At 42.0% G+C, this 72,089-nt stretch overlaps 2 long non-coding RNA genes across 3 annotated transcripts; both read left to right on the top strand.

Moving 5' to 3' along the window:
* The first annotated feature begins 46,123 nt into the window (after positions 1-46,123).
* Positions 46,124-70,681, top strand: LOC146442458 (uncharacterized). Of its 2 annotated transcripts, XR_014850275.1 has the most exons (4): positions 46,124-46,508; positions 50,705-50,770; positions 58,508-58,550; positions 70,349-70,681. It is a non-coding gene; the product is annotated as an uncharacterized LOC146442458 (long non-coding RNA). The 2 variants fall into 2 exon arrangements; XR_014850276.1 differs by lacking the exon at positions 50,705-50,770.
* Positions 60,230-61,629, top strand: LOC146442459 (uncharacterized). Its single transcript, XR_014850274.1, has 2 exons — positions 60,230-60,372; positions 60,913-61,629. It is a non-coding gene; the product is annotated as an uncharacterized LOC146442459 (long non-coding RNA).
* Positions 70,682-72,089: the final 1,408 nt, after the last annotated feature.

The raw sequence follows: 72,089 nt of genomic DNA, 5'->3' as shown, positions 1-72,089 counted from the left end.
AGGAAGTGAATCACCTAGATCTACTTATCTGCCATGTGTATTCAAGCTGAATCATTTGAATCCTTTCTATAACATCTTTGATGCCTCCTTAAGACAAAAACCTCTCACACCCCTGGAAAGTATTACAACACACCTCAGTGTAGTGCATCAGGAAAATGCACTAGAAATGTCATTAAGCATCAGTAGGTACACCATGATTTTTGCAGGACTCTCAAATATGATTACTCAAACATGGACCTTGCTAATTCAGGTGTTCAAATGCAGGTGTCCAAGTTATTTCAGAAGTGCTGAGAGCCCTTAAGATGTGTGAAGTGGAATTTGTTTAGCTAAATGCGAATATTTATAGAGTTAGACTTATTTCTAAGCAAGTGACTCTGGGATGCCTTTGCAGCCAGCAAAGAGTTAGTCAGTAGAGTTACTGTAGTTTGTGGCATGATTCATCTCACCCTCATTGACAGAGCTGCATTTGTTAGGATGAATCATACTCTAATCTCCATGGACTACACTGATCAGGCCACCACTGACTATAAAAAAAGCCCAGGCAAGTGGCAGACACCTAATGTTAGGTCAGATGAATCAGCTAACTTGCAGACTTCCAGCCTAACCTTCCTGGGGCGTTATTTGAGTTCCCCTTAATGCTCCACTAGGAACATCAAGGGCCCTTAGTCCATCAGTAGAGATGAAAGTGTGTCCACATTGATCCACCTGAAATGGGAGGTAAAAGAGATAATGGAGTTGTGTCTTTCACCAGGTGCAGGAAATGTGGAGGACTGTGAAGGCACTCAGCTGGCCTTGCTGGGGCTTTTATGGCTGGATAAGCCACCTGCTGCCAGATCTCTACAGAGATGAAAGGAAAGACCCTGCACACTGGACTTTGGTAATTATCACAGTGGTCTGTGACTTAGCCTTCACCTCTGGGAAGCACTTCACTCACTGGAGAAGCACCAGGTTGGTTTTGCAGACTGTCCTTCAAAGAGACTCTTTGGTCAGAAGGTGCAATGGCAGGACATCAATGCTAAGATGAAGGTTAGCACCATAGCACCCACTCTGCTGAGAACAGACATCAAAATGACGCACTGGTAGTAAAATTTAAATATTTGATTCTGAAAAAAGTCAAAAGGTCAGAAATTTCCTCCTGGGTTTTCTTCTAAAAGAGAATTCCTGAAAAAAGAAGCTGAAAAAACTGTTCTGGAAAGCATTTCAAGTCACAGTGTGTTCTGACAGAAAAAGTTTTCATCAAACTTTTTCTGATCTCTTTTGTTTCCATACTGGTATGTCTCTCTTCTTAATATGTAAGCTTGTTAAATTATTGTAAGATAAAATTCATGTTATTGTTAAGGACAACCAGATCTCCCTCAGGTAGGCTGGCAGCATGCAAAGCCAGCTTTATTTTGGCCTATTTATATAACATTTTCATTTTGATTTATTATTGGCTGTGGCATTTAAGCAGGACATGTTCCAAGCAAGTTTGTGAGTGTGGACTTACTGCACTTAGAGCAGGTGGAGAAAGGAAACAGTAAAATTTGTCACCAGCTAAGTTAATTCAGAAGGGAGATCTGCAGTTTCTGAATGCTTCACTCATACAAGTAACCCAATCTCTGAGATTAATGATTTCAAATACTTCTATGGATATCAGACATCTAAGAAAATACCTCACTAGGAAATAGAACAGCTGGGACAACACATAAGCTCTGCAAAGGAGGAAATACATAATTCTGGAGAAGACTTGGAGGATCAGGGAGGCTTTATGTCTTTCAGCTTAGAAAGAGTGCTTCAGGGTTTCTGAAAAACTGAAGGAAATAATTCTGCACTGGAAACATAATTTAAGGTACCACCTAGAAAAAATTCCCTTGAAGTGCAAGGGTTTCCAAAGGATCCCATTGATGCCTGGACCAGGATGAGGTTAACAGTTACTTTTCCTAGTTCTTCCACACCTGCTGCATATCTACATGGCAAATTTGTATCACGAGCTCACACCAAGAGTGTGAGATGATTAGTGAGCTCTGGGCCAGTGCGCCAGGGCAGAATGAGCAACAATCAAGTAAGAATGACACATCTGAGTTACCATTATACTGCTGGTTTTCCCACATTACAATCCCTGGCACAGCTGCCCCAAAACAAACCACCAGCACAGGCTGGTGGCACAACTCCTGCTGGTACACAGTTTTCAGCTGCTGCCATTGCAGAATCACATCATCCCAGCTGCAGTGGCTGCAGTCATTGCAGTTTTACTGGCATTTTGAAGTGGTGCAGTTTAATGAACCGATGGTGGCCAGCTGCTAATACCAGGGCAGAGCACTAGCCTGAGCAGCACCTTCCTTTTGAAACAATGCAAAAATTAAAAAAATTAAAAATAGATAAAATAAAGCTGCATTGATGAAAGAACAGTCAGTAAGTCAGCAGTATGTTCTTCCCAGTCACAAGTTTGCACTTTGTTTTTGCAGGCAAAGCTCGTGCTTTCAAAATCAGGGTTCGTCTCAGCACTTAACTCTTTCCGGTCTTAAATCTATTCTTCCTGAGATGCTTTTGGATATCAGCAGCCAAGCTTGGAACAGAACATTCAGATGATATTTTGCTTAGGGTAAACATCTAGGAATCAGGACTAAATTATAAAATTGAGCATAAACTCAATTTATATTAACAAATTATGCTTGTTTAGGACTATTTTCTGTCACTGGGACACCTTGGCATGGAAAGAGCCACTCTAAAATGTCCAAACCACCTCACTCTCTCACCGTCCAGTAAAGTGTAGCTGTATGGAAACTGCTTATTGGGAATGGTTGCTTGCCTGTGCTAATTACTGAGCTGTGATAAGGAACAGTTTGGGACAGTGCTGGTTGGCTAAAACATTATCAGGAAGAATGCCAACAGTCTAACAAGGTAGGCAATTGAGTCTCAGTGCCAAAGGACAGTTCCTGACTCCCTTTAATTTACTGGCATAGACATAGTCCCACGTACTCAATTCTGGAGCACATAGGTTTGTGTGTCACAGAGTGTCTTGGCTGGAAGGAGGCTCTGGGGAACTCCAGGCCTGTCAGCTGGACCTCATTGTCAGGGAAGGTGATGGAGCAGAACATCCAGAGTGTGATCTTGCAGCACATACAGGACAACTAGGGATCAGCCAGCATGGGTTTGTGAAAGGCAGGTCCTGCCTGACCAACCTGATCTCCTGTTACAAGGTGATCTGCTTAAGCGGATGAGGCAAAGGCTGTGGATGTGTCTTCCTGGAGTTTAGCAAAGCCTTTGACCCCATTTCCCACAGCATTCTCCTGGAGAAACTGGCTTCTGATGGCTCCAATATGTGCACTCTTCATTGGGTTAAAAAATGCCTGTATGGCTGGGCCAGAGAGTGGTGGTGATGGAGTTCAATCCAGCTGACAATCACTACTGGGGCCCAGGGCTCAGAATTGGGTCCAGTTCTGATTAATGTCTTTGTTTATACAGATGAGGTGATTGAGGGTATCCTCAGCAAGTTCACAAGTGACACCACCAAGTTGGGCAGGAGTGCTGGAGGGTAGGAAAGCTCTGCAGGGAGGTGTGGACAGCCTGGATTGACGGTGCCAGGCCAGTGGAATGAGGTTTAAGAAGAGCAAGGCTTGGATCCTGCCCTCAAGTCTCAACAAGCCCCTGCAGTGCTCCAGGCTGGGGCAGAGTGGCTGGAAAGCTGCCCAGAAGGAAAAATCGACAGGGGCTGAACATGAGCCAGCGTGTACCCAGGGGGGCAAGAATTCCAGTGTCTTCCTGGCCTGTGTTAGGAATGGGTCTATGATTTCCCTCTGGTAGCCTTCAGGATCACAAGGTTCAGAATAAAATTTTGAAAATTATATGTTGAATGTGAAGTTCATTTGACCTTGTTCCATGCTGACAAATGATCAGACACTTCAGTGATTCTGTCATTTAGGAGTTATCTTCCTATACAGCTTGCAGTCACCTCTGCAAGACCAAATTTTCACCCAAGCATGATCTTCCAGAAGCTACTTGGCACATCATTTCTGCTTGTAAATAATAAATACAATACTACTGGGTGGAACTACTCAGAGAAGTAAGCTCTGAAATTGGTAATAAGTGTCTGCAGTTTCACACTTAAATCTTTGTAAGACTGAATATGTCATTCACACTACAACAGCCATCTATGTCTCCGGGGGCTGAGTGATATAAATGCAAAGCAGTTTATGGTTGGTTTTGTTCTTTTCCAGAAGGCTTCAATTTACTACTTCTCTTGGGAAGAAAAGAGCATTTTCAAAGGCACAAAAAATGAGGGGACGCCCATCTCTAATTGACATCTTTGAAAGTCACCATTTAAGTAGGATGATTTACTTTACAGCCATATTTTACTATATTCTTTACCAATCAGCTTCATTAATTTCTTAAAAAAATTTCTCCTCTTAGAATTAATTCTGACCAAAAGAAAAAGGGCCAGGGCCTTTCAGTCACTACCTCTCAAAACACCACAATTGCATTAATGTAAGCTCCACTGTTTTCTGCCATTACTACCCAACACCGAAATTTATTTCTATAAGGTTGCTAGGCAGTTAAACCACCTTGAAAGAAATGAACTATCTGTGTGAAAGCATGTACAGCAAAGTTATTGATGGAATACTAAATAAAAAAAAGAATACGTGAGAGCTAAATCCGGAGATATTTACTGGTGCTATACTATTATATTCCAGCAACACTGACATTTCAGTCTGCAGTTTCCAACAGCCACTGCAATATAATTTAAGCCCCAAAATCAAAACTGTCAGTGCTTTTGCGCCCATGAGATGGGGAAAAAGTTGATTTTAAAACAGCATTTTTCTTTCCTCCAACTTTCTACATCTCACAAGTACATTGTAAGTTGCACACACATTTCCTCCTGAAAAAAAGGCTTCCTCACTGCCTCTGATACAAAACTGTAGAACAACAAGAATAATTTAGGTGTAAAAGGACATTTAGAATTCATAGAATGGCTCTGGTTGGAAGAGATGCTCAAGATCATCTAATTCCAGCCCCTAAATTCATCAGTTCCATCTGTTCCAGACTCTCGTGCAAAGCATGGCCAGCTTTAAAGCAGGACCTGACCTGGAAACCAGAAGCACCAGAAGTTCAGAGGGGCTATAAATCACATGAGCATTGTCCATTACAAATCTCCTAAATCCTGTGGTTTTTTTCTCCTTTTGATATACTGACTTTTTCCTCTGGTCTGTGCAGAGCCTGTGTAGAGCCTGTGTGAACGTTCATTTTGGGCAAAGCAAGCAGGAGAAGGTTTTGCCATCTCCTCTGTACCCCAGCCCGGAATTCATAGACATTTACTATAAAACACGTTAATAAAGAAAAGTCCCTTTTCCCCAAGCCAATGAGTTCTCAATGTTCTTTTTTAGAACTTGAGCTAAGGGAACATGGTGGATACCATGGTGGATAGTATAATATTTGGAAATAAATCTACTAAAACTTGGCTGAAAGGCCAATAGAGGACTATTTTGAATACAACAGAAATGTTTTATGAAAAAAAAATTCAAAAACGGAAAATATAGGAAGTTTACTTTATAATACTGTTGTGACTTTTCTGATGAAAATTCTTTACTGAAAGCCAAACATTGAAAAGAGTTAAATGCCAACGTATTAATTTAAATAAAACTTTAATTTCTAATTGATAATTTCTATTAACAAGATTCATAATAAAAGCAAGACCCAAGGTGTGGGGCTGGTCTAGAATGCAGTCTTTGGGAATTTTGTTTGTTAATATATCCTCAGGTAATGTTTTATATTTTGATCCTCAGCTGGTTAATGTTCCACAAAAGTCAGTGGAAAAGAAGCACGATGATGATTCTGTGAAGGTAGCTCTACCTTTGGTCCTTGATATTTAAAAAAAAATTAAAAAATAAAATGTGAGGGAAGCAATGAATGATTTATTCTGTTTTTTTTTAATAATCTCTGGAGTCAGAGATGTAAATCTTTTACAGGAAAAACATCTCCTAATGAAAGATGCAGGTTAAAATGAACAAAAACTTGGCAGCAGTTTGAGCTCAAAGTGCTGCATATACATTTTCTGGATACAGCAGAGCAGATAAACCCAGCTCCTGCGGAAATGAATAGGAGCTGGCACATAAGTACCTGTAAGAATCCACACCGCTGCCCCTGATAAAACATCTGGTTTATCATCGGCAGCAGAACCAGTAGAATTAAGTAGTTAATACTTCAAAGTGATACAAAATGTAGCTGTAAATTCAACAGAGCTTTCTGCTGGAGACCATGTAAGGACATCATAATAACAGCAAATTGAGTCACCTAAACCTTTGCTTTGCATTTGCTGTAAGACAGGATTCTCAGTAAACTACTCCAACTCTCTTCAGTTTCAATGAGCCACACTTACAGACACAAAAAAAAAAAAAAGAATAAGAAAAGAAAAAAAAAAGATAGAAATGCTGCAGACATGTACTCCTTGTTGGAGCTCACATTTGTTGCAGCTTTATAAATATATAGAATTTGGGTCAATTTAATACAGCAGATCCATGTAGTGCCTTAATACTATTGTTTTTCTCTTTTACAACCTGATGAGATATAAATTATTGAAAAACTACTCCATTAAAACCAAGTAAATGCATTTCCCCCTGACTTTACTCTCTCCTCTCCCTAAAAAGACCCTGACTGGTTTCAGTCTCATGGGAGAATTAACCACACAGATTATATAAAGTTAATTGCACCAGACACTGCCACACCTGTGGCTGATGACAAGAGGTTCTTTTTTTCACAGTCCCCTCCATAAGGATGATATGTCACTTGTCCAAGGGTTCCAGACTCACAGGAGGCCTGTGACAAGGTCTCTTCCCAAAGGCTATGAGAACAAGGACCCTCCACACCAGCTGCCTGACAGAGTTCAAGAAGTTTGGACTATGCTTTCAGACACATGGTGTGATTTTTGGGGTTGTCCTGTGCAGAGCCAGGAGACTGGTTGTACTCGATGGTCCCTGTAGGCCCCTTCTAATTTAGGATATTCTGTGGTTCCATCTACAGTTCCATCTGACCCCCTACACTTGCCCCATACACACTCTATAAACATGAGTACAGAGTTCTCTAACTGCCAGCTGCCAGTGCACACAGGCTGCTGGTCATCTTCTCCAGGGATTTGCAAAGATAAACTTTTATTTCCATGGCACTCCTTAGCCATCCTCCCTGTTCAGAGAGGCCACTGCCTTCGTAATGGTACAATTAGGATTTTATGCCAGCAGATAATTTCCCTGCTCCAGCTCTTGCTGGTCACTTCTGAGCCATTCCTGCAGTACTCAGTTCCTTGATGAGATGTGAGTGGAGCAGCTGAAATCCAGCAACTGTGATCAAAGTTGCAGCATTTCTGAGGTTTTACAGATTTCACACAAATATTGATAAATGTATAAATAAAATCAAAAAAGCTGAACTATAAGCTTCACATTTCATTAGATTTTTCTTCTAGTAATACAACCACTTACCTGCATATGAAAGAAGGTAAATTCCTTTCCTCAGAAATGGCTTTCTTTGGGTCCCAAAACCCCTAAATGCATTACATGGAAGATTGAAAAAAGAAAAAAAAGAAATCACAATCTTGTTGCAAAATATTGCCCTAAGGTAAAACTGCTCCACTCTGCTGTCACAGAAGCCAGGACAGGTCAGACACTAATTCTGCAAGTATGAGGAAGATGGAGATTGCTGTGACAACATTCACAGCATGCTCAGTTTTCTCTTTATATAGATTATTATTTCTCTTTATGTCATGCACTGCAACGTTTTTTTTAAATAGGATGCCCACATCATGCAGAATCTGCTCCCTTGGGGTAACACCACCAGACCTCATAATTTGGATTCTCTGGTCCATCACTGCAGTCAAAAGGCAAAGCAAGGCAGGATGAGAGGGAGGAGATCTTTTCCATACCTCTGCCAGCTATAACAAAATGAGATCTGTCTCTCCTCACTCCTGGGTGATAACAAGGTATTTGTGGATGTTCACCTTTCCCCCTTCTGCTGCAGAGGGCAGTGGCTTCACAGCTGTAAATCAGGAGACATGCAGGGCTTGACTCCTTCTACCCCTTACACCTTACTGCCATGCCTCTTCTGTAATTCAGATCAATCAGTTCAAGTATCCATAGGACCAGTTTGCTGCTCCAGATGCTGCCAAAGCAAATGAGTCATAGGCAAAATTAAGGATATTTGGTCACAGGTTTGTATGCTGAGCATGACACCACATGGTGTGGGATGTCCCTTGGGTCAGTCAGGGTCAGCTGTCCCAGCTGTGTCCCCTCCCAACTCCTTGTGCACTCCCAGACTCCTCTCTGGTGGAGTGGGGTGAGGAGCAGAAAAGTCTTTGGCTTCACTCAGCAATAAAAAAACATTCCTGTGTAATCAGCAATGTTTTGGTCACAAATATAAAACATACCCCATCCCAGATACTATGAAGAAAATTAAATATACCCCATTCAAAACTAGTGCACCTGGCCACATGTGTTTTCAAGTCATTAGTTTAAATAGGCATACATTTATTTAGAATAAAAGCACCATGCCTGAGATGGAGTAGCAATGCAGGAGCCATGCATTGGCTTCTGTCACAAGTTTTCTGCAGGCATATCAATTCAGTTTGTGAAACAGCCATCAAGTAGCCATAAATGTAAGTAAAGCAGGAAATTCCATTTTTCAAATATAAAGGTAGGAGCTTTGCAAAAATACCACTGTGTACCTGATATCCCCTGTCTTTCCAAGCTCTGAACTTCAAACAGATTATTTCAATTTCTGCAGATTGGTCTGTACTAGGAATTTCAGGTGGGGCAAATAAAACACTCCTAATTAAAATATTTTCTTTGTAAAGGATGTACCAACTTTCTTTAGATGGCAAACAATGGCTCAGCTCCTGGAAGGACCCCTGTGACCCTTTCATTCATGACCCAGGTCTGCTGGCAAAATCAGCATTGACAGAGAAATAGGTATTTTGTATGTCCACAGAGGTCAGAATCAAGCCTCAATTGAAATTAGATTTAATTTTTTCTCTTCTCATCACAACTGGCAGACTGAGCATGCTGACTGAAGCCAGCTTTTAGAAAGGTGAGGAAAATGGCTGGCTTTGTCACAACTCACCAGTCAGCCAGTGTTCCATGCCATTTATTAATGTTAATCTGGCAAGTCCATCTCCAGATGTAAATTTCTGAAAATTCATATATCCTGGCAGTGCTTCCTCCAGATTCCTCAGCTAAACTGCTGAAAATAGAGGGGAAAATACATGCTATAAATTAAATTGCAGTGAATACTAGGCCAGAACTTTGGGAGTTTGCTCATGTCTATCAGGATATTTATGAAGCACAAAGATGTTCAATAGTTCTCAAGAGTTTATATACATAACCACTGAGTCCAGCATTCTGGATTTGAGCATAACCATGTGTGTTGGTTTTGCACAACTTGGTTTTTGGTAGCAGGGTGCCACAGAGATAGCTCCTGTGAGAAGCTGCTGGAAGCTTCCCCCATGTCCAGCAGAGCCAATCCCTGATGGCTCTGGAGATGATGGGCATGCTGCTGGCCAAGGCTGGGACAATTAGAGATGTTGGGTACGCCTCTGTGATGATGTGTTTAAGAAGAAATCAAAACAATATGCACACAGAGTATTTTGTAGCCAGGGGAGAGGAGGTTGGAACATGTGAGGAAAACAACATGCAGACACCAAGGCCAGTGGAGAAGGAGGGGGAGGAGGTGCTCCAGGCACCAGAGCTGTGTTTCCTCTGCAGCCCATAGTGAGACCATGGTGGAGCAGCTCTGCCCCTGCAGCCCATGGGGTCCTTGGGGGATGCAGAGATTCACCCACAGCTCGTGGGGAGGTGCCCATGCCAGAGCAGGTGGGTGCCTGGAGGAGACTGTGGTTCAGTGGGAGAACCATTGGAGAGAGAGGCTTTGCTTCCAGGCTGGAGCAGCCTGTCCTTGGAGGTTTGCACCCCTTGGACAAGTGACCCACACCACAGCAGTTTTGGGACAACTGTCTGCCCGTGGGAGGAGCTCACAATGCAGCAGTTTTGGGAGGGCTGCTGCTGGTGAGATTGGGTCCACATTGGAGAAGCTCACAGAGAGCTGTCTCCTGTCGGAGGGACCCCATGGGGAAGGACTCCTGTCCCTGTGCAGTCGCAGAAGATCTCAGGTGATGAACTGACCCAAACCCCATGCCCTGCTTCCCTGCACTGTAGGTGTGAAAGAGGGAAGGTTTGAGGGGGGAAAAAGGGTGTTCTTTAAGTGCTAATTTTACTTCTCATTATCCTCTGATTCTGTTAGTAATAAATTCACTTCATAAATCCAAGTTGAGCCTGTTTTGCCCTTGGAGTGTGTTCTCCCGGTCCTTATCTCGACTCATGCTCCCTTTGTTAATTTTTTTTCTCTCCTCTGCCCAGCTGTGGCAGGGGACAGAGTGAGGGAGTGGCTGTCATGGGTGCTTGGCGTTTGGCCATGACAGCATGGGATGTGTGTTCCCACAGCCAAAGAGATAATGACTCCAGCTGGAAACACAAAATCAGCTCACAGGGAGAGATGCTCAGCTGCAGCAAAGTAAGGTCTCTCCAAATTACAGAGTTATGCTATTCTGGATTTCAGGACTTTAATGTTTGTAGTGTAACATGATAACAGCAAGTGTTTCTGGGCAGCGGGCATAAATTACAGTAGTTTCAACCTTCATAAGATCTGTCTTATGATGTAGTTTTTCTCTAGCTCTCTGTACAAATGCACTGCAACTGAACAGAGGTAAAGAGGAGTTTATCCTGCTTCCCATCTTGCCAATAATATAACCTTCTTCTAACAACCTGAGCAACTGATATAGCTAGAAGTAGCATTGGAAGCAGAAAATACTGTTTATTGTCTAGTTCCAGGAAGAGTTTGCAAAGCCAGCATAGTTAAAAAAAAATAAAAAGCAACAAAAAAAAGCACCCCAGGTTTTAACTTGTAAACTTAGCACATCTCATATGTAATTAGGGAATGCAAATAAATTAACTTTATAACCTAAGGGTGACATTCTTAAAGATTATAAATCTTCTGCCTGAGATCTGTTGAAAAGATGAAGACTATCCCAGTAGAAGAGATGAACGTTTTTCCCCCTTTTATATGGAAATATTTGAAAACAGGAACACACTGTCTTGTCTTGGAAAAAGGTTGATCAGCAAGCTAACATTCTTCCATCCTCTTAATTTCCTGTTCAAAATCCTAATTTTAGAAGAGTATGAATCCAAGAAGGTGTGTATTTTATGTGGTTATAAAATTAATGTAACACTCTGACTTCCTGAATACCATCCACTTGCTTACCTTTTTTTACAATATAATAGGAAATTTCAAGCCCTGAGCAAGTCATTACTCTCTGATTATTATGAATTAGCTGACCTCAGGCCACAGAGAAAGGCAGCACTTTCTGGCAGACCACAAGGTCTTTTAGTCAACAGAAGTAGCATGATGTTCTGATCTGTAGCTGGACATTTCTGCTAGCTTAGGAGTCAGGTGTTTCATCTTTCCAAAAAAGAAATGTTCACCTAAGGAAAAAAAGAGGACACCTTTTCCCACACTTAGCAAAGCAATGTTATTTGTTAGAGGCTATCTGTGCAATCAGAGCTTTTTCTTCTCTTCTCCTGACTGACATATTAATACTTTCTAATGCAGGAAATGTTAAGACAGCCCATTTCAAGTATAATGGAGCATGGATTAAATCAAATACTGAGTGTTCCACCATATAAATTCCTGTCTGCTTCCAGAAAACAAGTAAGGAACTGCCAACATTTCCCTGAACCCCTTTAGGGAATGCAAGGCAGCAGTGAAAACATCTCCAAAGGAGAAGGAAACATCTCCTCCTTTCTTATGCTTCTTCTCACTGCTTCTTCTTAATGCTTCTACCACTTACACCTTTAACACATCCAAAACAGCCCTTTCCCTATGAAATCCTCCCTCCAGAGTTTGGGAGAGACCACAGAAATAAAACCTGAATCTGAAGCAGCCCTGCAGGTTTAACCCACTTAGAGGACTAAAATCTACCCCCCTCTCCATCTACTCATATTTTATTAATCTCAGTTAATTAACGTGTTTCTGTGTCTTGCAGGCCAGGCTGCAGCAGCTGACACAGCCTGTGCCATGTGTGGGAAGGATTGCTGAGGATCTGAGCAGGGCTGGGCCAGGCTGGGCTGTCAGAGCCAGCACATCAAAGGCACATCTGCCAAACCTTCCCAAAAAACATTGGTGAACAAGCACAGGGCAAAGGGGGGGGAAGGTTAACCTTTGTTGTTGCCTTTTGTAGATTTCTTGGCCTTTTAAAGGTGATTTAAGGCGAAATGAGTCTCCTTCCTGGAGGGAAGTGTGGAAAGGCTTGAAATGCAGCATTCATTGCAAAGAAGGTGGGGAGTAAGAATGTGAGCACTGTTCTGTCAGAAGAAAACCTCGAGAACCCCTCACAGCCTAGGAGATGTGAAGTGGGCTGGATACGCCTCCTCCCTCCTAATTCTTCCAGTCAGAGTGGAGGAGAGATTAAATTTACTGAGTGGTTGCTCTGAAAGTGTGGGACACTGAGATGCCCTTAAGATGTCAGAAGTTGACTGTGTGGTATATTGTGGGCAGATGCATGGAAAAGATGAATCAGTTCCTTGGCAGAAGCTGTGTAATGGCAAAATAAGTTTATTCTGCTTTGCTGAGAGGCCAGAAACTCTGTGAAGGCTGGATGCACTGATTCAGGGTCAGTGTCCTGCTGTCAGGGGCACGGAGTTGGCTGATGTCCCAGCACAGACAGAGTGTCCTGGCATTTGTCTGTAATGTGGTGTGGAGAAACACCTCCTAATGGATTAATCTCCAGGGATGTCAATACAGACAGCAAAGAACCTGCTGGAGACAGCATTGGAGGCTGGTAAAGAGTGGGATTTTTTAAAAAAAGCCACTAATTTGAACTGGTTTAGACTTCCAGTTTCCAAAAATCAGTAGTTTCCATGAATTTTAGCACTTGTCATCTTGTGCAGCTTCTATGATTGTAGTTTTTCTCCTGCTTTTGAAACTCTGGTTTCTTACTCTTTAAGTCACCACTGGGTCTGTCTCAGGTCAAAGATACAATTGCTTCATTTTGGGAAGCATGGGAAGTACAAGGAAGTTGGAAACAAGCAATAGTCAGTATTCCTGCATCACTAAACTAAGCCAAAAATGCAGTGTGGTTTCTGCAGCATAATCCCAGGCTGATTTTGCCACCATTTCAGTAATCATCCATCAGTAGTGAGTGGGTCTGAGTGAAATTAGTTGGTTTTATCTATCAAATTCTAGACTGGTGCCAAGGCATGAAAGCAACCATCTAATCCAGGAGAAATTTTCCCTGAATAAAAGGCATAGCAGATATCAGGTGGGTCTTTTTTCCCCTCTTTTCTGTAGCAGGTTTGAAAAACAAGCTTACATGGAAAATAGTCTCAGTGAACTTCAAGCCAACGAGATCAGGGCACACAACTTCAGAACTGCAAATCTGATACATTTCATTCATGCTAAAGTCACATTAAATGTTTATCAACATGCATGTGATGCCAATGGAAACAGAAAGAGCACCCTGCAGACAGTGAGTTTTACCAAAATTATTGTGCTGCCTATTGTGAATTTCTTGTGGTAATTCCTCTTCACAGAGGAGTTAAAGACTACCAGAAACAAAGATAGGGTTGCAAGTACATATTTTGTAGACTTCCTGCCATCAGGTAGGACCTGCCCCTCAGGTAGGACCTTATCAGGTCGCTGCCATAATGCTGGAGGGCAGAATACCAGGGATTGAAGTACCTTCTATTTGCAGAGATGGGGTGCCCTAAAACAAGATTCTCCATCCCTTCTCTCTAGCCTATCCCTTGACTTTTCTAGCTGAACCAAACCCTTTCCCTTGACAGGTTAGGTTGCTCTTCTTAAGCAAGGAATAGTATTAAAAAATATCTCCTGGCAAAGATGTTCCCCTTGGCTCTCAATTACTTCCAGCCCTTCCCTTCTTCAGTGTGGTATTCCAGCTCCTCTGGTTAGCTTTTGCAAGCATTCATGGGACCATGCTCAAAGTGGAAGCACTGAAATGACTAAAATCAAGTAAATAAATGAGACATGGTGTGGCTAGCACAGGTCTTTCCCATGAGAACTTTCTTCTGTGTTTTATAAACAAAGATAAAGTTTGGATGTTGTTAAAACAGTGTCTCGAGATTTGGACAGTTCAGGCCTGGCCAATCAGGCCTAAGGGGAGGTTTCTGACTGACCAATCTGGGTGACCTCTGAAAAGTCTATATAGGTTGGATTCAAAATAATAAAGCTTTCTTTTCTATGCCACACTGAGAATCTGGGTTTTTCTTCCCTGCTAGCGGCTCAACAGCGACAACATGGAGTTGAGGCAACATTCAAACAGGAAGCAAAGTGAACTCAAGAACAATGAGGATCCACTGCTCATTATGGTTCTCCACTAGGTCTGCAGTTTTAGCTGTGGCACCTCAAGAAGGAAGTTCTTTGATCATCTCTCCCCAAAGTCATAATGGCAACATCACCAACCCATGCTTCACACAGTTTTCTCATCCTAAACCTACAGCAACAAGACCCCATGCTCAGTTGAAGCTTCTTGATGGTACCATAATTCAGCTAATTAATGCTAATTTTAGTCAGTTGTTCATGTGTATCCTAGAGAATGGAGTGACTATTCATTAGCCTTGGTGTGTACTTTGAAAACAGATACAAATTAAAACTCTTTTAAAATGCAAAATGTTATTTGCCTACGTGCTGCTTTCATTGAGCAAACAGAAGTTAAGGGCAAGGATGAAAGCGACTGCTGTACATAGGCTGCATAAGAATGAGATGTGAGATCCAGCTGCTTCAGTGCCAGTCCTGCCAGCCTGTCTGGCTGGAGCCCTGCTCCTGGCAAGGTGGCCTTGATCAACAATGTACAAGGTACAGACTGAGCAATGCAGTCCACAGTGTTTCGCTATAAAGTTCAGGTCTTCACAGAAAACTTTGTTTTTGATATGGTGGTGAGGATCCCAGGGAACATGGATTCCTGTGTAACATGCAAATTCAATTCAATAGTGCCTGTGATTTCATGACTCCATATTCTGGCTCTAGGAAAGATGAGAAGTGGTTTCTGCTGCATGGGAGGGATGTTACTTCAATTCCAGGAAAAGAGAGTGGTGATCTTAGTGTTGCTGGATTGCACCTCAATTCCTAGAAATAAAAAGGGGTTGACAGCTCTGTCCTCTGGTGTGTGGCACAGTGAGTGTACACTTCCAGTTACTTCTTAAATCAAAGCCCAAAAGTCACACAAACTGGTATTAAACCAGGTCCAAGTCAAGGCACAGGCAAAACAGGTGACTGCCCAAAGGTGCTCTGCTCTTGCCATCAATGCTCAGGTTAGAAAAAAGATGCTGCCAAATACATGAAACAGCAAGAGCAAACAAGATTTTCCACAAAGCCCCAGTCCATTCCTCCTCTCATCTTTTTTTTTCCCAGGGAGCACACCTGATTGCAGGCAATAGCAAAGCCAAGCAAGGAAGATAAATGAGCTGTAGAATGCCTGGCACGCAGCTCAGAGGTGGGTGGAAGTTTGGAAATGTGCTTGATGAGCCTCTGAGTATGGCAAGACCTATAGAAAAGGAGGCAGAAGCAGCTAGCAGGGAGGGGGAATGGGGGTTTGGAGTGACAGGCTTATGTAAGAGCTACAGTGGGGATCATTTTGATGAGGAACAGAACAAAGCCTGGAAATGCTGGTGGCCTCTACCTCTAAAAAAGTGCCAAGAAATCACAAAGGGCAATAAAATAATAGAATAAGTTTGATTCCCAACCTGAAAATACTCTCTTATTAAGGCTGTTGGCCCAGGAACTGAGAGGGAGCGTTTTCCCTATTCCTCTTCCTTAAAGGAGAAAGGCAGCATTGCTCAGATATTCAGGAAGCAATGGTTTCAGAAACAAAAGGCTCTACCACCCAAGGAAGACACAAAGCATCTCTGCAGGTTATAAATTAAATCAAATCAATTCATACACCTGCAAAAATTCTCCAGCAAGTGTCTATGCCACAGGGAGGAAGTTCCAATGGTGCCTGGTGACACCAGCATGTGACAAAATGGTCTTCCAGAGTGACACACTTGAGGCAAGCTCACTGCCACTTGTCCCTCTTACCACAGTTAGAAGAGTTGGTGTTTTCTGGTGCACCCCAGTTTTGATATACAGCCCTTCCAATGTCAGACAAGCTTTGGAAAAGACCAACAGAGGAGGTGCCTCAGAGCCTTTGAGTCTCCCTTGCAGCACACATTTCTCTTCTGGAAAGACAATAAGGTGTAGTGACTCATATTAGCAGGGAACACATTAGAGGACCTCTTTCTTTATGTTTAGGTAGGGACAATTTCCCTGTGTGAGAGAAGAAAGAATATCCTATCATCATCTCTGATAGGAATCCAGCCCACAAAATGTTTTAGTTCAGCCTTGTACCCAAGGTAACCATCTTTGCTAAGTTTTTGCCACCAACACAACTCACAGCCTCCATCCCAGAGCGAGCTTCAGCCCAAGCTGTTTGAAAGTCTGCCAGAACTTGTTCCCACCTGCCTGTGTATGAATATGGCACAGCGAAACCTTCCCACGCAGAGTCCACCTGAAGTTTGGGGATATGAAGGCTGCAGTTGGGAGTATTCTTTCCCATATTTGGTCTCATTTACAAGAAGGTGACATCTGGGAAGGTGCCATGGGTAAAATGACAACATTTCATGTTTAAAAATTTTCTGAATTATAAAAAAGCTGTAAACAGAATTGCTTACATTTTTTCTAATCCTACCAGGGATTAGCTGATTTCTTCACACAGACTTAATTTTTGTTTGGGAGTTTTTTGGAGGAAGACAGTGGAGGAAGAGATAAAGAAAATATCTTCTATTTATCTGGTAATTATTGGTCAGAACAGGTAACAACTACTTTAGAGTTTTCAGAAAGAGCAAGGGATATTAATCCCATTCACATTATCTACTCTCATATACAGCAAGTATGGAATTTCAAAGAACAAAAGTATCACACCGCCATTAGAAACAGTATTTACCAATCCAAAATAAAACCCTTTAGTCCTGCTTAAAAGTCAAAGATAGGACCGGACTCTTAATACCACTGTAAAGCAGAAGATTTACAACATCATTCTTTTTAACATCCTGTTTTTGTTTCTTCCCTGCTTCGTATACATGTAGTGTCTGCTTGTTTATAATGTCAGCAAGATAGAGCTCCTCAGGGAAAAGAATGTGGAAAATGCACCAAATTTGGCACATCAAATCTTCCACACACATATGCATCTAGTTAGCCCTGTGGGCCAAGAATTTTTTCATGCATTGATGACCATGAGCTGCCTCAATACTTCGAGAGGAGACTTGGAAGCCATCCCTGACCATTCCTAAGGCAATAATTCACATTATTATTTTCTCTTCATCTCTGTTCCTTCATCACAGTTTCTGCCTTTGTCTGGTGATCATAAACCTTCTCCAAGTTCACCATGTCAGTTTCAAAAGAAAACCATTCCAATCACTAATCAGAAAAGCAAAGAAGCCAGTAGGACATTTTTCGAGGGGAAAACTGCTTCTTGAGCAGCTGCCCAAAGGAACAGAATCACACCAATCTTATTTATGAAGGCGATGGTTATGTATGTGTCTTAGGTTACATGAAAGGTGTAACTAAAAGTATGTATTGTATCACCATCTCCATAAGGTGTTAAGGTGGGACAGTGTTCTGTATCCTCTCTGAGCCCCAGCTCTGATAGCACCCTCCAGGGGGCCATCTCCACTAATGGGCCATCAAGGTCTCCTGGAACAACTCATAGAAATACATCATCCCATTGTAAGATGCCCGGCCCAGAGGGGAGGAACCAAACATTCCCACCTGGATATGGGCTGATGCTTGGAACACTACGGGGCACTACTTCCCCTGGATTCCCAGAGAGGAGCTTGAGAACCACCACTGGACCTCCAGAGATGGACCAGAGTCTTCAGGATCACTACTTCAACAAGACCACATCCATCACTCCAATGGGACTGCAGCCACCATTTAACTGGACTGCTACCACCCCCCCAAACCAGAGTGGCAGGTTTGTCAGTTTAAGCTGGTGTTTCTGTATCTTTGCCTTTATTTTAATTTTTTCCTATTAAACTGTAATTCTGACTTGGAATCTCTTGCAACCTATTTGTGTGGGGTTAATTCATCTGCTAGTTTGCTTTCAAACTGGCACAGTGTGTGAAAATGCAGTAGTTGGGCAGCAAAACTAATTTTTCAGTGAGCACCAGTCTTGTTTATTACTGTGAGTTCTACAAAGGAAAATGTACTCTCATTGAAGAAATTGCTTCTCAATGTGCAACTAAGTGCCTGGGTGCCTCTCAGGAGAAGGGAGAACATGTATAAGGCCTGTGAAACATGTAAAAACGGCATTTATAGAAGCACTTGTTACTTATACCAACTTTTTGAGCCATTTCATTTCTCCATAAACCCTTTTCCACTGCCTTGATGGCAATTTTCTAAGTAGCAGAAATGCTTCAAGTTTCTAGTACAGGGAGTAACAATCTACATGCTGAAAACTAAGCTCAGATATTGACGTCAGTGCCAGTTAATTCCCACTGGACATAGGGAGAGGCAAAGCTCTGCATGAGGCTTTGCCTGCACTGTAAGTCACAGAGATTTTACCTACTAAAAAGGGTTCCTTCAGAAGCTGATGAAGACCAGGGGATCAAGCCAAACATATGCATATTTTCTTGTCCTTCTCTCACTTATTATTAACCTTCTACTGGGAGCCTGGTACTTTCCCCAGACTGATGCCTCCTCAGCCATCAACTTGTCCTGGCACTCTGTTTCACCACCCTGTCAGAAATGACTTTCTATTCTGAGGCAGGATGGTAGAATGAGGGCCATGAAATTACTTATTTAAAATAAGGAAATTTTCAAAGGTCTCTTATGTCTCCCTCTGTCTTTTTTCCCCTGTCCTAGCTCAATTAGTCCTGCATCTTCCATCAACTTCCTCTGATTGAATTTGAAAAAGGTGGAAGTTTCTCCTGGGAAGATCTTCCAGACATTCACTGAATACATTCCACCTCCCTAAGAGGAGCAGAGCAGTTCCTGAAACATCAGAGAAGAGAATTTAAACTGTATCTATGGCTGACCAAGATCTGTTAGATAAATCAGACGTGATAGCAAAGGCCCTTTGTATTCCCTCAACATTTTCTGACCTGGACATGAAAACCTTGAAGCCTTGGAACAATCGCCTTTATTAATATGTCCTAATGGATTTTTGCAAGTAAAGTTTCCTCTGCTTGCAACCATGGTCCATCAATTCCCTTCAGCTCACGTCCACTCACTAAGCATGTCAAAGAGGGTGGGAAAACATCAGATACCACCATCTTGATTAAGGCTCCTGATCAACAGGAGCTTCACAAATATATCTGGCATTTGTAATGTTTCTTTATTCACTGCTAACCTTCAAGAAACTTTAATTTCTGCCGCAGTGCTTGTGTGTCCCTTCTCTTACCATCCCTGTTCTGTGCAGTAAGCACAGACCCAGCAATTACCCACTAGTGCCTGGAATTGCTCTCCACAAAAGGAGAGCGTTTCACCTTTGCGTGGTTTGCTTTAATCAGAGACTTCAGCATGAAAGCCGACGTATGCCTCCCTTGCAACTCACGGATGTGCTGGCAAACTCATTCCATTCAATTCTTTGAACATCCATTGTGGCTCAGGGCTGCGGTCAAGCATCCTTAATGAAAAGCTGTTTGTCCAATATACTTCCTGCTGATCACGAAGAACACCTCCTTGGAAAATAAACACACTAAAATAAAAATCCCAGGAAGCTTTCAAGTTTATAGACTCTTCCATGGTAACTGAACTTAGAAAACTATAACCTGCACCTCAAAGCAGCCAGAAGACACAAGTAAATGATGACTGAGAAGTGTCTCTGATAAGACATAACTGTCTGTGTTGGACAGTTTGTTCATTTTTCCACTGCAGAATAGTTTCCAAGGACGGTAAAAAAAAAAAAAAAGCCTTTCCATTTTACTTTCTCTCTTCTCTTGTGCCTTTCAACAACACATATTGAAACTCTCTGACTCCAAACAGGACTAGCACTGAGTTTCTCAGAGCTGTGTCACTTTCCACAGCAGTTTCATGCATATGGGCTATTGAATTTTTCTGCTTAGACAAGGGGAAAGGATGTGATACACACTCATCCGAGTGTACTCACTTTGAGTTTCATCTATAGGGAAGCATTATCATATGTGCAGTGACAAGCAGAAATCTTCCTCAGTCCTTTACAAGCCTTGCAACTTGCCTGGGGTGCCAGTGCTAGAACAGCTTTCTGTCACGACATCCTCAGGAAAATACAGCATTGTGATGCATAGGGAACATGGATTTTAACAATCAGGTCATGTTAAAAAGTGGAGTCTCCAGCACTCTCTCACTGGTCAAATCTCATTCTTTCTTAACTTTTAGGTTTAATGAGAATAAACCCTTTTGTATTCAAGTCTCTCTAAGTTACCAGAGGCTTTCTGAAAGCTTAAGAGGAAGCTCTTCTGATGAAACAACTTCAAAACTTGAGTCACGAGTTCCAAAGTATGCAAAAAAAGTGGTGTCCTAAAGCTGAAAGCAAGGGCTGTGAGACAGAAAGTTCATAAACTTTTGTTCCAAGGTCTCAACTGTGAAATATTGCCTGGAGACTGGAAAGACTTTTCCACTCCTATAAATATCTCCTCTTACTGCCAGTACTAAGGGTATACATAAAAGGATAAATGCTCCTGGGTACTTTAGACAATAGTCCTGCATCAGAAAAAGCTGGTCAAAATGAGCAGTAATAGCTTTCACAACTGGTTTTCCCAGCCTAGACTTCATAGCTGGTTTATCAGATGTATAATCTTCACTTCAATGATGCAAAATTTTTCTGAAGAGAAAAGCAGGGAGAAAGCACAGACTTTGAAAGTAACATTGTGACTAAAAAGCACGAGTGGGTCAGCCTGCTACACTTTGTTATCTGTCTGTGAGGAGCCTGGCCATGGAGAGCTGGACTGCACGGAGTAGAAATTGCTGCTGCACAGGGCCAAGTGGAGACTCCACCATCCTTGCATCCAGCTGTGTGCCCATAGCTCTGACTGGACAGAGCACGTTTCACTCCTCACCATCTTACCAAGGGCTCTGTCTTCAGTATCTGCTTTTCTTGATGTTTTAAAAAAAACTTTCCACAGACTTCCTTCAAACTTTTCTGGATTGGACTTGGTCTTAGTTTACACTGTCTCAGAAGAGCATATCTTTCGACTTGAACAGCTGGGAGAAGTGTTTGGAACTTTTTTTGTTTAGATTTGCTGTTGGTTTTATTCATAATTTTACACTCCTTAGGCTTTGGCTATTTAAAATTCTGCTGTAAACTCCCTTTGGTCTTCCTTGTTGCCAACAAAAAAAGAACTTGAATGTCAACCAGAAACACCGCAGAAAGTGTATGGTTTGCTTGACTCCTTGCATGGTTTCATTTGAAGGGAGAAAGAGAACAGTTGGACTGCAATTATCAAACTCTGGCAAGTTTTGTGTTTTGCTTTCCTCAACTCCTGAAATGTAACTTCTGAGAGAAGTAATTTAGCTGAGAGCTTTGGATCTGTAGAGCTTTTTCACTCCAAACACAAATCTCAGTATTTAATAGATTGGGTGGGGGTCGATCTGTAGAGAATTAATTGAAGGAGCTGCAAATACAGACATTCAACCCTGATTAATTAGAAGAGCAAAAAAGAACACACTAATTCCATTTCCAAATCAAACCAGTTGTACCACAATTATCTCAAGTACCTCAGAGACAGTTGAGTTCACATTTAGTCCCTCCCTCCCTTTCCTCAGGGAGGAATGGATAGCCTTGTGCACAAGAATCAAAATGCCTTGAGCTCTTTATTTGCTGAGTTATTTGTCTCCCCTAGTAATATAGCATTTTAAAAAGACATAATTATTTTTGAATTTTCATAGGTGCTTAGCATGTTCAGTAGTGTTCAGCTTGTGGAGAGTTCCAATTTCCCTTGGAAATCTTCCCACTTTTTTAAATAGCTAAAAAGGACATGTTCTGCAAATCTGATTTTGATAGGCTTTGTTTTGAAGATGGGATGATTCAGAGGTCCATATAACCATTTCTGCCTTCTTCAGCTTTCCAAATGATCTGGGTTATAGCATGTGTGACATCTCCAAAGCTAGAAAACCTAGTTTTCCTCAGTAATTAGAACACGTGTCCTCTCCTGGAGATTTATCCTGTTCCTTGAACAGCTCCCATGTCTGCCTATTTCTCCAGCTGGAAGATTTTGGTACCATATTGGTGGTTAAAGGTTTAACATTTCTGATATATGGCAAAATAATGACACTGGATCCCTTCCTGACCTCACTGTCTTTCTACATCATCTCTTTCTGAGTTCATCTCCATCCTCCATCAAAATGCAGTTGTCTTTGCAGCAGACAGCAGCTGTTTTTAAAATGCTACAAGCTGTACACAAAAGCTCTGGAAAAGACGAAAAGAGCTTTCCCAATTTTTAACTGCAACAGGAATTTCAGGCCAAAGGGAAGAAAGGGACCATTGTTTTCTAGGTAGCTCTGCAAGCCAATCTTCAAACAACCACAACTGGTCAGGGCCTCTCATTTTGTATCCCAATTGAACGACAGCTGTTCCATTTTCTAAATGGGAAGATAGTTCACCTTGATCCTGGCTTCAGCTGCTGCAGCTTTTTACCATTAAATATAATTCAAAATAGATTATCATCACGGGGAGAAGACAGACAGTGTTTGAACAAAACGAGCCATTAATTTTCTACACAGAAGAGAACGACTCTCATCCCAGAGACACTGCTGTGCTGTTGTCTGAAACACAATTTTCACCTGAAATTGGACAAACCATTTGGGAAGTAATTCAAGTTCTTCTAAAGGGAGGTTGTATTGCACACAGACAGTGGTGGAGGGATTCAGCACCCATAACTATGTTAACTATGTGTTATGAATTGGAAGCATCTCCTTTTAATATGTCCTAATTGCAACACTTTCTCCCAACAGCTCATTTGCAAACACCCCAGGTGTTCCACTTCTTTAACTAACCATCAAGAAGCTTCACTTTGCTCATTCAGCTGCAGTAACATCCCTACCAACTTGCCCCTTTTGTCTTGTAGGTTACACTCAGTCATGATTTAAAGTCAGGAAAATGTCTGCCAGGAAGACCTCCAAGAAAGAATCTGTCTCTGATTAAAAAAAATCAGTTTTTTAACAAAAAAAAAAAAAAATCCAAACAAACCACCATTAAAATGAGGACTCCATTTAGTGTGTTATGATTGAGGTGTCAGTGACTCTCTACCCATCTCATGGCATGGCCAGTGTTTTAGTGCAGATGCTTATCAAACTAAAGGCCAAGTTGGGGAATTCATTGCTCCTCGCCCAGCCTGGGTATTTTTTTTCAAGACATAGATACACACAGAGCTTTCCACACTCTATATCTAGCAGTAAAGAAAATAAGGGGGACTGGAAGCCCAGAGGTGATCCTTGTGAACGTTTGCCCAGTATTTGACCTCTCCAATGCCTCTTACTCTGGATCAGAACATCCTCCTTCCCCACACAAGGATGGCTGAACACTCCACCTCCGCCCAGTGTGGTCACAGGCTGATGGGGCTCCGCGCCAGCCTCTTGTAAATAACATGCAGAGATGATGCAGAAACTCCTCCCTGCCAGCTGTAGACTGTGAAGTGCCATTCCTTGGCATCCCTTTTCTCAGTTTGGTTTGGGAAACCGTCCAGAACTGTCCATCAAGTGCCGCAGGAGTGAAGGATATAACCCAAGACTGTTGTGTAAACACAGACTATGTAAAGTGAAAACTGATTTTTATTTTGATTTACCTCAGTATCTCCAAACAATGGAAGATAAATCTGGCTTCATTTTTGTGGATGCATGTGATCAAAACTTTTGTGTTCCTTGCAATGCTGACATAAACCAGTAATTTTTAAAAATCAGAATACAGTATATACAGAGTGATAGATGAACTTCTACTAGAACATTGCTTGCAATTTCCTCCTAAAAAATTTTCCAGGGTTATTTTTCCCTCTGAATATCAATCAAGCCCAGGAGGAGAAAAAGGAAAGAGGATAGATGAGGGAGCAATTGGAGTAACGAGCCTTTCTACTGAAATCTCAATAACAGATGAGATTGCATCTGCTCCTTTGCTGGATCCTAAACAGGCACAGGGAAACGACAGCTCCTATAGAGTCAGGCATAAACTGGGTTTGTGCACATGAAGACAGCAATAGGGTAGAAGGCAGCATGTGAAAGACAAATTCTAACAGCTAGCTTGGATCTGTCTTAGATTTCTAAAACACGTTAAATATAAACTTACTGAAATGCTTTCAGCCCAGCCCTGGCTAGAGTTCAATATGCTTTCCATTAACTGCTTAGTTGTAAAGATTTTTTTTCCAAATCACCTTAATCATTTTTAATTTGAGACAAGGTATCTTTAGTGAAGTTAATTATAAAATAATGAGCAGTCTTTTTGTGGCTTAGGAAAGGGTTTATTTTGGTTTAGGTTAAATCAGCATGGAACAGGTTCAAACTATATTGAAATGAGACATTATTAAATCAGAACAGACACCTACACTGGGGTTCATGCAGACATAATTAAAAAGAACTGTACATGGGTACAGTCTCATGTGGTCCAAGCATCCATGTTCTATTGATCTGGCAACAGCAGCATAAAATGATACAGCCTGAAACATGGGGAGGCACAATGTTTGTTAAAGGGCTACTTAAAGCAGTGGATCTGATTCTCTGGGAGGAAATTTGTCCATGTTTTTTTTTAATCAACCCTTATCTCCAAAATTATTATGAACACCAAACCTAGGTGAAGCAAAACTGCACTTGAGCACCCCTCCTGGACTAGAGCCAGGTGACAGAACAGACACAGAGGGACAGCAGAATGTGTCTGAAAATGGTGGTGTCCCCATTATCTGTCAGCTAAACACAGAGTGGGGTGAAAATGCTCTCCTTTCTCCCCCCACCACTCCTCCCACAGCTTTGTTCTGTTGAATTATATTGTATTTTGTCTCCCAGACACCTGGACAAGAATTAGTGCTGCCTCATTGCACCTACATGCTTAGCAAAGCCATCTCGCTATTTCCAAGGTCAGCACCTCCAGCCTTCTAAGGTTGTTGATCCTTTGGTTTGTCTTTAGAGAAGCTGGGGAGATAAATTTCTGAAGTGTAGATAAATGACAAAAACTGGAAAAATCAAAATACGTGTAATTTTTACATAACACAAAAAATGAAGGTCAGTTAACCTTGGCTGAAATGTACTGCCATTGTTCACATATCAAAAAAAAAAAAAAAAAAAAAAAAAACCACACCAAACAAAAAACCTGCACCTTATATTTGTTGGTGGTGGATTTGTTTGGCTTTTTTTCTTTTATCCACAATGCAGACAAGGACACCTGCTAGAGAGACACTCTCTTCCCAAAGGCAGTGACTTCATAATTTTAGCCTGAGTAAGCTACTGCTGTCTCACCCCATTCATTTGTGCAACCACCTCTACCCTTACAGCAATAATGAGCTGCAACTTACCTGCTGGTAGGTGATGAAACAACTTGGATTTGTGCATTGAGCAGAAACTGATTTTCTTTTTTTGTGTTTCTTTCCCCTACCCCATCCTATGCAGACAAAACTGCATTCTGGTTCACCAACTGATTGCCCTTCATGGCTGGTGTACAAAATGACAAGGTTAGCCCTGCTATTGTTTCTGTCTTCTGCTTTTAGCCTTGCAAAAATCCACAGGAGCTGCATCATCTTGGGCTGGTCATTGAGTGGTGGTGGAAATCTTTTGCCACAAGGTCTTTAAAACATTTGAGGGTTGTTAACTGGTTGGACGTCTGGTGTTTACTGCTGTGGTGAGTTGACCCTAGCCAGCAATCCAGTCACTCACTCACTTCCTTCCCCTCTAGGACACAAGGGAGAGAATCTGAAGTACAAAAGCTGAAAACTTAAGGAATCAGACAGTTTGATAAGTGAAACAGAGCTGTGCTCAAGAAAAGCAAATCAAGTAAAACATTCATCACTTCCCATGGAGTGACAGATGTCCGACCACTTACTAGAAAGCAGGGCTTCATCACATGTGATGGATGCTTAGGAGGACAAATGTCATAACCATGAATATTCCCATCTTCCTTCTTATTTCCCCCAGTTTTTATTGCTGATCATGGTGCCATATGATCTGGAATATCCCTTGGATCACTCAGGGTCAGCCGTCCTGGCTGTGTCCCTTCCCAGCTCCATGTTCCCCTCCAGCCTCCTTGTTGGTGGGGTGGGGTGGGGTGAGGAGCAGAAATGGCCTTGGCTTTGTGTGAGCTCTGCTCAGCAGGAATGAAAACATCCCTATGTTATCAACACTGCTTTGGTCACAAATCAAAACATGGGCTGTCATCCCTGTCAGACTCAGAACAACAACCATGTTTGTATCTGTTTCCATTCTGCATTTTTACTTTCTTCCTGTTCCATCTTAAGTCTGTATTTCAGCTGTTTTGGACAAGGTCTGTCCAAAACAGCTGATATTTACCTGCAGAAAAGGTACACAGTAGAGAGAGCTGACAATGGCAGAAAAATTATTTAAAAAAGCAGGTAGGAGAGCTGTGACTTACTCTCCTTTATTTATTTGTTTTATTGTATTTTATGTTTAGTGCATGCAGAAGTGTCTGTTAAGATAGGGAACAATGTTGTATTAGGTGATATAGAAATGCTTACTAAGGAAAAGTCTCTGCCTCAATGCAATTTTAATCTAAGTACACAACAGGAGAAAGGTGAACATAGCAAGTCACCCTGCAGAAGCTCTGCAGTCTCAGTTCATTGTCTCACTCAGTGATCCATGCTACCTCTGCTTTGAGCCATGAGGTAACCTCTGCCTTTCCCAAAACATGCCAGTTTTCACACTTCTTTTCCAAAGGCCTTTGTCGTGTGGAGATAGGATTTGGAAGCTATTTCTATAGAAGTCACCAGAATGAAGAACTCTGCTTGAGAGGCATTTATATGTCAGGTCCTTCTCTTATGTGAAAATAAGACACTATGTTTGAAAGAATCTTTGAGGAGTTCTGTTTATAGTCAGCCTTGCCAGCTGAGTGAAGACCTATTTACAAATATATTCAAGAAATCCCAAGCACTCTACTAGCAGATAACAATTCTTGTCTCTTTCTTCCCACAGAGATGTAATTCTTGTATTTCTTCCTGAAACAGAAAAAAAAAAAAAATTAAACTTAAGAAAAATTTGGTTCACAATAGTGAAATGGGGAGAGTGTATAGCTTTTTCAGTGACAGAAGTGTAACACATTGGCTGGGTTTCTCTGTGGGTGCCAATTTTGACTGTAGATTTACCTGGAAAAAAAGAAGAAGAAAGAAGAAGAAAGAAGAAGAAAGAAGAAGAAAGAAGAAGAAAGAAGAAGAAGAAGAAGAAGAAGAAGAAGAAGAAGAAGAAGAAGAAGAAGAAGAAAGACCTGAAGCTAGCAAAATGCTTAAAACCTTATGTGGAGGTAAATCATGTGAACAGTCTTCTCTAAGCATTGGAGTCATTGTCATGCACTTCTGAAGATAATTAGAGTTATAGTATGCTGAAGGAAATTGAGACTACTTAAACAACATGATTTAGGGCACTTGTGAATCACGTATTTCTTCCTCCTGATGACCTTAGGCAACTCACTGCATCTCTTGGCTTTGCACCTCTGAAAACAGGACCAGTGTGTCCTTCCTTCCTTCTCTGGAAAGAGACTTTATAGAGGAGAAACTGTGTGTCAATCTCCATGGCCACTCAGACTTGAACTTCTCTTATAAAACCACCTGTAACAACTTCCAGTACCTGTAATGTAGAATTTAGACCATTAGCACCTGAGCCGAGACCATCAGTTCCTTTTGTGTAAAGCTGTCAAAAAGCTGTCAGAGAGACCTACTGCAGAGCAAAACTCTCTGCCAGTGCCACTTTATTGGGTCACCCCACCTGTCTGTCCCCTGCCACACCCCAGGTTCCACTCTCACTGCTATGTTTCTGGGGTTTTTTAGCAGCTAAACAAGAAATGGGACTGTGCTTGTGGGCAATTTCAAAGTAGAGGAAATAATACCAAGGGGAGACACAATAACTATCTGCAGATAGAGAAAAGAATGTTGCACCAGAGGACAGGAAGCAATTATTATCATTAGTCAGCAACGATAGAGAAAGAAGTAATTAAACTTCAGCTGCATCAGGGAAAATTTTAGACAGAATATTAGAGAAAACAGCTGAAAAAAAGGCATGGCTGTGCTGCCAAGGAAAGTGGTGGTGTCACTGTGGTATTCAAAGTCACATTTCACAAATGCCTTTTTCAAAAGAGGCTAACACACTATTCCTAACTCAGCATTCTTGGGGGCTGAGATGGGAAAACATTCCTATTCACAGGAGTAGCGAAACATGCTTAAATCCCATTGACATAATCTGAAAAGCCAAAGAATTTAAGTAGAGCTGGAGCTACTGAAGGGCACTGGATGACAAGGGAGTAGATGTGAACCCTCCTCAGGCACTAACATTTTCCCAGGACAGGCAGACTGGTGAATATCTGCTACAATGTGCCTTCACCTCAAATGGATGCTTGTAGAGCCAGATGACCTGTTCCTACCCAGACTGTCACCATGCAGTGAGACTTTCTTGTGACAAGCAGGAGGTTACAGTGCAAAGGGAGCACAGCATTGTGTGAGGACAGGAGGGAGGGAGCAGATGTTCCCTGTGGCTGTGACAGCAGAGAGGAGCCTGATCACAGGAGCAATGAGGGACAGTCTTTCTACCACCCTGCTTCAGCCTTGCAGGAGGAATTACCCTTGAGGATTACTCCAAGCAGAAAACATGTTTATATATTCTGAATTCTCTCTAGAAAGGCTTCTATCCCCAGGAAAAATTAATGAAAGAGAAGGGCAAGTCCCCATCCCCTCCTCCCTGTCCTTATCCTACCTAAGGCCTAGCAAAGGGGAGGTCACAGCTTTTCTTTCTGTTTTGAGCTCCCTTCCCATTTCATGGATGAGGCAGAACACAGAGAGAAATTATAAGGAACTAGAATAAGCGTTCAGAATAAAATCAGAAAGAAGGAGAGAGAGAGCATGTAGGCCTAATAGCAGTGTTTCTACAGCCTTACTGTCCCCACATTTCATTCATTCTGCTAATCCACTGGAGATATGGCTCACTGGCAGGCAGAATCTTGAAGTAGCCATTTAAATTTGCTTGATGGCCCCCAAGACAAGTCAATTTTCAGTCTGACTGGCTTTAATCCCAGCGGAGAGCCCTGCCATGCCATTACATGGCACAGCAGGAGTAAGAGTGGAGAGGCAATCACATTACAGCACCATTCCATTTAGCCATAATCTGTAAGGATCTCATGAAAGCATCAACCATTATTATGACTCCTGATGTCCTTCAGGCAAAGTCTTTGTGGGGAAAAGGAAGAGGAAAAAAAAAATGTCCACCTGTCAAAAGGAGACAGGCACTTTCATTCAAGGGAAAGGGAGGTGAAATGTAAAAGTGACACAATATTATTTAAACATCCTATTACTAAAATTACAGTTCATCTATATAAAACTGAGCTATAGGACCTTAGTCTGTCAGCTAGATCTATGTACCTGCCATGGTCACAGAGACGCAACGAGCTGAGGAAGCATTTGGGAGACAGAATTTGCTGTAAAGGCTTCCAGCTCCAGTCCATCATGCCTGGTGTCCTTCCCACGGCACTAAATAGCAGCAGAAAGTGATGCTGAGGGCGAGGATGGCTCTTCCTCAGCCCATTGCTGCTATGTTCATATCCAGAGGCTTGAGGCAACTTTAGCATAACCACAGCTGGTTTGGGGCCAGCAGCTTTATTCAGAATTGTATTTAAAATCTATCTCTGGAGCCTGACTCTCTGACCTCTCGTGGCAGATGGAGCCTGATTGCACTCTGTGTGTGGAAATAGCTGGCATCAGTGGCTGGAAATCTGCACAGCTACTCATTAAAGTGGCCAGCTCCAAGACAGAGGGTAGAGGGACCAGACAGGGTATTTGGAGAATTTCTCCTATTTCCACACCTGCTTTGGACATTTGGTAAAGCGAGCCAGCTTTTTGGCCTCTGTTTCTCTCTTTGTAAATGCAAATTCCTGCCCCTGTGTGTAAATGGACTAGAAAATGTAAACGGACACAAATGGGATCATGGACACAACATGTCATCTTACTGTGAGGCAAGGGAAAACAGTCCATTTCTGTGGGCTTTTTCTCCCCTTTTTCATCAGCAATATTTTGTAAACTGGCTCAAGGAATATCAAAGAGGCAAGTAGAAGAAACTAAGGAATCTCAGTTTGGTACGGTGGTAATGAGGGAAACCAGCAGGATCCAAGGAAAGGGACCATGGAGTACATCCATGAAGATGACTGTTTTCCAGAGATTCAGGACAGGACCAGGGAGAAGCAAGGATGACATAGAGGCAGGACTGAAAGTGTAATACATTGGCATTCAGCCTGTAGGAGACAATGCCAAGAGTGGCTGTGTTTCTTAGGAGGGCATCGATCCAGGACATGATGTGTAACACCAGTGAAGCTGCTGACAGCAGTCCAGGGTGTCTGAACTGTTCTGAGACTCCTGGGAGTCTTAGGGTAGGATGCACATGGATCACGAAATCTAGTCATACCTCAGGGGTGATGCTGGGGATGCTGAGGCACAGCTATGGTGGCTGTTGGAGTTCTGGGATTGAGGGGAGTTCAGTCAGAGCAGTGAGTTCAGATGGAGAACAGGGCACCACTCCCTCAGTGCCATACCCAGCAACCTGGTTGCTGCAAAAGGTATCTCTGGCAAGAATAAGATGCTGAAGGAAAGAAAGGCTTGGATAACTGGGAGAATTTGGAAGAGCTGGAGTGCAAATCTGTCTCAGAAGGAAAAGGTGTTAAGCTTCCAAAACAGATGAGGAAAAGTCACAAAAGGGTCTCCTCCTATGGTTTCTGCAGTGGCCTTGGGAGTGGGGCAGAAAAACAAAAGGTGGAGGAGGAGGTGATATTCCCTTGCAGGAAGGCAGAAATAAGAATCAATAAACAAAAGGGGGATTGGGGTCAGATAAAAACCAGATGAAAAAGGAGATGCTTGAAATAATGTCTTTGATCTGCTTACCAACTGGAGGGATACAGGGGAGGCCTAAGGTGCCCACCCTTTGGAAAGGTGTATGGATTTTGTTTGCCTGCTACGAATAGGTCATGGTGTGCCTGACCTGCCCAGGGAACTGAGAAACAGGGCATCACATCTTCTGTGAAAAGTTCAGGCATGCAGTCCCAGGGAAAAAGCAAAATAAGAACCTGGATGGATGCAATAGACTTCTCGCAGCTCATCTCAGACCGTGCAGGGCTTTTCTGTTTACAAGAAAAATATACATATATATATAACCAGAGATTTATGAGGAGAAGGGGCATGGAAAGTTTCACCCCTCCTGCTGTATTTTAATGCTGCACTCGATGACTTGTAATGGAAAAGATCTATTGTTTCTCCAGTAGCAATAAAGTAAGGTTAAAACAAACTCAAACATAAATTTTGCAAACAGCCCCATATAAACACAGCTGTTCAATGAACTCATAGGACTGGCTGCTAGCTGAGGACTGCCCCCTAATGTTATCATCTCATGGAAATGTTCTTTACAGTGTCTTTTATTAATAAAACACCATTACCATGTACCCCAATTACCATGTAGGATGATGGAGGTAAAAAAGTATTGTTTTGAGATTAGGCTAAATTTAACCTAAATGTAACACTGATGTTAACAGATGTGATTTTGGCTTCACTGCCTACAAAGTCAGCTATTTTCTACATCATCAGGAAGCTGGTGTTTTTCAAGACTTTTAGAAACCTTTATTTTGGAGAAAAAGCTTGTTGTGGTTAGATGAATTTGCTTGGAAATCAGAGCTGGGAATTAGTTCATAACCATCTCTTTTTTTGTGAGCAAAATCAGCCTGAATGTCCAGCATCTGGAACATATAGATCTGCTCACAGGCATCCAAACATTCTGGTGCTTCTCCGAGCCTCTGGGAAATTGAATTCCAAAATGGAAAGGACCTCCTGAGGGTTTCTAGTGCCTTCAGCCTCTTAGAAAAATGGGTCTCTCCCTTCCTCCAAGATTTTCATATGAGTCCATACATAAAATTCCCTTTTCATACTATTTTAGAGTGTAGGTGGTTTGTAATGATATCCAGGCATGTTTTCCTGGATGCGTCATGGAAATGCAGCAGCAAGGGAAATAACTCTTAAAGTTAAATGTTGGCTTTTGCCCTGATTGAGAAGATTTTTATCCCTTTCAGTCTTTTGGCTTAGGAGGAACTGATCAGCTCCTTGCTTTCATGGTGTCTGGTGGCAGTAAATCCAGCTGGAGACCACCCCTGATGTCTGAGCCCAGTTCAGGTTTTTGAAAAACCAACAATGTGTGTGGAGGGGCGGCAGCCCGGTACCGCCCAATGCAGAATCCCATTGACTGAGGTCAATGTGGCGGAGGCCGGAGCCGCTGAGGACGTGATCTCTTGGGGCTCAGTCGAGGCTGAGCCTTGAGCCGCCCTCCCTCCTCCCACAGCAAAGTTTTGTGTTGGCCCATAGGTTCGAAGTTTGCTGTACCCCTCCCCTCTCTGCCCCTGTTGCCTCCCTGCTTCTAGCTTGTTCTGTTGCTGTGCTCCCCTGATTGGTTCTATGTATTCCCCTCCCTTGTTGTTTCTAGTTTGCTCCCCCTGCTGCCTGTCATGTTTCCCCGGGGCCTGATTGGCCCCGCCCCTGCATTCCCACCCCAGGAAACCCCGGGGCTCCCTTTAACACCTCGGTGCCATCTTTCCCTCGTGGTCAGAGGCTTCGGACCACCGACTCTGCCGGACCTCTGCCCGAGGGCGACAACAGTTCTTCCCCCACTTGCACTCCATAAATAAAGGACTGTTGCTGCTCCTCCACGCCTGGGACTGGTCTCATTTCGTGGGGATCGCCGCCTCATTCTCCTGCCTGCCTGGACTGTTCCCCTACCCTGCAAAGGGTCCCCCCAAATCCAATCGGGGCACCCTGGGATTGGGTAAGCTGCCGTCGGGTGGCCGCAGCGAGGGTTGAGCCGCCGACCCTGGGGAAGAAACCCGCCTGCTAGCCGGGTTCCCCTGCCTCGAGGAGCCGGACAGCCGCAGCGTCCGAGGGCCATTGTCCTCAACGAGGGCAACCTCGGAAAACCAAACAACGGCAAATGTGCATTTCTCATCTCTCTCCACAACATTCATTGCTTTCCAGACTTCTTCAAGCCCTTCTTCATTTTTTCATCTGATAGCACCAATCTTAACCTTTTCTTCTGGCCTGCTGGTGATTCTCCCCAAGCCCTCTCTGTTCCTCTGGACAGCAGAGTCCCCACATGGCAGCACATCCCATCACAGTCCATGCAGGACGTGGTGTGCACAGGGAGCTGGGCTTGGAGGTCAAACTGTGGCACATCTGCCTTGCAAGAAGGCACCAAGTGACAGATCTTGCTCATGGCTCAGGCACTTATTTTCCTGATGGCAGCTGGCTCTGACTCACCTTTCCTGAGTCACTCTTCCTGACACTGCCGTAGCTACCTGACAGCATTAAGTCCCCCACTGTCATTTTACCAAATCCTTCCACCGTCATTTGCCTGGGACAGAACAATTTTCTTTGGGGGGAGCTATTTTTCATTCTTCCTCCTCTTATTGCTGCTTGACAGGAAGCCATCTCCTGTTGTTCTGCTCCAAAATGTCACCTGTCTGTGGAGCAGCAGCCCCAATTTGCCTCTCTTCTTCCCACACCCTGCTGTTTTGCCTGACTTTGAAATGGCAGCCCAGCAGACATTATAGAGACCTCTACTTATTTATTTATTTTTCTGCACAGCAAAATGCATAAATAAATAAATAAATGTGTATACATATACATATATATATATATATATATGCTGAAAATGAGCATATGATGTGGGAATAGAAAGAAGAAGTTTCAGGGCAGACCTCCATGGTTTGAATTAATAAGAATAAAAACAGAAGGAAACACTGAGGTGATGACTAGGTAGATAGATAAGGTAGTTTTTATTTAAGATCTCTGCCTATTACAGCTTAAAGGCAAGTGCCTTTATGCAGATGTGAGGTCTGCTGCCATTTCAGAATGGATAAGGCTACGTGCTCTAAATTACTGCAGGAAACAGAAGCACAAATAGCACTGTCTCCTGTATCTGGACAGATTCCCTTTTTATTGTCACCTGCCTGACAGCCAGGCTGTTGCTGCTTACTAAAACCTGTCTGCAACTGAAATCCCCAGGGTAATAAGCTCCCTGTGAAACAGGTTCCTAAGTGGAAAAATCTGCACATCTCCAGATTAAATCAATAACAATTAAGGATTCTTTGAAATCTAATTGGAAAAGCAGCTATTTTGATCAGCACCATGATGTTATCTGGAAATTGTATTTTGTTTATCTACAGCAGAATGTTTTCTTCTTTGTGGGATTGGTTTGCCAGCCTCAGACACATCCTTTGATCTCTGAGATGATACAGTGAACTGAAACATGGGGGCAATCAGAGGGATTATCACGGAATGGGGAAATCATTTGATCTATTTTTAAAAGTAATTTTTATGAATAACTTTGGGGGTTGGTTATCATTAAGAAAGGAAGAGACGTCTCTCCCATCTTTAGCAGTGTTACATTTCTCTGAAGATGACTTATTCATGTAGTTAATAATACTTAGCATTTATATAGTGCTTTCTAACTTCAAAGCACTCGACAAATATTGCTCACGAATACTGCACACAAAACGTCTGTGTTATTACTTTCAGGGAGGGATGAGTCTATTTGATGTCCCTCATATTCCTGTGGATGGTTTTCTGTTCAGGGCTCTCTTCAGCTGACTTGGGTTAACTGGGACAGAAAACCCCAGTGAGAGATGAAGAAAGACTAAAGTCCTGGTCAAGAATATGGTGAGACTCTTTCAAGCACATCATCTGAAAAATCTCCTGCTCATCTTCACCTACACCTTGCAAGGACTATCCTACCAAGTTAACAGAGTTCCTAGTGCTTATTGTAAATACAGAACCCTTGTCTGAAGACCTCTACCAGTAACAATGCTCAAAAAAAAAAAAAAAAAGATATCATAAGAACACAAGAACAGAAGACATATTGTGCTTTGTGTGAGTATATCCAATGTTTAAAACAAAGCAAAAGCCAAACCTTTGAATGAACTTAAAACTTTAAAATGTTCGTGAAACCTTTTTTTTTACCCTTGAACCTAGTTTCCTTATAGTACACATTCATGCCAACAAATACCAGATGGTGATGGCAGATATGTACTAAAACAGCTAAAACTGTGTTCCTTGCAGGAGCATCTTTCATGCTGATAGGGCTGAACAGTCTGTACTGGCAGCAATGTCTGGTCCATGCCAGGAAGGAAAGATCAAAACCTTTCTCAAGATCTCCCTGGATGTTATTTCAAGTGGCTCGCTCTACAAACAAAGGTAGATTTGCTCTTGTGGTTCCTGGGCACTGCTCAAGGCAGGAATGCTGCTGTGTTAGCCATGTGTCTGCTCTGAAAGGGATGGAAAGAAGGGACTCTGGGTCCATGGTGCTCCCCTGCTCTGGCAGAGGTCCTTCCTCACATGGGGAGGTGAAAGCAGCTTTGCAACCCTGACAGCTGCTGAGCCAGGCTGACCCAGTGCTTCTGCCTGGCCTTACTGTGGGGCAACTCTTCCTCTTTTCCAGGAAGATCTCCTAAGAGATTTCTGAGTCTTCAGGTCTTTGGCTTCTGTCTGGCTTACTGCAGTCAGCTGTGAAGATGTTTCTTGCAGCACAGCAGTTTGTTTACCAGGAGCTGGCATAAGATCCATTTTGGAATGGGCGCTAAGTCTGTCATGGATAAGAAAGAATTAGGGGAAGCTGAAATGTCCAAGGAGCTCATCAAGGATCACAGTTGCCCTGGCCTCTAGGAGATCACTCCATCTGTGCTAGCATATTAAAGAGGGAGCTTAGAGGGGTTTTTAGATGCTAATAGATATCAATCATCCCAGTCCCTCAAAACTTCAAGTGGCCCAGACCTTGCCCTTCCCAGTCATTTTCCTTCTCCAAATACTTTGGCACAGGATTACAGGGTAGGATTATCTTACAGGAAGAGCAGGTGGTCAGAGTGTCACAAGTCCTGAGCTCTGAACAGATCTGTCACTGGCTTGTGGTGTGATCTCAGGCCAGTTACTGAGTGCCTGGTATTGGGGGAAGCTGGACACCCACATCTCCTGCTGGCTCTGGAGAAAGCATTGTGTGGTACCTTGGAACCAAAAACCCTTGACCGTCTGGATTCTTTGATGTCTATAACAGAAAGATGTGATTTCTCATACCTACCTCCATGGGGTATTGTGCCACTCCACTGGTATTCATATGGCACTGTCAGATGTAGACACTGTGAAAGAAACTACAGTAACCCGCTGTTCCTCTCCTTGCTGGGTAGCACAAAGCCTTAGCTTTGAGGAATTGCCCAGATTTTTCTCTACAACCCTCCAGGCACCTCAGCAAGCTGATCTCTTATATTTGACAGAGCTGGCTTTCTCCAAGCATCCTGGCTGGTGATTTACATGGCCTTTTTGTAGTGGTACTCATTTTCCTCTATTCACATTGCCTACTGATGAGCTGATTTGAAGTTACCTCTTGCTCATAGGTTCAGTCTCTTGTTCAATCGCTTTGCACTCTTTTTTCTGACTGCTGAAGTGGAAACTGGGCTTTGCTCTTAGGCAGAAGCAAAGTCACAAAGCAGCACCAAACCCTGGCATGCATGTCCAAGCTTTGAAAAATGCCAGTGTGTTGGGCTCTAATGGAGGAGAAAGCAGACCCTGTGCCTGCAGGGAGCTCAGCCAGCTCCAGAATTTTTCATAGATGCCCCATGTCTTCATCAGTATGCAGATCCATCTGCGCTGCTGAGATATCTGCATAGTACAGACAGGGAGTGGGGGAATACATTTATAAATAGGATCACTTCATCTTTCCCTTTCCTGCTGTCCCCACTCTCCCGTATTCCCTGCTGATGGAGGTACTTCACTGCTGAGAGCTGCCAGTCCCATCCTACCTTCATACCTGCTCTCCTGTCACCAAACACTTTCTTCTTTGCATTGCAAATGAAGGAGCAGGGGGTGAGAGGAATAGATGGGTGGAGGAGGAGGAATAGGCTTCGGTGGCTGCTAGGACTCTTGAAGTAACTTTTACCATTCAATTAACAGCAACAGGTACTAGAAATGATGAGAATCTGGCATTAGAGTGCCTGCCTGCTATTTCTAATGGGTGTCTATTTTAAATTCAACAGCTAAATTCTTAGAAAGGTTGCACACTATCAACCTACCTGTGTAGCACAGCAGCCTGCACCAAAATACTTCAGAACACCAAGTACAGCTCACTCTTCTCACTCAGTGTGCTAGAAGGTTGTTAAATGTTGTATGGTCACAGAGAAATTAAACATTGCTCCTACTCATGCTTACTCACACAAGAAGCTGTTGGAGCTGGAGTCACACTGAATGCAGCAATCATGTTAGTACATCACAGTAACAGTTGCTTGGAAGAAAAACACAGGAAAAAAAACTATATGAGATGTAGCTCTTTTGCAATTGGGTTGAAGTTTTTCTCCTGGCATCTCACTGTGATTTTCTGGAAGTCAGAAGAATTCCAGAATCCCAATTTTCTTTTTCTGTGCCCCAACAAATGAAAAACCTCTAGCGAAGTTGTCCCATGAACTATTGTGGCTTGGTTCCATGGCCTTTGTGTGTGTTTTTTCCTTTCCTCAAGCTCACACCAACCTCCGTTTGGTAAACTGATTTATCCTCATTTTTCTGATTGCATATGTAGAAACTGAGCTTTGCCCTCCAGCATCGAAGAACACTACCTGAACTCCCTGGGAGAGATCAATATCCTTCAAAAAGTTTAAAAAGTCACATTTTCCATTTTAATTTTTATTTTCTTATTAAGGAAGTATAGAGGAAATTCTGGAAATTCCATCTTCTGGCACTGAGGATGTAAATGTTCACAGACAATGCAGCAATGCTTTCAAAAAGTTACTTTTGAACAAAACATGAAAAATATGCTGAAGGAATTTACCCTCTAGACAGATGACTGACAGATTTGTCAGAAGCCAAAAGGTCACAGCAAACATTTGGGGCAGTTCCACTATTTCCCCTGGAAAACAGATGTCCTTGCAATTGTGAAGTGATGCCTCTTGAAACACAGAATTCAAAGTGTGTTTATCAACCCACGCAGCCATGAAAGAAAAGCAAGAGTTACATGGACACAAGTGTGGAGAAACTCCATGGATTGGCAGCACAGTGCTGAGCAAGTGGCAATGACAGTTCAGTGGCAGATCCATTCCTGGTTCCTGTTATAATTCAGTGGGAAAAATCCACTCTGAATGGCTTTGAAAACAGCTTTGTGTAAGATGAGACTTCCTCCTTTAGAAGACAAGTCCATCTTCCAGGACCTTCACAAGTGTCCAGTGGAACAGGTCACCAGACCTTTTTCTCAACCACTGTGTCCCAAAATGTCCATGAAGAAATTGTCCCCACTGGGAAACAGCTGCTGAACTCAGCAAGGAGTCTTGAAGTAACTTTTAGACAGGGAGACAGTCCCTTTAGACAGGGAGACAGTCCATTCCCAAAATTATGCCCTCAAAAGGGAGGGACACAGATTGCCCCTCACAGACAATCTAACTCAAACATAACTCTGCTGAAGTGTTCCAACAAGCAAGGCACTTCTTACCAAGAGAAAGCTCAATGAGACACAGACCTCAAGGTAGCCTTGCGACTCATCCCTGGATCTAAAGTGCCCAAAGCTGTTCTGGATGGGGTTATCTGGCAGAAATCAGACGTGCTGCCTGGTTTCCAGCCCAGGAAAGGAAGAGACAGAAGGCACAAGAGGTGTAAGAAGAGACGAGCAAAGGCACACATGAAGCGACAGTAAGACAGGAGGGAGAAGAAATCTGGGAGAAGAGGATGGGATAGGCAGGCCATCACAGGAATAGGAGATAATGGCAAAGATCAATACAGGAGGTCTCGGAGGAGAATTTAACAAAAGGGAACTCACTGGTTTGTTGTACCACAGCTCATGAGCTTCAGCCCCTCTGTACTCTTATCTCTCTGCACTGCTCCTCATGTGCCATCCCTGTTTGTGTTTCCTTTGCCTTGGCTGATGGAAGTCACCTTCACAGCCCAGCTGACCATGAGATAACTGAAGGACATCTGCAAGGCTCTGTATCTGGTCATCCTATCAGGTAAGGTGCTGCTGTCTGGGTAGACACAGAGCAGAGTGAGGATAAACTCAGGGTATGTGCTGAACCCTCCTACAGCGTGTGCCTAGTATGACAAATGTTTCCTAGAGGGCCAGCTTTTGCTCCATATGTGTTTGCAGGGCACCCAAACTGTGTTTCCACAGATTTCCATCCAGAAAAACCCAAGAAAAAGTATGGTAGTCTTGGGCATTTGTACTTCAGGCTGACACTTGCAGGATGCAGCAGATGGGCTGGCTGCCCATACACTCCACAACCTCACTTCTGAAAAATCATGCTGGAAAAATGGCAGTCCTGTGTCAAGACCAAACACACAGAGAGATGTTGCTCCCTTTCACAATGCTTTGCATTAAAAGGTGCTTGTGGACATCTAAAATAGTAGAAAATAAATGCTTTGAGCCTTCAGATATTCAGATTCTGACCTCTGCAGTGCAGAACCATGCAGTTTTCCCAACTCACACTTGGCTGTGGAACAGCAACTCATTCCATGAGCACAACTGCTGCTCAGGGGGTTCTGCCCATGCACTTTCTCAAGCATCAAACTCCAGCATAGACACACCCAGACACTATCCCTGTGAAGCAAAACAGCAATGATAGGAAGATTTAGTTGATAACAGGCTGTCAGGTCTAAGCAGAACTTTAGGACTTGCTGACACACTGCTTTAAGTCTACCAGTACATTTTCTGGTTGGTAGCCAGATCTCACAACTTGGTAGTTGTCACTGTAAGATAGACCCTACAAATCAATCACCTTGCTTGGCAATGTCATGTCAGATTGGGATGACAGTGGATTTCATCAGAACCTGGCGTGGGTGCTTTTGTCACTTACTTCACATATGGAAAGTCTCATCTATTTTTGCCAAAATTTCATGTGGATGATCTGGGAAGGGATGAGGAGGTGTAGAAGGGGAGAGGTGTGATAGCAGTGTCAGTCTGTCCCATTTCTGACATTTGAAAACAAGGGATTTTTATTTCCTATTCTGTGCTTAGTTCTGACAAAAAGAAAAAAAAATTGCAGTGCATTAAAAATGGAAAGTCTAAACTAAGATGTGGTGTTCTGAAAAATATTTCATTTCTCCCTGAACTTTTCATTCATGGAACTTATCAATATTTTTGTTGGGTTTCATTCTGACTTGGAACAAACCTGGACTTCAAAATCATATTCCTTCCTGAAACAAAGTTCTCGTGGTGCCCTCCTGCAGTGCCAAACCAGCGTGGGCTCAGGAGGATGGCACTGCCAAGAGCACAGTTGCTGACTCCACTTTTATGTCTCAGTCTCACCTTCTCTGTCAGAATGTTAATTTTAATACTTGTATAACCCCTGAATATTTCATGGTCCAAACTAAGGGTATGTGTGTACAATGTGACATTTCTGTTGTGCCAAAACCAGGTAAAAATTAGGGTGTCAGGAGTCAGGGTAACTGGAAAGCACCATGCCCACCACAGACTCTTCCTCATCTCCACCTTGGCAATCCTGGGTTAAGCAGGGAAAGAAACCAGGGACACAAACTCCAGGAAAGTGACTAAGGTAGAGTTTAAGGCACAAGTAATGGGAGAAGGAAGCAGACAGCCAAGAGGAATAACCTTGGCTGATGAACAACAGGATGTGTGCTGTTCTTTCATGTGGAACAAAAGGCAAACATGAGACTTTACCAGTGCTCTTTCTGCCTGAAAAACACTTCTGATTGCACACAGCAGAGGTGAAGTTAGAAGTCAAACACAAGCCCTCAGTCTTCTCTTTTACAACCACAATCAGACAACAGACAGAAGAGGATAAAAAATGCAAATGCAGAGCCTTGCTACAGGGTTCCTAAATACAAGGAAGGGACTGTAGGCACTTTGTAATTTTCATGTCCTCTTGTGTGTTTGGAAAGGAATTGCTGGAGGGAGAAACTATAAATTCATTAATTACTGAGTCTGTGTTGACTTAGACTACCCAAGTACCTCCTTTTTTCTTTTTAAATTTTTTTTTAAGGATGTGTGCTATTGTTTGAAGGCAAACCCTGATCAAAACCAGATATAAGCAAATCAAGGGATTTCAGCTGAGAAATGGCTAGGAGAGGCTCTCCAGATAAGTGGTGGGCACAACACTGCAAGTCTTTCAGAGTCCTTTTTGACCTGATGGAAATCATTCAGCTGCCCTCAGAGAAACTCACGAAAAAAATATTGCATTGACCAGAATAACCAACAGGCCAAAATGTGTGTAGGAGGGATCTTGGTCCAGAGTTTCACTTGCCTGCTTACAGACCTGTACTGAGATCTACCTCTAAACTTAATTTCCAGCTGGTGTCATTACTGTCTTGGTTTTTCTTCACCTTTCTCTTTCTCTGGTTTTGCTCAGAAATATTACCTGAGGATCTGCTCCACTCAAGCATCTAAGTTCCAGGGAGGGAAAAAAAAAACAAAAAAAAACCCAAAAGGCATTTCTGATGAATTTTAATTTCTGAATGGAAAGCTAAAAATAATTCCCAACTAGCTGTAATCAAAGCACGACTATAAATCACACATGATTCACAGTGCAGCATCCAGTGGGAGTTTCTTGGGAGGGATTGCTTCCCCAGGGCCCTGGTTTCAATGTGACACTGATGTGTTTGGCTTCTCTCCCACTTCTGGAGAGCACGAGTAAGATTCCATCCTCAAGACTACAAATTTGCTTGGGATGTTGACATCTGCAATCAAGCTGAATGGTTTATAATGGTTCCCTCAGTCCCCACAGGAATTCATTTATTCTGATCTGTGGTAGGTGAGATACCTTTCCTTGTTTTGGCTATCACCAGAAAATAATAATAAAACTTTCACTCTTGTTTCTTTTTCCCCTTAAATTTGCTACGTGCTTTGAGTTCTTATGGACTTGAGAATTCTCTGCTAACGTGGGTCCAGGAACATCTCTGTATCTGTACCCAGAGATTTCTTTTCCTTTGCCTCCACATTTCTCTGTGTCTCGGGTATTGTTCTACTTTCTCAGTTGCCAATGACTAATTTAAATTGTCCCAATTTTCAGCTCCCTCCTGGTAGCCTCCCCCAATGATCCCAGAGGAATTTCCTGAGACACTTCCCCTCCTTTCTTTCTCACTCTGTCGCCCCACTCAGTATCTGAGTATCCTATAATTTATGTAAATGAATTCATCAGTATAAAAATAATATTAGAGGGAGAAGGAGGGTCTGATGGATAGTGCAAAATCTGTGGACAGCTCTGGGAAAACACTGGTTTTCTTTAAATCTCTATATCCTGCAATGCACGTCCTAAAAACTGCCTTAATCAAGACTGTTCACATTAGCCAATGATACTAAGCAATCCTAAGTTAATAATTTTCAGGTGAACTGCATTTTCCAGGCAGTAACCATAAGTCACTTGCCGCAGCTCAAGCCTAGCAGACCATTTCTAACCCTTAAGTCTAAAATGATCTTCACTTACAAAGCTGCTCCTGTAAAAGGACACATCCCTTAAAATGACATTTTCCACAAGTGCCACACATGTTCAATGTAGTAGTACGAAAACAAAGATTGTTTGCTGATGAATCTTTGGCGTTTGCCAACCTTGAAGCTGTGTAATTGCCACAAAAGGGTTTTTCTGAGGCACCTGGGAGGCCACAATCCGTTTTCCTCACTGACATCACTGCTATGACTAATTTGTTCATTCAAATACACAGAGGTTCATCTATTTCACTGTCTCCTCTTGTAGTTTTAACTTGTTCTGTGTTCACGTTTTATGCCACATCATTCATCAGACTTGATGAATGCAGACAGGAATTTTATTTCATTATTTTAAAATATTCAAATTACACACACACAATAAATATTGACAGGGAGGTAAAAAGGAAGATTTTACTGTATCTCACAGCAAAAGTTACATGGCAGAAGGGAGTGTGCAGGGTGGGTGTTAAAAGCACAGCAGAAAGCCTTGGGTCTTTGGTGCTCTGAATGCGGACTGATGCTGCTAAACCCCTGAAGAATCATGCCCTGCATATAAGCCATCCTCTTCTCAGATCCATCTCCAAGATCCTCTGGGGGGTGGGGGATCTTTTATGTTTCTGCACTCATTAGCAATACCAAGGGACCAGTAAGTAATTGCATAAATTCTCTTGCTCATAATTTGGTTCTGTTTCGCTTTAATTGGTACTAGAACATAAAAAGAGGATCATAAGATAATTCAGCCTGGAAAAGACCTCAGGAGCTCTGTAACCCAGCTTCCTACTCAAAGCAGGGTCAGCTATGGAATCAGGGGAGGTTGTTTGGGGCTTTTTTGAGCCAAGCCTTAAAAACCTCCAGCGATGGAGAATGCATAACCTCTCTGGACAACTTCTGCTTCCAGAAGCTCACCTAGTCTTATATCTGGCATACCTGTAGAAGTCCCTTTTCTGGTTTTGGGTTTTTTTTGTTTTTTTGGGGTTTTTTGCAGCACCTGGAAGCTACAAAACCAGTCAAGTAACTTTTTCTACTTGAGGACCTTAAGCAAGCTGCAGTCCACAAGCTGGCATTGCCTTCCAGTGCTGGATTTTGAAAAGCTGTGCTACTCCAAGCCCTGGGCAGCTCCCAGTCCCTGATGTGTGCAAGGTCCTGCTGCAAGGCTGCAGCCACACTTGGCTCAGCTTTGCTGCCTGTTTCATAGTCAGGAAAACCCATTTGTGGTGAAGTTTGTGATGTACATGTTCGCAGTGTAAAGTCACTTAAAAAATGGGAATTTCCATTCACTGTCCTCAGTGCCATTCTCTACAGTGCCTCTCTGGCTGTCTTCAGCCCTAGTCTGCTCCTAATGGAGTGGATTTATGCCACATGGGATCCACAGTCAACTCCTTAGCTGCCACTTGCTTTTATTGCCACATATTTTCTACTGTAGCTATTGAAATTTACTGTTAATTCATAGATCTTGTTCCTAATTTTGATCCTGTTCTCTACAAGACCATCATTCCCTGCTCTTCAAAGCCTTTCCTTGCTGTGTTCTGGGCTGGTGTGAATCAGACCAACTCCAAGACGCTGCCAGGGGCAGCATGAGGGTTTGCATTTTTATGTGCAGTTCTGAAACCTGGCAATTAAGATGCCAACAGACAAAGTCCTGCCTCTGGCAGCCCCTTTGCCCTTCACAGCAAGACATCTGAGCTACTCACCCATTAGGCTCCTCATCACTGCAGCCATCAGCATTACATTTCATGGAAACTCTCCACCAACTCTGCTTTCCTTAAAATTCTGCCCTGTGGTCCTGGTGCTGTTTGAAAAGTAGTTTAGGTATTGGTGAGTGGGATGAGGGTAAAGTAGGGCAGACTGGGGAGGGAGGAAGGGGGAAGTGAACTGGCAGTGATAACCTCATCAGCTTATCAAGATAAGTCGCCTTCTCTCATCACTCAGGGTCCCTAATCACAGAGGAGCACCAAAGGAAATGCAGAATTTCTTCACCAGGATTAACTCTTCCTTTGCAGCTGGCACAGCAGTGCTGCCCATGTCCATGTAACAGAGGTCTGTGTTATGGGAATATTTCTCCTCTGTGAGGAAATTCAATAATAAAATTTATTTCAGATGGATACAAAATGAGGTAGATATTCTCACTGAAAGTAAATTTTCCTTTCCCTCCCCCAAAATACCTTGCTTTGGGGTGATCCAAAAACTCCTTTTGAGTCAGAAAATCAACATTTTGTTTTCAACATCTTTATTAATCACCATGAATTATGTTAATTCACTTTTCTTTGTTTCATAAACTTTTCCTTTCAGAAATTTTTGTTCCAAAAGGAGAGGAAAATGTGCCCTGATATGACCGGCATTTTATGAGTTTTCTCCAAAATGAAATCCTCGTTAGGCTGATCTAATTTCTATAAATATTTTATCTTAATGGAATCATACATTTCAAAGGAACATGGTTCTACCCCATGTCTTCTGATTTTCACTGTGCTAGTTTAAAGATGTTTGTTCCAGGCTGCTGTAAGAAGAACTTTGTGGGGTTTTGCTATAACATTTTCATGGACCACTTAATGCCAGCAGCAGGGAAATACAACAGGGAGTACCTTACTGACCACACTTGCCACTCCAACCTCCTCATTTTGTTATTTGCATAACAGGGAGAATAGGAGCTGTTTTGATTTCCAACAGGTATCCAAACTTGGCTTGAAGTAGGAAGGCTTAATTTGTGTGAAATCTCAGAGCCTTATTCCCCACACAGAGCCGTGCTCAGTTCTGGCCATGCCGCTGTCGCCAGAGCCAGTGGGGGCTCAGTGAATCACAGGGGCTCCCACAGTGAGCTGAGAACCAATTTCCCCCTGAGCTGCCTCTTTGAAGTGCTGCTGGAGCACAGCCCTCACAGGCCACGAGCACACTGATATTTTGTGCAGGTCCTGTTTGGCAGCCAGGCTCGAAATAACAGCAAAGGAAGATCTTTGACCCTGGCTGATATTGCATATAACTAGATGCACTTCTGGAAATGCAGAGTTTCTGCTGGCACAATTTGGGAAAAGAAGGGGCAAGAGAGAAACTTTTAATAAAGAAAAGCAGAGGTATTTGTTTAAAAACCCTGCATGGGAAAGAACATTGCTTGTTTGGCTGAGCTTTGGTCCTGAATCTGTTTGCTGTGACATTTACTGTTAAATCACTACCAGATTATCTTCACTATTTAAAGAAAAGCTAAAATCCACTTGTTTTATCTCAGGGTAATTAGTTTGAGGGCTGTGAGGTTGAACTCAGTATGTTCAGCTTGTAAGAGTAGTGTCCTTTTCCAAATTTTCTCTTCTTTATGTTGAAGCTGTTACTGTTTGTAGCCAAAAATTACTTGTTCTCCACCCCCATTTCAGCACTGTTATATCTATCCTCTTCAACCACAACTAGCTGAAATAACTCTAATCACCTACTTTTACTGTTTGAGTTAGGGAGTGTTCACAGGACTCATTTTGCCAGAAGAGCTGGAATGCTTGCTGAAAGGGAAAAGGGACAGAGATACAAATTCAGAGCTGCAAAATAGCAGCTGAACACGATAATATCATCAGCTGGCAGAGGCTGCTGCACACTGAGCATCTGTCTATGGCCTAAAATGACTGTTTTGTTTGGGGATTTGTTTGTTTGTTGGAGTTTTGTTTTGTTACACTGCAGGATCACTCCTAACTGCTAATACAATTAAGAGAGAAACTTCAGGAAAAGAACCCTAAGTCCTATGGCTTTTAATTCCCTATTGGGTTTTGGGAAGTAGCTTGTGGCAAACAAGGAAGACAAACCTGGATCCTTTTCTGCATCCTTCCTCCTGTTTAAGAAGATTTATGATTCTACATCTAAATCCAACAATTTTCCATGTGGCCCTGGTAAGTTACATAAGCTAAACTTTTCACAATTTAATGGCTAAAGCTAATCCTTTAATCCATATTTAGGATCCTGTAATTAACTCGTCTTAAATGTTATCTGCAGGTGCTCAGACATACTGAAAAATTGATAAAGTATATACTTATTCTTACTTAAGGCACCCAAATTTGAATTTTTTGACCATAATGACTGTTCCTAGGTGTTAATGAAGACTTTCATACATTGAAGGGTTCTTCTGATGCAGAAATTTAAAATCACACTTCTCTATAACTGCTGAAATTTATGCTTCAAGCACCAAAATAAGTCCAAAAGTGGCAAGAAGCAAATTCTAATAATCTTTTTGCTATTCCATGAGAGGCATTTTTAGTCAATCTTTTTTGACAGTGTTTGAGGGAACTCCACTCCTCCCATGAACTCTGTATAGGGCTGGGTGACTCATGTATTTAACAGAGAGAGAGAGACTTGCTGAAGGTCATGGTACTGGAGCAGGGGGGCACAAGGCTTGTCTATATGCAGATTCTTGCTGAACAAGTGGGAAAACAAATTTGCCCTAATAGTTAAGGTGAATGAATTTAGCTCTTTTTTCTCTGCCTCACAGATTACAGGTACGAAGAAAACTTTTTCTTAGGAACCTAAGCTTTTCAACATTAAAGCTCACATTAATTCTGAAGAAGTAGCAATAGATTCCCACCTGTCCAAACCACTAATGGTCCAAATGCTCTCACCTCCTTCCCCAGCTGCCTTCATCTCCTTCTTCCCAAGGTTACTGGATTGTCTTCCTTAAATAGAGTAACTGTGGAATTCCTACATTGCCTAATAAACAGGAGACAAAGGGGGAAACAGGCCTGTAAAGCAGGAAAATAGAAGTAAAGGTGTGGAGATTTCTTTTATCAGACTTTACTTAAGGTTTCGTCCCTCCAATTCTATTACAGAGGCACCATCCCCACAATCCCTATCAGATGAATTAGGATGAGTAATAAGGGTCTTGGTTACTACTTTTCTATGGACTGATGCACAGGATTTGTCAGGAGGGTGGATTTTGGGGTAGGAAGAGCCAGGTAAAATCTCAGAGGGTGTGCTCCTGAGCACTGCCCGTTATCTCTTTCCCCAGGGCTGAGCCATAGGACTAGGAGCTGAAGGACTGGCATGTCACAGGCTTTTGTTTCTGGAACAGAATTTCCCCAAGTGGCTGATAACAGGCTCAGTCTATTCTGTGAAGGATGTCTTTGGAGCCTGCCCTGATACATTTATTATAAACAAAAGCTACAGAATGTTAAATTTTGTTTCTAACATAATGCTGTTCTGGCTATTCAGATAAAACAGGTTTGGCTTGGGGTTTTTTAGATTCAGAGCTGCCTTTGCTGTAGGAATTCTCACGTATTAAGAAAAGATCAATACCACAGCTAATGGCCTAAGGTATCAGAAAACCTCACTGGAGGAAATGAGAACGTTGTCTGGAAACCAGATGATGATAATCCTCAGGATAAATGGATTTAGAGATTTCTGAAGCCATTTTAGTAAACAGAGGGCAGACTTAGGCAGTTATTTCAACAAGTTCCTTTACAAAAGAGAAAGAGATTGCCATTTTCCTGTTTGGTTTTAGTCTTGACATTGATGAGTCTCAGCGAATACTTATTAACCTCTTAGATGCAGAACTGACCTTTTAATAAAGCAACCTCTTCTCCTTTACAGAGAAATCTTAACACCAGATATTTTGTCTTGCAAACATTGTCCTTGCACATGCTGTTGACAAAAGCTGGCAGGGAGCTATTGGTTTCCCTGGAGTCGAGCAAAGGCAGGTGGAAAACTAGTAAAGGAATCAAGGCAGAGCTCAGACAAGTACCAGAAAGCAGAGATGCCTTGATTCTGCACTGGGGTTCATGGCTGTGACGTAGAAAGCATCCAGAGCAGAGCAGGGTTCAGTGTGGTCAGAAAGACCTTCCAAACAGCCCTTGTGCCCAAGGTCAGAGGTTCATCTAGCCCACCCCACTCATCTTCTCTCTCACCACCCCCCAAACACCTCTTTCCCAAGATGGTGATTGATAGCCTGGGTCATCTCTTCCCCTGTGAAAGCTATTTCATTGTTTAGCTCACACATGTTCTATCTTTTAGTTTTACTATTTCCTCTATGAGGATAAAAAAAACAAATACAGCATCCAAGATCTGTGAGCCTGTGGTACTTCTGCAGCTGCTTAGAAACCTGCTCTGCATTGCTCCCTGTTCTTTCCCATATCTTCTTGACTGTTACAGAGGGCTGAGCTTAAATGTTTCATTTTCTCCCTCTTCGAATAGAGGCATTTAATCTGCTTTGCAGGTTTTCAGTGGATTTTGGTGTATCTGCTACACTCCCCAAGCTGTGTGCAGAACCAGACCAACAAAAAGGTGAAACACAGAAGTTTAAACCACTGTAAGTGCTAACACAGTTTACCTTGCAGTCAGAGCAAGGTCAGCTATGCCCATTGACTCTGCCCAGAGAAGCTGTGGCTACCCCATCCCTTGAAGAGCTCAAGGCCAGGCTGGATGGGGTAGAAACAACCTGGTGTAGTGGAAGTTTTCCCTGACCATGTCAGAGGGGTTGAAACAATCTTTAAGGTCTCTTCCAACTCAAACCATTCCATGATGCTGTGATGTGCTAGACATGGTTCAGCACTGCCATTTCCCATGTGGACCTCGTCCTGCTGCCCACATGGTTACTGGGGCAGCAATAATCCATCCCTCTCTGTCCTGTGGGGCCTCACTTTCATCAGCCCCTTTGTCTGAAACAACTGTTAAACTGAGAGCAGTCACTCTCAGTTGCTCCAAGTTACACATTGCCCTACCTAGTTTCTTGTCTATTTTCTGTGCTTGAGAATTGTAGAAAGGACTGTGTGCATGCAAACTAATTTTGCTTTTTTGCAGGTGCCTGTGTTGGTCTTATAAATGGTATTACTTCTCTACAGTAACTTTTCCTTTCACACAACCTTAAAACTTTGTAGTTGTAAGAATACTATCAATACAATATGTTATTATGGCTATTGTATTTCTGACTGAGCTGTAAAATCAAGGATCTGACAGTCATTAAAAATCCCCCAACACTCCTCACAAAAATAGACATCTTAGTTCAGGTTGTCTGGCCCAGTGAGCATAATCTTTACATAATGTTTTGGCTGAATTGTGGCTCCCTTTCCTTTCAGTTGTAACTGTGGGTTGTTAAACAGCTGCCATGATTCCCCCTGCTCCCCCAGGAGACCAAGCTGCAAATGAATTATAGATATAATACAAGTCTTACACATGCGTCACCCAAAGCCTCTCACATGGGTCAGAGTCATACGGTTATTGTCCTGTCAGATCTTTGAAATAAAAATCCGTGGACTTTGTGAGACAACCCTGGTGTATTGATTGCTATAAAGGAGACAGAGAATCTTTGACTCGAGATAAAAAGATATCAGACATCTGTGATTAACTATCAGCAAGACTTGAGTGCTGCAGAGAGAGCTTTTAATTGATTCTATCAATGTGCCTCTCTGTCTGCATATTTATGCACCAGATGCGCATATGCAGAGTGTTTTGATGTTCAGATCCTACGTGTGTGTGAATCCTTAGATAAAAAATGGGAAGGGAAGAAGGGAAGGGAAGGGAAGGGAAGGGAAGGGAAGGGAAGGGAAGGGAAGGGAAGGGAAGGGAAGGGAAGGAAGGAAGGGAAGGAAGGGAAGGAAGGAAGGGAAGGGAAGGAAGGAAGGAAGGGAAGGGAAGGAAGGAAGGGAAGGGAAGGAAGGAAGGAAGGAAGGGAAGGGAAGGAAGGGAAGGGAAGGAAGGAAGGGAAAGGGAAGGAAGGGAAGGGAAGGGAAGGGAAGGGAAGGGAAGGGAAGGGAAGGGAAGGGAAGGGAAGGGAAGGGAAGGGAAGGGAAGGGAAGGGAAGGGAAGGGAATTCTGAGTTTTCACATACAAGAAAGAAGACAGCAGCAGAGGGGAAGAAGGAGAAGACCTAGTGGGAGGAAGAAAGCATGAACAGGGGTAGAAGGAAAGGAGTGGGAGAAAAGGAGAAAAAGAGAAAAGAACTACAGAATACAGTGTATATCTTCTTATAATTACACGTAAATGTAGACTCCTCCAAAAGAAGAAACAAGGAGATGACAGTGATGGCTGAAGCTTGGACTCTGTCCAGATGCTCAATTGACTTTGTCGCTCCTGTCCTATTTTGACCTTTCCATTTTTCAAGGGTAATTAAACACACCAGCTTCAGATTGAATCTTGCTTCAACTAGTGATTCACCTCCACTGACAAGGTAAAGAGCAACACAGAAAAGGTCCAACCTGGCTGCCCAAACAGCCATGTCCATATTGGTCTTATTTTATGTGAATATAATGCCACCAAGTAATTAGCAATAAAAATACTGTGCAAGAGCTGTGTATGACATTAGGATTGAGTAATTCGGTCTTTAACCCATCTAGCAGCTACTGCAGGATGCACTAAGTGACTGAAACCCATATATCTCATTATAATAAATATTTTATAGATGACATCTCAGCCCAAATCACCTTCCATGACATTGTTTTTAATCCACTGGCAGGTGACAGGGTGATTTTGGTGGCTGGTCATTGGAAAAGAAATCTTCCGTTGCCGTGTTAAAATGAACCCATACCCATAACAACCAAGTGTTTTCATTTGATCCGTGTCAAACGTCAACAGTGCACTAAACTCATGACCCTGCTTCAATTTCTGTCATTCAGAGGATGAAAGACCACTTCTTCCCCACCTTGGGTGCATATTTACCGTTTCTCACCCTTGGGATGACGCCTACTTGTGAGAAAATTTTCACAGTGGACATCCTGCTATATTTGTTTTTGTGGAGAGGCAGAAGACTTTGCTATTTAAGGCTGTAAATCTGGCATTTTCACAAGTGCTGAAATTCACACCTTTGCATTTCCTGCTAGATCCCTGCTATATAAGGTGAGCAAAGGTAACCACACTGCTGATATTTGCAGTAGTCCTTCATCTCACTCCTTTTGGGACTGTTCCCATGCACATAAGTACTCTTCATCTCTGACGTCTGAAGGCAGCTCTTTATCCATTCTCATGTGGCTGTGAGTGACAAAGCATCAGAGAAAGCTTCTTAACTGTGAAATTTATTAGACAGGAGAGCAAAGTCCTCTGGGGGAAGTGTTGGAACAAAACTCCATCAGAGGAGTTTTTGGAGGGGATAAAACATAATGGAGGGAGGTGTAGTGCTATGGTCCTGCAGTGACAAGAGCTGAGCAGGTTCTTAAAACTATTTTTCATTCCCAAAAATAGGCCATAATATGGGAAAAGCCTTCCCAACTCATCAGGTGGGCTCCTCTGCCATTGTGCTATATGACATTTTTCATTAATTAAGTATATGCTCTATCTTTAAATCACTCAGGATTCTCTCCATCCCCTCCAAGAAGGGGAATGTCTGAGTGATTAAAGCATCTGGGTCATTCATTCAAGTACCTCTGCAGACATGAGCAGAAGGCCATGCTTGATCCTCCTATAAATGGGTCACAACTATTCAGACAAGAGACTCAAAGGCAACCTGAAGTCATGCTAGCCAAGCCATTTCCATTTGTGAAAATTTAACATGCCTGATGCAACTGATCTCCTAGGCCCCTGGGAAAAAGTGAGGGTGTTTTCTTCTAAATTAATATATCTATTTGTACAAATATAGCTCAGTCAAAGCCAACCCATGACCAGTAGACTATCCCACAGTTTCACTTACTCCATGGCTGAAACCTTTCTTCTACTTTTCAACTTAAATTTATTCATTATCAAGATTCTTTTGTTCTTTAGACAAAATTTTTCTTCAGCTGAAACTACTCTTGCTCTTCACTGCTGTGTAGCCCAGTGCCCATTTATAGATCTCAGTCGTGTTCCCTCATCCTTAATTGTCTTAAAATTAACAAGCCAAGCTGTCTTGGTCTAAGACAGGCACTTCCATTTCCCAGATCACTGTTAGGGAGAAAGCAATGAACAACAAATGATTGCTCATTGTCTTCATAAAAATAAGAATTAGTCACATTAGAGGAATTAAAAAGGATTGGTTTCCAAAGAAGAAAAAGCTGATGTTTCTCCCACATCCTGTGTGTGCAGAAATCCCTGCTGCTGCAGACATGCTGAAAGCAAGCTGCAAGCAAAGGGAATAGAAGAAGGTATGGGAGGAAATCCAGCAGAGGAAACAGTTGTTGGAAGAAAGTAAGAGCAAAAATAATGTGTCTTGCTCAGGAAGGCTTTAAATTGAGATTTGCTGAAGACTGACAGTGTTTTGGGGAACTATTACTCATTCTTATACTATCTTAGTCTTTGTTACTTTGTTTTTTACTTTTGGTCACCATCAGAAACACTCTATTGCACTGCAAATGTGTTTAGTCAGATTTTCTATGGCTTTTCTTATCACAACTATTAGTTTTTCACTGAATCTCTCCCAGTCTCAGTGCATTGGTCTTGCAGAAGTTTGACTAGCACAGCAGTCAGTATTCCAGGTGAGTTTTCAGGGAGTCTAGTACTGGGCTATTAAATTCTTCACTCTTCCCCAATGATAATATCTTCCCTGACACAACACAGGCTTACGTTTGACTCATGATTTTCCTGTGATCATCTGCCATGTCTGTGTCCTCTTTCTCCCACCAAGTCATGTCCCCAGCCATTGCAGAATTCTTTATTGGCCAAAAATGTGTGAGTTTGCATTTTGAACTGTTGAACTTCATTCCACTGCTGCTTCTCCAACAACTATGATAATTTCAATTTCCCTGTGGGATATTTAACCTGCTTTGAACTGATCACACCTGCCACCCCTATGTGATCAGATGTTAGTTAATTTGTGTGACCTTCTGGCAGCATCCTCAGTGGGGACACTGTGGGGATGGAGTGTCACCATCACTCAAACCCCCTGCCACCCTCAGATTCAACACAGGCAACAGCCAAAACTGTCTTTTGTTGGAAAATTACAATTAGTCAAAAGGAAAAGCCTGTCTTGGCAACATCCAGGTTTCCTCGAAGAGTATAGTAGAAGTAATTGCTCTGATCTGGGGAGTACCAGCCCTTCTCCTAAAAATAAAGCTAGTATTTGTAACCTAGACTTCCTAAGTCAGATGGAAATTCTATTTTTGTCTTGCTTTTTCCCCTGTATTTTTTGTTTGAAATTTTACGCTTTGCTAATTTTGTCTTAGCAAAGGTCAATTGTTGGAACCTCAGATTTTCATAGACTACAAAACTCATTTCACACCTGATTTTACTACTTCCTAAACAAGCTGAAGCAGGATTTTTCATAACAGTACATATAAAGATGCCTTGTAAAAAGCAAAGCAACTGTGGCTTATTTTATGGCATTTGCATTCTTTTTAAAGCACCCTCTACTTACTCTTCCAGCTGATTTCTAATCTCCTATTTTTTTAATCTATAACCCGAATAAACTTCTAACTTTAGCCATATTTTCCCTTTGTGTCCTTCAAAACTATCATTAACCACATGCCTGAGTTACCCTTTGTTCAGAAGAATTCATCAAAAAATGACCAGTTAAGCCTAATCAGTCAGTCTTTGCTCCCTCAAAGGCCTCCAGCTGTTGTTAAGTAATATCCTTTGTCACACTTTAGATAGCCCAACTGACTGGGAAAAAAACCCCAAAAAATACTTGTTATAACTACAGTGATAAACAAAATCTGCTCTAAAGCTACTCTAATTGCCTTCAGAGTCTTACACAACCCTTGGATTGACCTTTTTCTGGGGAAACATAACAGCCAGAGTAATTATTAAAGTATCGGCCCAGACTTAAATCCACATACAGATTTCCAGCTGAACATTAAATAACACTTGGTCTTTGAAAAATTGGGCGCTACAGTCTTCAATCAGCTTCTGCCCCTCATCAGCTTTACAGCACTGGGGAAATAAAGGACAAGAATTGGCTGGACACACGATGTCAGACAGCTGGAACACTGACCTCTGCTTTCAAAGGCTGTTGCCCTACTAGCCAGGGTATTGGCATTAAGATTTTAAAACTGTTATCACGCACAGGAGTTCAAAGACTTTTCTTTTATTCCCACAGAGATTTTTTTACAGTGGGCTTCGCCTGCCATTTAAATGTTTTCACTCTGGATTTATTGCTTATTTTATCCAGTCTTCAGACAAGGTTTGTTTTGGGGATTTTTTTTTTTTTCAGTATGAGTTTCTAAGCTTGTTAAGGCAGCCACAAAATGTTGTGCTGCATGTTATCCCAGTAAATATAGAATGTGTGATATTTCAGCTATGGTAGGGTTGGTAGTAATGAGACCATACATTTTAAAAGATGAGTATTAATTTTAGACTTCATGCAACCCTTTGAGGAAGCTCTGCTAAACTGAAAACACCATCTCCTGCTCCAATTAGACATTAAATATTGCTTCTCTTTTGAAATCATCTAGATGCGCTAAAGCTTCAAACTGCAAGTTCCAGTTTCCCATAACAATTTGCCATTACCAATGTTCCTTACAGACTTTGGCCCTGAGAGGGGCCCAGTTCAGGAGGGGTTTCAGATCAGGGGAACATGCATGATGGTTTCTTCTTTGCTTTCTACCACAGCTCATTCATTCTATAGCCTTGGAAGAGGCTCTGAGAGATCACTCTTTACTTTCTGTCTCTTAGACCAGCTCAATCACCCAAATATGAAAAGCTCTCCTAACAAGGGCCTTGTTGAAGGCAAAGATTAAAAGTTCCCCAAATTAGTTCCTTTTACATTGATCAGTGAGACTTTTGGAACCAGGGGAGCAATGCCTCCATTTCCTAAGCTTTTGGTTGACACCTCCTTCCTGAAAATTATTGCATTCATCCAGGTGAAATTTGCTGGTTGGACACATGGATGTGTCTGCCCAGCAGCCAGGGAGGCTATGAAGTCTCAGCTTCTCTGTGGGTTATTTGTCTCTGCACAGACCTTGTCAAAGACACAATCACCCCTCTTGATTGCATGACATGGGGCAGCCAAGACTTGAGGAAGGGCTCTGAGAAAGGAAATTCTGCTCTGCTCAATCCCAGGCTTCTGCAAATGACCTCCCTTCAGATAAACAGACTGCTGCTGCTGCTCAGCTTTATTTTGTAGACAGTTTTGGGCTGAAAAGGGCTCAATCTGTTGAGAGTTTCCCATACCGTTTCTGGGTGTTTTCTAGATGGAGGGAAGACATGGGAGAATTGGGACAGGAATCCCGTATTACTCACAGGCCAGTGTTGCCTCTCTGACACAACCACTTGAGAATTTTAAAACAATTGATACATTTCTAAGATGAAGAAATAAATGGAAGGAATATACTTTTGAGATTTCGTATAGGCAAGATGGGGGAAAAAAGAGCTCCTTAGAAGTGCTGCACTATGTTCAATCATTTAGGAACAGGAATCAGGCAGAGGCCTCCTGTCTTTACACACAAATGGATTTACACACAGCTCCTGTTGAACAGGCTTTGTAAACCTAGACAGAATAACAACCTTGAATTCAGGAGAACAACTATTTCTATTAATCACTGTAATAAAAACCTGCAAACTTGGCAACACAGTTTCACTCAAATGCCTCCTCAATACACGCTGGCAACACCACCCCCAGTATTACTCAGACATTATTATTTTTATCATTGCAGTGTCTCTTAAACAGGCATCTTCTTATTACCTCATGCAGGAAACTAATGAATCAAAGTATGAATATTCTTAAAACAGATCTTTTAAATTAAACATTAGCTCAGAAGGTACTGGTGGCCTTCTTTGGCCTAAAAGTTAACCTACTGTCTGGAAAAATATAAAAACAGAATATCTTAAATAAGCCTTTAATTTGGGTTTAATGGAGGCCATCCTTTTGGGCTGCTGCATTCATCTATTAAAGAGAAACTTATGGAGATTTTAAACGGGATCAATTCTGCTGTCACATAGTTAATAAAAGTGAATAATTATTTACTTATCAATTAAATTTTGTGTGGAATTGGCACATAAAAAGGTGATTGGAAATTGTACTCAAAGATTAATTGGAATTTTAACAAATATTTTAATTGATGCACCTCCAGTGGTGAATGGCTATCCAAAAATGCAATCTTGGTTAATGTAGATGAAGCAAGCAAATTCACATTTGAGAGTAAATTATGAAATCCTGACCACTTTCCTTGTAAATCCCATTGCCTAACACATAAAACTAAAACAAAATGCAGGAAGTCCAACTCTGTGAAGGACAAAGCATATTCAGTCCCTTCTAATTTAGGCTACCATTTGCAGCAATCAGTCTTCTGGAAGGAGACTCACTAGCTTTGGAGTCACCTTTCTCATCCTTGCTGTTCCTTAAAGGATTCTTTTAATTCAAGGGAAATTTTATGGATTTCAATAGTAATGCCACTAGAGCTGCTATTATCTCTCTGAGCAGTAATACAAGCAAATACAGCCACTGCAAAAATAGAAAAATAATTCCTACATGCATCTCATGCTTATTAAATCTCATCATGGCATGCTGTGATTAATCTCTTGCAGAGAGTTTCTTTAATTCTCATTTAAGGATAAATATCTGTATTTCTTCATAGTAAATAAATAAGCTTTTGCACCACCTTACTTGTGACACAAATTAAAAATAAGTCATGAATTGATAACAGTTAGTTTTGTTCCTCCACAGATCAGATGTTTCAGAAATCCCATGCCAGATGAGCTAACCCTTCTTCTCACTCTGTATTTTTGTTTTGTGGTTAAATTTATCCACAGATCAGTTTTCAATGGCTTTTCATCCCATTTTAAGGACTAGGTCTAAAGCTGTTTCTGGACATACAAGTCTCAATGTCTGGGATGTGTTTTCTAATTAATATCTTCCTGCAAGTAGCCTGTTCTGCTCATCCATTTCTGCTTTTGAGCAGAAAGCATGAATTTTGCTTGAGTTCCCACATGCAATCCCCTAAAATGAACATTTCAAGCAAAAAGGCAGAGGACAGGAGCACAGCTAGAGAGAGGAACTCCTTCCTGCTGGTTTTGGTATTCAGAAAAGTGCACTGGGCTGATACAGAGAAAATGTTGTCCCTATATAGGGACAACTGTTGTTGTCTGTGTCTTATTACTAACTATGCACTCTTTGTTCAAGAAAGGGAAAATAAAATTTTCTTTCACCTTCTGCTCCTTCCTACTTACCTCTTACATGTCAGTAGTAATGCACAACATTGCACAGCATTAATCCAGGGGTAAAACTCCTATTTCTCTTCTCCTAGCCCATGCTTTGTTGCAGCTGTGCTGCCTTTCCAAGTGAACATGCCAGATCTATGGGATTCACTCTGCTGTCTCTAACTCCTGGTCTGATTGCTTGACCTCAGAGACTAGTGATAAATGTTGTGCCTAAGAGGCTCTCCTGCATTTCCTAGTATGGTTCAGCAGTGGCACACAAGAATAAAGTCACTGTGTCAGTCCCAACCCTACTGAGGAGAAATTAGGAGCTGTTCTGATGGCTGCATGGTGGCCCAATACAAGAGGTCACACGACAGATGATTTCCTTGCCATCTTCAAATCTGTGGTGCTAAATATGCCACCAAGTCTTCTTGGAAAACTGAGAGGAAGAAAAATGGAACTTCTACCTCCTATCCTTTTTCCTAACTCCTCCTTCCCTGAGAAAGCCCCTTCTGAGCTGAGGATGCAGCATTCTTGGAGCTATCAAAAATCTTTTCCTAATGAAGGCCCTTAACAAAGGATTTTGCCACGTAGCCACACCAGGCATAATGTTACCTTCAATGATATGTATGGACATGGTGGTTGGGAATACAGCAAAAATTGCACAGGAGTTGTGCAGTTTGCTCAGGCAGAGGATCAGCCAGGGGCTCTGCTCTAAGCCTTTGCTCTGGCTACCAGTCCAGAGAAGCATTTGGTCCTGGGTGCTGAATAACTCTGCTGATGCCACCATAAAACCAGGAAGGGACTGCAGTTTTAGCAAGATTTCTGCTGGATGTTTGGTAAAGCACCATCCATAGCATTCCACAGCTCATGGAAATTTTTTCTCGGTATCACAGTTTCACTTATCTATTATTAATTTTTTTTCCAGAAGATAAAACAAAGGTATCATCATTTGCTGTGAAAAAATATGGGTAAGAAATGCATCTTGGGGCTTGCTTTTTATTTCATGTTATTTCTCTTTCCTTTTAACATCCAGGAGAAACAGTAGCCGTGTGAGTTCAGCTCCTCTGCTCTCCTGTAATCTACCCTTTGATGTAACTAACTGGCAAAAACATATTTCTAATCAAATATAGTCTTCCATCCTTAATCAGCTCAGCTTTAAAATGCAGATCAATGAGATAAGAAAGAGCTGATTTAATTAGCCCAACCTCAGCAATGTTACAGCATATTCTCATTTACAGAAATAATGGGGAGCAAGAGATTCATCATCATGAAAAGACTGGGGAAGGCAGAGGAAAGCAGGATATTTCCTATGTTAGCTAAGGGTGATTTTCATTCTGGCTAAAGAGCCAGCACATGTTTTATGAGCCATTTAAATAACACTTAGGCCTTGAGCTTTGTCCTTTAGCCTAAGGATGAATTTCTTTCACTAAGTAGCAATACCTTTGGAAATCATCACTCTTGGGTTTAATTGATGAGCCAGAGACAGCCCCCACCACTTGGTGAATAAAGAACAGGAAATATGGCAGGCAGGAACACAGCAATAATGCACATTTATGGAGCTGCTTGGGAACACTCACCCACACGAGTGCCAGGCCAGGCACTCTTATTGAAGAGGCTTTAATGGAACAGCACAGACTGTGCTTCCTCACCCTGCTACTGCCTTCCTGAGAGGCCACAGGCAGGTAATTTCACCTTTGTATTTTTGGGGGTGTGGTTTGTTTTGCTTTGCTTTCTTCCTCCATCCCATTAGGATTTGGAATTTCCTGCAGGGTAAATCTCTTCCTTCTTCCACTGCACAGTTCTCCCCAAAAATGGGGATTGTGGCACACCTAGAGCTTTGTGGTGTTGCTGTGCTGCTGCTCAAGGAGCAAAACCCGTGCAAGTTCTCAGCTTGCTCCGTGCGCTTTGTGGCTTCAAAGCAGCAGAAGTTTGCCTCACCTCCACCAGCCCTGTGTATCCCTACTCCAAATGCTCCTCCATCCCGTGGAACATGGGATTCACTGGATCAGACTAGTTCAGGTTTGTACAATGCAAGCAGAGAAATTCTGCCTTCTCCATGCAGAGCACCCAGAACACTTCCATGGCCACAGAAATCTTGTGGAGGCCTCAACAAAAGGAAAATCAGACCTGTAAATGTCCAGCAAGGGTTTCCAGGTGGGCTCCAGCAGTGGAGTTGGGCTCAGGACCTGAACCTTTAATGAGGTACATCTCGACCTTCGTGCTGTTGCAAAGTCAGGCCAAATCCACACAGATGAGGATATGCCAGCTCCTAATTTGAGTTCTGGGAACGAAGTTTGTCTTCCTTCCTGCCCATCCATCATTTTGAATGGAGCTATCTTGTGACATCCACATTTGGTAGTCTCTGCCTGGGAGATAATTGCTCATCACTGAGGGGAACTCACACAGCTGAGATAACCCTCAGGCACTTTCTCTGCAGGGATGGGAGCACCAGAGGCAAAGCAATTAACAGAGCAATTAAGCCACTAGCCAATCATATCTCTTTTCCCCCCCATCTCAGACTTGTGTCAGTCTCCAGTGTCTGTGAAAACAAGCAAGGAAAGGCCCTGCTCTCTAGAGTGATAATTCCCTTAGGTGGGCTGGGGCTAAGATTAGGCTTTAAGCCCCATTCCTGACCCTTACCCATCATCAGCCTGGGCCTGTTGGACATGGTTTGGCTACTGTAAACAGAACCGGTGGCTATTTCATTTCCTTAGAGCCAAGAGACAGCAATGATAATTTAGAGCTCTTCCCCGTGTTCTTCTCCTTCTCTCCACCAGGCTTGTTCTCCAGGTAAGACATCAATCTTTTCAAAAGCATTAGATCAGGTATCCTGTCTCTGTGGTTTCATGAGAAAGCTTTGCAGAAAAGATATTGAGACAAGCTCCCATGCATAAATGTTTGTCAGCTGGGTCCAGAGATGATGGCATTCATCAACACTAAAAGTGAAAGTTACTTTAGGGGAGATATAAAAACACAAGGATATAGAAGAGAGAACAGGAGAAAAAGAAGATTCTGTCACAGTCAGACCCTGCCAGGTCCCCCAGACTGTTTCTCCCCCACCTCCCTGTCCTAGCCCTTCCCTGGGCTGCAGCCCTTTGGGGACAGCAGCTCCTGCTGGGGCTCCCAACAGCCACAACTCCCACAGGAACTTGGGCCGTGGAGCTCCAAGTGATGCAAAAGACCAAAACCCTTTGGCTCTGTGGAGTTTGGCAATGTCCCAGCAGCGACCCCCCCACCTTGTCCAGCAGTTTGGTCCTAAATTATAAGAGCCTGAAGGACAGGAGGCCAGGCTGCAAAGCCGACCAGGACACTCTGAATTTGTTCCTCCAGAGAGCCACCTGAACTGCCAGAACTTTGAGTCAGGTCACCAAACAGAATCATGGGCTTCCAAAGAAAAACATCCTTCTCTTTTCAAAGCCTTGAAATGAAGCTCTCCATCAGTGACTCCTCCTCATCAAGAAATCTGCAGAGTAACACTCACCTCATCTTTAGCACCTGAAGCCTGCACATCCCTCCATTTAGAGGATGCACAGTGCTTTTGTTAATTAGAGCTTTAGTTTAATATGAGCTGTCAAAGTTCACTTAACTTCAATTAATTGTTTCTCCTGAGCTTAATTTCTTTAGTTAAGTATTGATTAATCATTGCTTAATTATGCTGAAGTCTCACTGGGTGATATTTCAGTTGCATACCGCAGCAATGCACTGCTTTCTAAAAATACTCAGAGAATCATCAGATATTTTACGTATTGCTATTATTGGGATGACTTTTAATATCTATCTATTCATCCCTCCCTTACGTCCCAAAATGCATATTTAGCATGTTGTGTTTAATTCCACTGGTTTACGACTCGTTTTTGTCTATGTTGGTAGGTCATGCACTGGATTTTTTCTCAGTGTGATGTGGGGAGAAATGCTTTGTGTCTGACATCTGGAATCTTATGCCAGGAAGAGTAGGTTAGGGGACACAAGTAAATAGTCCATACTGTGGCACAATATTAACACATTTAAACAGCCAAAATATTGATGACATGGGGTTCTTTCTTTGAACTTTTACTTTAAGTGACATAAAATTACTTTCACTTGAATACTGTCTGTATTTCCTCAAAACTACAATGCTAGAGCTCTTATGAATATGGCTTTCAGATCAAGGCACCTCCAATCTGAAATCTCAGTTTGTTCTCAAATATCAGAAAGAGAAAACTATCCAGTCCTCTACTTCTTTGTAGTATCTCGACAGCTCTGTATTGTCAGGTTGGATTGCAAGTATCTTAATTTTCACAGATAAGTATAATAATTATTAAATTTTTCCAAAGTCTCTCTTGAATTTCAATATTTACCCAAATTAGAAGTGAAGTTTGATTTGTAGTGAGAAGTTAAACAATTACCTTTTCCCCCACAATAATTTCCCTGGTGCCCATTTAGGCATCTAATTTTACCTACTCAAAGAAGCATTTTTAAATTATTTTTCTAGATGAGAAAGAGTCAATCCCCAGAGAACATTTCTTGGCTTGACATGGTTTTATCACAGTCAAGGTTTAACTTTTTCCCTTTGGTACATGTTCACTTTTTCAGAGATCTCTAAACCTACTACTACTAAAATTTAATTTTAAACCTGTACTGTGCTATAGGAGTACTAAGCATTATTTACTACTGTCATCCCAGATTCTCGAATGAGCACTGGTAGGAATATGCTATAAAGAGAGTCATCAAAATGACATCCTTTTCTACTACATTTCACCTACTCGGTGATGTAAACATCTGGCACCTTGGGAGTGCACATCTTTGCTGTGTGAAAGGCAAGATAAACTGGGAAAAGCACTGATTATTACATAGATCATGGAAAACACTTCTGTTCCCTTATGCTGAATAACACAACACACAGAATTTTCCAGACAGGGGTGGACGAATTAGTCCAGGTTAAGAAAGTACTGACAAAACCATTGCTCAGGATTTTAACAAATGCTAGTCAAAACATTTCCAGAGTATAATTAATCTGTTCTTTGTTATTAAATTCTTATCACAATTCTGTGTTTCTGGATTCTGATCAAAACCAGAAGCCCCACTTCTATAACACACCTTGGTTGTATTACATTAGTACTAACATATAACCAAGAAACTGCGAAGCAAGTCTGTTGTCATGACTCTCTTTGCAGCTTCATCTAAACTCCATATCTGAGTTCAGGTCATTACTGATGGAGGTGCTGAACAAACACAGTCCTGCCCTGACACACTCACTGGAAAAGAAGAAACAAAGAATTAGGAAAAGAAGTTTTACCTTCCCTGATTTCTGTAAAGGAAACTGGAGCACTGAGACACAACAATCTAAATCTCCCAGTGAGATTTGGATCCATATTCATTAAAATGACATGTCATTGATCTTAATTACAATCCCCAGGATCCTGCCACATAGAACTCAAGCTGTTTGTGAAAGTCTAACGAGATCAACTAGCTGCACATCCCAAACTTCCTTGTGCTAATTCCTAAAGACAAAAACATTCCCATTTCATCAGTTTCCTTGGTGTCAGCCACAATTTTACAGCTCAGCATTATTTATTTATATTGTAACCTGGCTTAACAGACACAGTCATCAATCACAGCTGTATCAGGGGCTTTACTACCAAAAAACAAACTTCTAAATCCAGGTGTTAAGATGAGACCACTGAGATGAACAGGCAGTTAAATGGGAAATTTGAGTTTATCAGGGCAATCAGCCTGGTCAGGAGGGATCACAACTGCTCCAATCTCCTCCTGCAGACTGAACCCAGTCTGATTAAGGTTAGGAGAGAGGGCAAAATGTGCCTATGAATGTTTCAAGCATCCCTATTCTCTCTAACGAGGGAATACACACCAGGCCTGCAGTAGCTCTTCCATCTGTCACATATATATTGCAAAATCAAGCACAGGACCATGCAACCCTATACCCAGTTGTCTGCTGGAGTTTGTGAGTTTTCTCTCCCACTGCATTACTAATGTGACATGTCCTCATTAAAATAATAATAAAAAGATAAATAAATAAATTTAAATGAAGGGAGCCATGGCTTATTTCTTTCAGCAAGTTTTCAAGTGAACAGAATCCCTGGCTCCCCAGGCTGGGCTGTCACTACCTCCTTTCTGTTCAGGTCTCTTCAACCACTTTTGTTCATCTTCCCAGCTCATCTGAGAAAAGAATAGAAGGACAAAACATTCTTACAATTGCCTGTGAACTCATTCACTGAGCGTGGCCTGTGGGAAGTCTGTTGCTCTGCTGTAGATTTCTGGTCTCTGGGACATGTGCTCTGTGAGGTTGACTGGATTCAGGATACAACACCTTGTAGAGGAAGTGCTGTGGGTTTTTTTGAGAAAATCATTCAGGCATAAGAACAGAGAAAGTAGTTGTAAAAGTTAAAGAAAGATCCTTGAGGGACACCAGCATTGCCAGTATCTATGAGTTCAGTTTGTAGTCTCTCTTCTCAGCATATTCACTTTGGGCAAAACCATAATAGCAGCTCCTCAGCTTAGGCAGGTAAATGTGCCTGTTAACATATCCATCCTAAAATACTTTTGTTATTTCTAAACGATCAAGTAAAAGCTGCAAATCACCATAACTTTGTCAGATATCTTACCCTAACAATCTTTTCCCATTTTGAATGACACTGTGCAATCGACTGCAGTGCAATTTGCTTCCTTGCTTTTCAATAAAATAATTGCTTTGTTTGGATTTAGCAGGTTTTGGATAACTAAATTGGCTTTTTTTGCTGAATTATTTCCCTTTCTATTTCTCCATATTTCACTTTACAGGGGCTATATTTTGGTTTGGAAACCTGCTCTTCTGGTACCAGCAGCATTTTCGCATGGGCCAAAGCACTGGTTTATGGCTATTTCGATACAGCTTGGTCAAGCAGGCTAAAAGGAAAGGAAATGCAGCTAAATTCTGAGGGATCAGATTCTATCCACCTCTAACACATTATGTAACTCTTCATCCTTTGAGTAGTTTTATGTATTTCAGTGGAAAAAGTTGTTATTGCAGAATGGGAATAAGATGTCAGAATTTCACCCTAAATGTTTCACTTAAAAAAGGAAGCCATGCTGCAAAAGAAAACATGCCCTGAACTGCAGCAGGATACAAAATTTGCAGTTACAATAAAAGCTTGAAAGTCTTTTGCTTCTTTGTGATGGTGCCATCCTATTGAAAGTGTTTAATAAACAGAAATAGTTCTGTCTGAATTAAATGAAAGACTCTCGTATACAAACTGAGAGTCTTCTAATCCTTACAGCACCACAAATAATTCAAAGAAGTCTTGAAGTGCCACGATAATGGCACAAGATGGTTATCTCTGTATTATTGGTTTTGTGTACATCAAAGAATGCTCTGTGGGAAAAATAATGTTGCATAAAAAAACAAACACATTTCTTTCAAAAAATCAGACAATTAAAATTATCTAGAAGTTAGGGAAAATAAGAACTAAAAATATTTTGCCTTTGAAAATCTACATTACCCTTAAAACAATTTTATGGTAGATATTGAGGACTCTGGATTAACATAAATGTCTGATTGAAAATCTTTGTAAGGATGTTAAGATTAAGTATACAGCTCTTAAGTTCTACTAACACAAAACTGATTTCAAAGAAAGCAAGTGATGAAAATGGATGGCCATGAAACAAAAATAATGTATTCATAAAGGCCTTTTTCACCAGTCAAGACATAAAGTGACAACAACTGGACTCACCACCTGGTTTTAGAATTGCTTAAATTAAAGATTATGGGCAAAAGTGGAAAAGAAAGAAATAGAAACCAGGTGTGATTACATTGCCTTCAGTATAGACAAGGCACTGGCTGGTCAACTTTTGTGTGGGAATTTTGGACGTATGTGAAGTAAAGAGAATGTGGTGCTGAATGAATGACTGGAAAGTGTCCAGGGCAGAATCCATGGGTACAGAGCCAGCAAAGCTGGGGGAGTTGTGGGGGGAGGGAAAGAGAGCACCTTACCCTGCATGACACTATAAAAAAAAAAAAAACAAAACTGGGCATTCCCTACACCGGTGGTAGCATGATATACCAGGCAGAAGAGCTGCCCCCTGGATGGTCTTGTCTCTCACAGAATAAATCTATACCTTTCACAGGTGTAGAAATTTGAGTTCCTGCTGAGTCAGGGCCTCCTGATGCCTTGCAGAGTCCCAGGAGCACTCAGCTTGGATGTGCAGTGTTACTGCCTGACTCTCATGTCTCCAATAATCAAACCACTGGACAAGGATTCAGCAAAATGCTGAAGGTTTTGTGCCTGTCTTGTCAGGCACAAAGCTGTGATTTGCCTTTGTCCCTTATGCACATGGGGTCACACTCCCAAGTCCATACTGGGGCAGAAACATTAGCAACAATTTATGACAGGCTTTACTCCACGGAGAGAGACACTGAAGGATGGTATCCACTTATTTCTGTCATACCTTTAAATCAAGGCTAAATGAGGTGAAAAGCAAATAGATTTTCAGCCCTCGTAAACTCACAGGGCAAGCTGAATGGATAAACTAAGACGATTCACTGTCATATATTACCCTGGTGTGTTAGAGTTGGCTATATAATAAGTTCATGGCCATCTCAAAATGAGTGGAAAGGTGAATGCTTCCATTGTGATTACTTGGCTAAAAAAATACATGTCAGTAATCCCTCTTCTGACCTTCTTCACCATTTAATTGCAGTGTTCTAAGGTTAACAATGGGGAAATGCTATGTATTTTCAGAGAAAACTGACTGGGCTTTTTCCAGTGATAAATTTCTTAGAAATAGAGGGAAAATGGTACTCATATTGAAAATGACTCCTTCATGTCCATGATCCCGTGGGTCAGACTATGGGCACACTTGCACAAAGAGCTGAAGCTCCCGCAGTGCTGTGACTGGAGGAGAATCTTACATTCTCTGTGCTAAGCTAAAGGGAAAAACTCTGTAGGAAATTTCAGTTCACCTGCTTGGCTGGGATGAAAAGTTTCAATAAAATAACTGGAGTGCATCTGCTAATATGCCTGAAGGCATCATCAAACTGAGACAGCAGCTCAGATTAGGGTCACCTGGCATGGTCACCTCTGTAGGGTCCTAATTCTATCAGCATCTGTCCTCAGGGGCCTTTAAGAAGCTGCTCCCCATCTTCCCTAGCAAATGGCTATGTAAAAGAAGAGGAAGAAGAGGAAGAGGAAGGATGCAGGAACTGATTCTCTTGACAGTGAGAATTACTCTGCTGCCACTTCTCCCTTCTCTATGATTAAGGATGTTTCTTCCAGCCCACCTTTATAATAAGTGTGATGAATATTTCAGTGGGAAAGCATTGCCATAACCCAAAAATAAGCTCATGGCTGCGAAGTCTGGATCTAAACTATTATTTAAATTTGTGTTGAACTGCTTTTGAGGCTACACCGAAGTCACATTTTGATGTCCAGCTCTGCTGTTTGGTTCCTAGAACACCCTTGGCACTGATCTGTCTGTGGTCAATTTGTCCTGGGTACGACTAAGGAGCTGAATGAACTTCTCAAATAAACCTAGGTAATGTTTTTCACTGATAATGGATCTTGAGGAACTACCAGTTTCATTATAGAAGTTACTCTTTCATTCCTGGTCTCCAAAAACAAAACAAACAAGCCAAAAAAAAAAAAAAAAAATCAAGGCACTTTGGAGGACAATCTGTTCCCATGTTGTATCTATGCCTGATTCACAGGTTCAGGAGGATCAGATAAACCTCCTGGCTTTTCCATTCTCCACTAATACCAAATTACAATGTGCTGGACATTTTTGCCTGTCATGTTTTGAGCAGCTTCCAATGAGATAGATTAAAACCATTTCACTTATTTCTAACAATTACAATAAATTTTAGGGTAAAGGAGGAGGCTGTTGGACAGAAGCATTTTGTTTCTTTCCGTCCTCGAGTTAGGGCTATGGAACATGGGGAGCTGATATTAGATTCTGGCAATTTAAGTCTGTTTAGCAAGGTTCTTAATAATCTCTGCATGTATATCACAGAGAACCTTTCGCATATTGCTTTAAATAATTCAAAACCGCTCCAATATTGTATTAAATAATTCAGGAATTGGACAGGCTTTGTGATTAATGATGTGTACCTGGAATTTCTGCAAACACAGCAAGGAGTCAAAGTATGCTCTAGATACAAGTGTCCTGGCACTAGATCCCATTTACTCCTTGCCAAGGCAATAGTATGTATCAGGAAATTGGAAAAGCGCCTGCGACTCAATGGAAAACTGACTTAGGCCTATGGTTAATGTGGTGGCTGCTGAAAGAGTCTGTTCTTTCTGACAGACAATACTCATTTGGCTGAGAACCTCTATTGTCTTCTGACTTCCATTTTTAATCTTCATGAATAGCACTGGTGCCTGATGTGAAAATTAGGTGCAAGTATAAATATTTCTGCAGGAGCTGGGCATTTGTCCTCATATTTCACCAGTCTTGATTTGAGAGAATGGAAAGGATTTGCTTTGTAAAGCAAAGCACAAAAGCTTATTTTGCATGTTAACTTAATCCTAAAGGGTTTGGAAGTTGCTGTTCTTCCCAGCTGTGCTTCGGTTGGTGATAATGAAAAGAACCTGGAAGTCTGTCGTCCTCCATTTGTTTTTATAGGGAGATGCAAGTAGAGCAGCATAATTAAGGGAAAAAATCCTAAATGTTAGAATTGCTGGGTTTTCACCCTGTTGACACAGCAACCACTTTCCCTTCTTAGTACAGGTGAAACAATTCTGATTTAGAGAGTACTGTCAACAGTTTTGCTTAGGAAGTGAATAGATTTCTGTAAGCTCAAGGTATTTTTTGGTTAAGGGATTTCTCTAAGACACAAAGAAAATCATTGCTACACTGAGGGTAGAAATAAAGCAAACAAATCCCACTAAATACCCTTTTTTTAAAAAAAATAAAGGTTATGCTAGTGAGCAGAATGGAATAGCCAGCAAGGAGATTACAATTATCAGCACTATTGGAAATACTCTGTTGATATCTTTATGGAAGTCTGATATTGGACTCCCAGCCCAGCCACTTCAGTGAGCAACCACTTTACAAACATCAAAAGGACCAGCTGATTTTATTGGATTTCGGATATTTTCAATGAAAGACTCCACAGGGGATACACTGAGATGTGTCCAGCTTTAATATTTAAACACATTCAAGATTTCTAGAGGAAGAGACAGAGAAATAAAGAGGGCTGCTGCTGTGGCAAATGCATTTGGCATGCCATGGCCAGTCTACTCCCCTATATGTGCCTCTCTGCTCCAGCAGCAGCTGGTGGCCTAAGGGCCATTTGGATAAGGTGAGGGACCAGCCTGCATGAAGCACATTTTTACAGATGCTGCACAGGGAATATTGGCATTAGATATACAAGCTGGGGAGTGGGTTGGGTTGGTGCTTAGTTTTTTTCAGATGTGTTTTTTGTTGTTTTGGGGGTTTTGCTGTCTTTTAGTTTTTTTAAAGAATGTGCATCTCGGAAGGAATATCAGGTATTTAAGGGCAGGGACAAAAGCCAAGGTGTATCAAATAACTGATATCTAGAACAAAGCTCTCTATGCACATTTGCATTTAAATAGTAGAAGCTATTGCAAATTGCCCACACAGGTCTTTATTTCAGTGGTTTAGAGATCCATGGTACAATAAACTTCAGCATATTTTACATAGGCTGTCTGCAAAGTGCTGCTCATTGTTTCTTAATAAAATGAAAGCTCAGAAAGATGACCAATTAAGGTGTCTCTGCAAAAGTCTCAGGGGTGAAGCATCTTCCTTAAATGAAAGCGAAACATGCTAATTTTCCATCCCTGCAGATTAACTGAAGGAGCCATGGTATTCTTTCCATGTTTCAGGGCACAGCAGGTGGGAAGGGAAGAGGGAGGATATTGCAGGTCAGCCACTTTTGGATTTTGATGGAGAGTCTGCCCTCTATAAAGAATGAATAATTCAACCACCCACGCCCCATAACCATTTAAATTACAGTCTTCCTGTTATTTTAAAGCAATGTCTCAAAGGAATAAATAAAATTGACAAAAATAGTCTTCATCAGGGTTGACATTGATTACACCAGACTGAACTCCCTCACTCATGGGACTCGTCCACCTTTAAATGTCATCATGAGATGACACCTGTCTATCCTGCTGTCAGTATGAACACAGAATAAGTCTCTGTTCCCAGTGGCTTCTTTTCCCAGCAAGACCGATTCTAAGTCATAAAGCACAGGATGACAAGTCTTAAACCAGCACAAACTGAATGGTTTCTTATTACTCACTCTGTCTCATAGTAGAAGGGGGGAAACCACTAAGGAGAGGAGTGAAAGGCAACTTCATGGCAGATAAATTTAAAACAAATAAAATGCTGGATGTTGGTTCTATAAAATTAATTTCTGCAGAAGACCATGTAGGAGAATGAAGTGACAGATATTAGGCAGGAATTCTTTCCTGTGAGGATGGTGAGGCCCTGGAACAGGTTGTCCAGAGAAGCTGTGGACTTCCTATCCCAGGAAGTTCAAGGCCAGGCTGGACAGGGCTTTGAGCAACCTGGCAAAATGAAAGGTGTCCCTGCCTGAAGCAGGGTGTTCAAACCAGCTGATCTTTATGGTACCTTCTAACCCAAGTTATTCTATGACTCTGCAACAGAAAACATTGTCACTGCAATGCTTTGGACGAATCAGCAGTGGTAAATCACAGCCAACTGCTCATCAAGGACAGCTTACCATGGGGCTCTGTGCTTCACAAAACTGGTCTGGTGGCTCATCTTTATTTTTTTATTCTTCTTTATTGTTGATTGTTTGTCTTGCAAGATAACAGGCTCAGAAGACCACAGGTACTTCCATATCAAGTGAAATCAAAAGCCTAACTAGCCCTGAAGGATACAACCTGTTGAGAAACCAAATCATGGCTTGTCTCTGTGACATGGCTCACCTGAAACAGATGAAAATTATATTCAGCTTTTCTGAACAAATCCAAAACCTTTTTCCTTAGTCAGAAAATGATTTATTTCCTGATGACTTCCAGTTGTTTTAATAAATTCCTACCACTGAGAAAAAAAACTCCAAAATGTGATTGTTCACTTAAACAGATTTTTTTCCTATTTTTGTTGCAGTTCATGTTTCACCTCAGTACAATAAACTAACATAGTGGCCTCCTGCTTCTTTCTTTTAGAGGGTGCCTCAGATATTAACAGTTCATTTGCCCCAGAGCAGCTTAACTGGCCTCCCCTGCCCAGCAGCACAAAAGAGAATGGTAATGGATACTCTGAGATACAAACTGATATCCCCTAAGGGCAGCATATACATTTGTAATTTAATTCCTATTGCCTATTCCTTACTATCAGAATGGTCTTCTGTGCTGGTAGGAAATCCTAATTCTGCTCCCATATGGTCAGCTCAGATAAAGTGCCTGCCTGCCTGTGCTCCCTTTGTCCTTTTCTCAGCGAGTCAGGCAGGACACAGAACAGCCTCACTACCTTGGGCATGAGAGGGAAGGAAACAAACACACTTCAGGCTCCCACTTTACAGGTGCTGCCAGACTCAGTGTGGCCATGATGCTGTAAAACCTCAAATCTAAACAGACATGCTTACACATATCCACATAGAATATTGCATCCATTCGCTCATGGGAAACTTCAGACTTACACGATGTGGCTTTTTGTTGTTATCCAGTCCCTTTCCCTGTGTGCCATTTCACTTCTTTGAAGCACTCAAGGTGCCCTGCAATTCAGACTCAACCATTCAGAAAATATATGTGTATAAATGAAAGAAGGAACCACTTGCTCTGAGGTACTTCCAAATCTAAATTAAGTTGCACTTACCAAAGAACACGTTCAACAGCAGCAGGAGCACCTTGTTCATATTTTGTGTGTATTAAAAAAGAGCCTTCCCCATTTTGTTCTAACAACATGCTATTCAATAACTTCAGGTAAGAACTACAAAGGATTAAAATGGTTTTACATCTCTCCCAGCTGCATCTGTGCTGTGCTGAAGCTGCAGACATTGCTCAAACAAGATACTGCAGCAGGTAATTCTGCAATCATTGGCCCACAACATACCCCAGCATCCAGCAATCCCCCGGTTTGTCTGGGAGGAGAAGCTAAATCCTGTAAGATAAGTCCTCCTAAGAAAAAAGAAACAAACATATTTTAATAAACAGATATATTTGACAATTATCTGAGTTTCTGAGGTTAGCATCATGCCTCTCTCAGAAAGGCACTGAGCACACCTAATTAACACTACAAAAGAAACTGAACATATTGGTTGGGTCCTAAGATTTTCTTTGCACTACTTGCATTGTCATGGCTGAATAAAAAGGACTGATGTCTGGCTTTAAAAATAGAGGAGGGAGAGGAGGTATGGTGAGAGAAAGGAATTACCCATTGATTTATTCTTTTACTTAACAGCAGAGGGGAATGAGCAATTTAAGGTCAGCAGCATACTGTTCAGCTGGCCTCAGATCCTGCAAAATTACCAGCATTGTGTGTTGCAATAAATTGCATGCTTTTGTCATCCCTGTTTGTTTGAAATATGTGTGAAATGAAGAGGGAAA

This window comes from Lichenostomus cassidix, chromosome 2 (assembly GCF_008360975.1).
Source record: "Lichenostomus cassidix isolate B80296 chromosome 2, HeHo_3.0, whole genome shotgun sequence".
In the NCBI taxonomy this organism is placed as follows: domain Eukaryota; kingdom Metazoa; phylum Chordata; class Aves; order Passeriformes; family Meliphagidae; genus Lichenostomus; species Lichenostomus cassidix.
Note: the sequence above shows the minus strand (reverse complement) of the source record. Positions and strands in the feature narration are given on the sequence as shown.